Source organism: Typopeltis vanoorti, chromosome 3 (genome assembly GCF_054136105.1).
Source record: "Typopeltis vanoorti isolate ZY-2024b chromosome 3, IOZ_Tvanoo_1.0, whole genome shotgun sequence".
Classification (NCBI taxonomy): Eukaryota; Metazoa; Arthropoda; class Arachnida; order Uropygi; family Thelyphonidae; genus Typopeltis; species Typopeltis vanoorti.
In genome coordinates this window covers 45,418,639-45,490,727 of record NC_143551.1, presented here as the reverse complement: position 1 = coordinate 45,490,727, position 72,089 = coordinate 45,418,639, and the positions used below count along the sequence as shown (strand labels likewise).

Genomic DNA, 72,089 nt, shown 5'->3' with positions numbered 1-72,089 from the left:
CCTATTGGGCCGAGCGGCAAGCATATCTACTTTTCACCCAATAGTCTGCGGGGTAGAATGCCGTCTTGGGCATTGGTGTTTGTGATTACCCTACACTCTCTGTGTGGAAAAGGTATCTGCGACCCTATTACGTCTTTTAGCAGAAGACTTCACTCCCAAACTCTCTAGAAGGTACGAGAGATATAAGTTATTTAGTGACATCAAATGTGAATAACTATCAAACACACACCTGGGGAAGCATTACTCTGGAGACTGAACATGGAAGTTTATCAAGCCATATCTCACCTCCAATAAAGAAAATGGCGGCTTCACACAAAGCGATGAAATTCATCTTCCGCTAAAGAGATTACATCCATAATATTGTTGAGATTTATGAGGCCTTTTATAGAGTTATTTGATCTCGTATGTATTGGAAAGTTATTTCTAGCAGAAGTGTAGCAGTTCAATCTGAAAATCAGATAAACCGGATAGAAAGGCAAATAAAACATAAAATATATTTTGTTTGTTGCTTCTGGTTAGTAAGAACACGAATGCAGTTCATTTTGATCGACAGATCTGATGTAGAGGAAAGTGTAAAGGCTTTCTTCTGAAAAATAAGAAAGGCATTTTGGTAGCAATCTTGAACTCTAGCTTCTATTCCTGAAGAACAGAAAGGAGATTAGTGTTAGATATTTCTTACTGAAGATCTTCAGGCTTATATCAGTTAGCATTACAAGATTTCCGAATAAAGAAAAACCAAGCCATGGGGCGGTATTCTAGAATTGGTAGGAAATCTTAAAAGAGAAACCATGCACCATGACATGTTATGAACTAGGAGAGAAGAAGAAAACCACCTACTTGAAGAAACAGAATGTAGAATTAGATGGCTGGTTGCTGTGTCTATATGCTAGCTGCTATCATTGTGCTGGAAATGTCTATAGCGACCACATGGTTTCTCCAATCCATTGCATTTCGTGTATCCATAGCTGGCAAATGGAGCGGGAGTTTAAAACACATATTGGTACTCATTGATGTGTTCTTTAACTTTGGGTGATGTTTCGATTGTACAGGGTGGCCATAAAATAACTTTCCTTCTTTGGAGGCAGCTGTAGCTAAAACTAATAAACGGAATGAGACTTTTGAAGGCACGCGGAGATGATTTCCGCGTAAAAAAATATTTAATACCAAAAGTCCCCGATAGGGGAAATTTCACCGCTGACGGAGCCGAAAACAAGCCGATAATTACATTAAAGGCAAATAAAATGGAATAATAACATTTCGACGGTGTTAGAGACAGCCGCGTCACTCATTTCAGCTGGGTATGTGGCGCATTACAATGATAATAATAATAATAATAATAATAATAATTAAACTAAAACAACAGATTTGGAGAGACACAGAAATTAATGTAGTGATTGAACTCACAGGAAATAATGTTTTATTCTTCAGAATCTGGGTTCCCTGGACCACATACACGAATTTGAATGTACTGACCTTTCTTGTGTACAACAAATTGAATCCTGTGTGCGACTTGCTCTACAGCTGAGCATAAGGAGTCGGACTGATGCTCATAACAGCACGTTTTATGTTCTCTTTCAAGACATGAAATTTGAAAACGCCACCAACATTCACAATGGATTTCAAATACGCCCACGGCCAAACGTCACATGGAATGATGTCCTGGGATCGTGGCCTGAATGTTCCGAATCCGTTTTTAAGTGGAAGTGGTGGCGCTGCTCTCACGTACGGACAGTAAAATTTGCACAATCCTTTTAACCTGAGTTTACTGCAAATATCTGACTGCTTTCGGCTCCGCCAGCACTAAAATTTCCCCTATCGGCACTTTTGTTACTAAATCTTCTTTATGCGGAATTCATCTCCCCATGACTTCAAAAGTCTCAGTATAAAATGTGGTCTCATTCCGTATATTAGTTTTAGCTACAGATACATCCAAAGAGGGAAAATTAATTTATGCCACCGTGTACTTATCAATATATGAAGGAGAAAGAAAGAGATGAGCATGGGAAGAAGTTGAGCAATAGCTTTGCCGAGGAACTTGAACACTCTAAAGCAATTTGAGAATAACGCTTTCAGGTATTTGCAAAGTTGGTTTTCACTTTTTATATATTTTACAACATGCTGTGTAAGTTGAAATCACGCTGGCCTTTATTTCAGGATCTTTATCTAATCAGAAATCATATCATCTGCAGAGATTTTCTAGTGCACCATCCTTAATTTTCTTATCGTATTGTCTATCTCCAATTAGTCAGTTTCGACAAAATATTCGATATGCCTCTTTCTCCTCGTAACAGCTACTCTCCCTACTCAAGTGAGAAGGATATTCCATCTTTTCCCATTCATTGTTATCTTCTTGGCACAGTCAAGTTTCTTCCTATATTCAACGTCCTATTTACAATCAATCCACAACTGTTATATTCATGCTGAATTATCAAGATGTCATTTAAATAAATACCCAATTCCGTGATATTTATATTCATTTTATCTGTTTATACAAATCCTTTTCCACTAAACTCATTCCCACGATTAAAATTCTGAAGTTGGTTTTTCTTGCACAGCTATTCTTTACGGCATTGGCATTTAGAAATCGTTTCATTCTCCACTCACTTCTCAATAATTCTTTCTGTTCTTCCTTGTTATCTTAAGAAGTCCCGAAAAAAAAGCCTCCTTTCCAACAATTTTGTCGTCTTTTTTTCATGCACATGTTATATTTGCGACAATTCAACATGAAATTGTGATAAAATGTGACTCTCTCTGCTGTATGTCATATTCCTTATTTTATTATCTGAAAATCGCATCCAACTTTTTTATTGAGTGAGATAAATAGGGCTTGCCCATAAACTACATAATGTATGATGCATTGACCTTTCTTTTTTTGCATAATATCGCAAGACGGGATTAACAGAAAGCTACACGATATTCATAGTATTTAAATGAATATACAAAATTTTCTGTGGTGCACCGTGGAAGAGTGGTATAAGGCGCTGGATTTAAGCACCAGTGTCAGAGAAGCGTGGATTTGAATATCACCATTACCAAACATTTTCAATTCCACATAACGGATGCCTATTACTTTTTACCTAAAATTCATACTTGAGTTACAAGAAAGACCTTCATTAGCTTTCAAAGCAATAATGTTAAAATACATCAAAAATAAATTTTGACATACTTTATCATTACGTTTATTTATTACATGACACCTCTGTGGATTTCTAGGACTGATGCATAAGGAGGCTACTCTACACTACACTTATTCCTCTCCCAACATAAGAGTTTTTTACTGTAAAATGTATTAAAATAGTTACATGCGAATAAAGACTAGTTCATAAATTACATCTATAATTTTTCAGATCCTTAAAGACATTCGTGCCTTGCAAGAATGATATTCACTTCAATGCAGATGTTTAACAGCCTGCGTATAATCCTCTCCGTCACCGTTCCAAGAAGCGTTCTAAAGAGTGAAGTATTCTCTAATGAATAAAACTATGAATAGTTTCACAAAGATTCTTTAATAATTACAAGAACATTGATCTGATTCAAACGTATTAATACTTTTAGAAATCCGTCTGTATTTATCAGAATAAGAACAGGGAGATTCATTGCATATTTCTAATTCCACCGATTAACTAAAAAAATAAATGAATATAGGCTGGTATCGTTGACTAGATATTAAAACATTCTTTTAATCACATAATATGATTTGAAATAAACGAACAATTTTAAACAAAAACTTTCCAATACAATCTTATTTAATATCATTTTTACATTTTTAAAATTGTTGTTCAAAGCCCACCCTCTACGGTTATTTTTATTATTTACGTCATTTAATATGTTCCAAATCATATTCAGAAGTTGAACGTTGAAGAAAATCATTTAGACTCTGCTTTCAAAGTGTATTCGCTTTGGACAAAACATTACTAAAACGAGTCCTCCGACTGAAGAATATTTGTTAGTTTGCAATTTCAAGTCGTCCATTTGAAGAAGTCCACTTTTATTAACGTGATGTTTATTTTCTTGGATTGCATTAAGACACTTTATTGAAGAATTTATTGGGAAGTCAGCTGATTAAGAAGAAATCCAAGGTGCACGATCGTGAGTATAGTGTTGAATTCTGGTGTATTACTTTTTCTATGCAGTGAAACAAATTCTCGTCTAAATTACGGTTTGTATTAAAAATACCTCACTTCGGCACCGATGAGTTTCTGCAAGTAAAGAATTTCAATCTAGTTTCGAATTACAACAGTGTTTGCATTAATAAACATCATCGAGCGTAAAGTGAATTCATTATTTTTTTGAAGAAGTGTTAATCGTATATTTATAATTCTTCAAACATCTCCAGAATGGAATGGTTGTAAATGTTTAATCTCACAGGCAGTTCTTCCTGTTTGAATATTTTCAAAATAGACTGTGCTTATATTTAAGCAAAAAATCTTGTTAATTTTACTTAATTAACAAGATTATTCCGGATATTAATATATCTCGGAAGTCAGAGAAATAAGCGATACAATGTTAAGAATGATTGATGATTATCATCTATAGAGAACTTATTATTTTACTTTTTTGTATTAATTTTTGAAAACGACATCACTTTCTCTTCTATATAAATAGAAGAAATAAGAAGTGATGTCATAAAGGTATATAATATGCTACTGATGTGTTAATTCCTGTGGATTATTCGAATATTACTGGGTAAAATTTGTGATACGTTTTCAAAAATTAATACAAAAAAAGTAAAATAATAAGTTCTCTATAGATAATAATCATCAATCATTCTTAACATTGTATCGCTTATTTCTCTGACTTCCGGATATATTAATCTCTAACCCAATCCTTCAAAATATATATTAAAACGTAAGGCCTAATGATACCTTTAAGTAGACTGGTTGAGAAGATACCTACTCTCTCACCCAGCAATAATTATTATGTATTTAAATAGCAGAATATGATTGCAATCTTAGCTAAAATTTTTCTGTTTTTTTTATATTAATCTGAGAAGGTAACTCGCCTCTGTTTCGTTTAATTTCTTGGGACAGTATGGAAAACGAAGAAGAAGCATCCGCAAATCAAGTAAGTAGACTATTCATACGATCACATTCAGTGATAGTGATCAAATTCTGTTAAAATGTCCGCTAAATTAAGTATAAGTTGAGTGGATCTTGAAATTAAGTAATACGGTATTCTGTGATTTAAACAGTTTAGTGTACATCGTGTAAGTAACCTCTTATAACAATACAGGTCCTGTAAGTTATTTAAGAGTACAGAACTTACAGAAGCTTTTTTACGATTGCGAAAAAGATTCCGTACGATCACTACTGAAATTGTACTTTTTTTCCTTTTCTATTCCTTCTAATAAATGTTTTTGAGGACTTTTGATTACTCAAAATATGACCCAGACATGGTATTCTGTATGCTCGTTGTTACTTCTATGTTAGTGCCATTCACTTCATTACACTGAGCTGGATAGCGTGAGATTTCAGAGGTAGTTCTTAATTGCGAATATAGCAATCTTGGCAATTTCCAATTTACCCGATGTTTATGTTTTTCTTTAATATTATGAAAATACAGAGTTGATTTATGATCTCTCGTTTTTCCATGTTTCATGGGTTTTTTTTTTTTCATATAAATTTCTTACGAATGTCCTGTTTTTCAAAAGTAACAGATTCCAAGTTTCTGTTACCAAAAATAGAAACTTATTCAAAATAATGCATTCCATCATTCTTAATCCGGTATTTTCCCTTAATTTTTCTTGATGTTAGTAAGCTTTTCATTCTGTTAAAGATTGGCCCTATTTCTGTTCTCTTAATCTGTGGTTAAGAGAATAGAAATATTTCTATTCTCTTAACAGAAATCGTTTCGGCCTTAGACGTCATCGTTTAAGAGGACGTCCTGGTTTTCTTTTTCCTAATGGCTTGTACTTTAAGGCTTCTTTTGATAATCTTTCTGATTTCATTAATATTATGATGTTTCGTAAAATCATTAATATTACGATTTTTACGATATTTTCCCTTATTTTTTCTTGATGTTAGTAAGCTTTTCATTCTGTAAAAGATTAGCTTGTTTTGGTAATTTTCGGATTTCATTCTTTGAACGTGTTCCATCCATTTGTGTTTATATATTTTTTAATTTTTTCTATTAGTGATTCCTGGTTTAATTCTTTCATAATTTCTTCGTTTCTTTTGTGATCGAATAGCGTATACTTTGCACCTTTTCTCATAAATTTCATTCAGCTGTTATTAATCTGTTTTTTTTTTTTGTTTTATTGTCCAGATTTCTCTTCCATACAATAAGACTGGTAGGGCTAATGTATTGTACACTTTTAGTCTGGTTTGTTTTTGAACTCGGTTTGAGTTTAAATATAGAGTTAATTACATATGTTATGTTTAAATATTTTGCAATTTTCAGGTTTATATCTTTTTTAATTCCATATGTAATCATACAACCTAGGTAGTTAAATGAGTTCACCTGTTCTAAAGTCTTGTTATCTATTACTATTTCAGTTCTTACTGAATCTTGTCCTTTAAAGGCCAAATTTTTTGATTTTTCTGTTGATATTATCATTCCTTAATCTTTGACTATCAGATTTAAATTTAAAATAGCTTTCTGTAAATAATATTCAGAATTTGTAATTATTATTTGGTCGTCGGCAAAAATGAGAGTGTTTAAGTTCACAGTAGGAGAAAGTTTAACACTTTGATGGAAATTTTTATTCCATTTTATTATTATTTCATTTAGGTAAATATTAAAAAGACATGTTGAGAGGGGACATCCCTGTCAGACTCTTTGGGTTATCTCTCTTGTACATGATAGCAAATGATTTAATCTAATTTGTATTTGATTATTTTCAAATACACTTATGAGAGCTTTTAAGATATTATTTGGTATTTGTATTTCTTTTAACATGTTAAATAATATACTTCTTTTAACTTTGTCGAATGCTTTTTCATAGTCAGTAAATGCAATATGTGTTTCTGAATTGTATTTTCTTCTTTTCTCTATTATTAATTTTAGTCAAAAGGCTGGATCTAATATGATCGTCCTTTTCTGAATCCATTCTGTACTTCTAAAATAAAAAGTTTTCGAAATATTTCATTAGTTTGCTATTTAAAATTCTGCTATAGATTTTGTAACAGGAATTTAGTAAACTGATACCTGTATAGTTTTTAAAGTCTTCTCTACTACATTTTTTAAAGATAGGAGTCACGATTGCTTTTTGTTTTCGATTCCATCCCATTGGGGGCTTACTAGTTGATTTTCCATCATATCATCATATGTAATTAAATGTCCTAAGTAAATACAAGATTCTCAAAAAAAAAAAAAAAAAAAAAAAATCAGCTAATGCCTATTAGTTGCCATGTAGGGGGGGGGGGGGCATTTACCCTATTGTTCTGTAATTTATTATACTTTTTTTTATTTCGGGATATATTTTTATCTGATTACAAATTATTTATTTATTTGCTCTGCCAGTTTTTGCTAATCATCTTTTTTATATCCTAGCAATAATCTTGATTCCGATTATTGAAATTTGGTTCTACATACGTAGCATATCAAAACTATAAACAATCTTATTGTTTATAGTATTATTCCATTCCTGTTATTTTTTCTTTATTAATTTTTCGATTACTTCTTATGATGAGTACTCAAATGCTCTCTATGTAATCTTTAAAATAATGATAACTATCTTGCTGCCTTTTCACGTTTCTCTCTCGTGTCATTTTGATACGATGATGACCTGTTTTGTTCCTTTCCTGTTTTTTTTCATAACACCACCCCGAATATCCGTTATTTCATTCGCTTTTTTAATGCTGTCTAGTTTACTTCATAAGAGTAATTTTGATTTTGTCAGAAAGCTTATTGGCCCCAACGTATACCTATACGTTCTTAAAGATGAAAGAACGTTCAAAATAACTTTTAAAATTTGTTGATTATTTCTTTTTAATTTGAATAGGTAATTGAAAACAAAATCTTCTTATGTTTTAGTTGAGCAATGCCATTTCAAAATCTTTTTCTCATCAATATACTATTGATCTAATTTCAACTTCACGAATAGTGAGTCGGCTTTTGGATTGCTCAGAGAAGGTCGTTTTTATAATCAGATCAACTAAATATAATTGAGAAATATTATTTTGTTTTAAACAATAAAACATTACTTGTTTTTTTTTATTTCTCCAAAAGTAATAATACTGATTTCGAAGTATTATTTCTACTCACATTAAAATAGCACCAGGAGACTATTTGTTATTATTTAACATTACTGAAACAGTATAATTTCAGTAATGTTACGATATGGTTTACATTGATTGCTTAATAGAAGTGAGATCCATTTAATGTATTAAAGTTGCCTATTCAGCACAGTGTGATGGTCACACCGACAACAGCCAGATGAGTCAGCAGTGTCCTCATTTCTATTTTCTAACTAAAACGTTTTAGAGTTCTTAAACATTTTCCCGACTCGAACAGTTCTGGATTTAGAGCAATGGAAGAATATTATGTCATCCCCACCCTATCAAGTAACAATGTTTTGGTAATCTTCATTGCTGTTTATCTAAGATCATTGTAGTTAGAATGATAAACTAGGAGATGTGTGCCTATAAAGTAATAATCGGTTTCAGTTATAGACACACCCGCCTCCTAGTTTCGGACAAATAACTACATACTTGTACATAAAAAACGATTACCTAAAAGTAAATATCAATTTACAAAATAAGAGATGTATTGTAACAAAGTTAATATTTCAAAGTTATGATTATTAATATTTTTTTGGTGTTACAGATTTTGGAAGAAAGAGCTTCTGTTATATCCTATAGGAATTCCCTATCATGGGACAGTAATTCTGACAAAATCATTTTAGTACCAGGAGTAAATTCATCTGTGGCTGAAATACTATGGAGATCAGAAACCAGATTCTTTTCATTCACCGAAACGAATATTAATATTAGACCTACCCTTTGTTATTGTTATGGATCAAGATTCGTCCATGCAGGTAAGTATTTGCACTATAAAGCATAAATCTGCTACCTGTACAACTACAGGATGGAAAAGTGCTGCAAAGAATCTTCCCATTTCTCAACAACTATTAATAATAAGAAGAATAAATATATTTATTGGATAGCTTAATGAAACTTAAGGGTTATCGCGATTACTGTTATCACACGCAATAATTCCTCAGCATCATATAAAACTCATTAATATGAAAAAATATCACCATTCTTTGTTTTCAGCTTATTTATGAATGATGTCCTTTTGTTAATAAACCTGGATTCGAATCTTATCTGCAGCGGGAAGATCATTCGTAGAAGACTTCTCTGAAGGAGAGTTGTTTGGTCTCGTACAGACATGGTAGGATTTTTTCATCACGGAAATAAAAAATACAAGCCCGTCAAATGAGCACGCGCAATTTACAAACATTATACATTGACCTCAGCTACTTCGTGTTGTTCATTCTATACCTCTAATATCATTTACTTAGTTTTCTTTCAAGTTTTTTAAATGTTTTTCAGTTCACCGAAACCCGGAGGGTTAGGTCTCCACCATTAGTATATTATATCACCATCAATGTTTTATAAAGGATGAACAATACCTTACTTATCATCTTCCCCAAAGTCCTTTGTTGTCGTACATGCACTATTAGCTCCGTGAAGTGCATTCCCAGGAATACGATAAGCAGCTTAAAATCTGTTCAGTCCAAAATGTAAAGCGGTACTTTCAGCAACATTAAATTCCTCTGTTAAAATCACCATCCACAAAATTTTAATACTAAATGAAATAGTAGTTCAAGAAAAGAGACCTGTGACATCCCACTTATCATCTTAACTCTTTGAGTACATCCTTCTAAACTTCTTAAACATTTCAGACAGCAGTCTAAAACAATTTTAGAGTCCATTTTAATATCACTAGATAAAATGACCAAGTGAAGATTTTCCCTTAAAAAGTCATCTCGTGTAAAATGTCACATTAATACTTTTATTATTATTATTATTATTATTATTATTATTATTTGAGAAACCTCCAGGGAGTCAAGGACTCATCGAGGGAGGCTGTAAATTACCGAACCCAGCTATCATACCTTCCCTTAAATTCATTTACACTAGATGCACTCACTACCCCTAAGGGCAAATTATTCCGCTCAGGTTTTCTGACAGAAAAACCTGAGCGGAATAATTTGTTTCTGTCAGAAAAACCTAGTTTCTGACAGAAACTAGGTTTTTCTGACAGAAAAACCTAGCTCTTACCCCTTAAGGTTGAGAACATCCTTAACTTCCATGGATGCCCCCGTGTTCTCTCACCGCCTTCCATATAACGAAAAATTTTATCATTTGAAATGCTATAACACCCATTCAAAAGTTTATAGACCTCTATCAATATCACCCCTCTTTCTCATGTTAACCAGAGTGTGTAATCCTCGCAATCTGTCCTCATAATCTAAATCCCATAATGCGGATATAATCTTGGTAACTCTTCTTTGCACCCCTTTTCACAGCTTCTTTATCCCCTTGAAACTCGTGAGACCAAATCTGCACACAGTAATCCAAGTGTGGTCTTATCAAAGCCTTATAAAGAGGCAAATTACTTCCTTATCCTTATATGTCAAGGTTCACGTCAGCATATAAATTATCCACTGAATTGTATTTGCAACTTTTGCTATTGACCTTTCAACTTTAAATTCTTATCCACCAATACACCAAGATCCGTTGCCTCTACAGTTTCTTGTAGCATAACCCCGCTAATATAATATGCCACTGAATCTCTAATCACGCCAAAGTGCATAACTTTACACTTACTAACATTAAACTGAGAGCCATTTTCGTATGCCTAGATTTCCATTCTATTCAAATCATTTTGTAATTGCTGAATATCAGTAGAATCCTTGATTGTATCATCAACAAGCAATTGCAAATCTGATGATAGACCCTGCTTGAAGTCATTAATGTATAGATTGGACAATAATTTCCCAAGGACTGAACCCTGAGGTACAACACTGGTTAGCTTAAATCTGGTAGATTCACACCCGCTGTATACCACTTTTTGATAACTGTCTGTTAACCATCCCCTTATCCAAGTCAATAGATTATGTTCCAATCCCATATTCTCCAGTTTGTACGCAACAGCCTATCGTGTGGTATCCTATCAAATCCCTTAGAATAATCCAACATTATCATAGTGTATCCAACTCGGCCTTAACATTGTTATAAATTATGAGCAAATTGCTAAAACATGACCTCCCTTTAGTAAACCCATGCTTTTCCCTGCAGAGTATAGAATGATTGTCTACCCATTTCTGTATGCGAGTTCTTATTAATTTCTCTAAAATCTTCACTACCACACCAGAGATACTAATAGGTCGCTAGCCAATTCAGCTGAACATTCCTTTAGCAAACGGGTTGATATTCCATCTGTCCCTATTGACAAGTTCTTATTCAGGTTATGCAAGAGCTCTTCAACCTCATTTTCATGAACCTCTAACCCTTCATTAAATGTAGCAGTAGCACTGTGCACCATACTACATTACACCTGGTTGATATATCTTAGCAAAGTGAGCACTCATTAACTGAACTTAGTTTCCTACACTCGTGTACCATCTGCATTCAATACTTATATGAGTATTATAAATAGACATATTACTAGGGCATTAAGTTACGCACTTAGAATACGAATTTCTCTTGTTATGTATGAAAATAAGGTTAAATAATATTGTCTTCTATCCTTTTCAGGATATGGAACAACTGTGGAGAAGAGCGTGAGAGATATTGTTCTTCATGACCCTCATGGCATGAGCTTTCTTCATTTGGCGGTGCTTCACCGCAATTCGCGCCTCGTGAAAACATTTGTGGAACGTGGTATGAATGTAAACCTTAGAACCGCACATGATGAGATTCCTTTACATATAGCAGTTCAGATTTCATGCAAACGTAAGTAATCTTGAAGCAACTTTTCTTATGTCATTTTCGATTTTCATATATGAGCCGTTATTTTTGAAAGGTGGTATAAGTCCATTTATTCATACATTGAGATATTTAAGAGTTTGCGTTTGAATCAACTAAGAAAATATTGGCAAACGTTAATAAAGTTTGATTAATTTATGAGGATGTTTTACACTATTGACTGTGTTATTAAAAATATAAAAAGAGGTCATCTATGTCTCACTACTAAAACTATCATTAACTCATTTTGTTCCAAAAATGGACTTATACCACTTCCAGAAAAAAAAAATAACGGCTCATATATAACTGTGTTATCATTTAGTCTCAAATATATCACTTAAAACTCAAACTAGTTATCATTTATAATTATTGGCAATCTCATTATTTTAAATTAGACGGCGTTCTGATTAATATAATCAAAGTGTGTGTGTGTGTGTGTGTGTGTGTGTGTGTGTGTGTGTGTGTGTGTGTGTGTGTGTGTGTGTGTGTGTGTGTGTGTGTGTGTGTGTGTGTGTGTGTGTGTGTGCTTAATTTCATTATCACACGGGTGATCTCAAAACGTATAGGCGCAATAGTGCCTTGATGCGGATAATTACTAAGACAGAATGAACTAATCTATAGCAACAGATTCAATGGGCAGTTAAATGATGTGCTATTCCAAAGAACAGACCTATATGGAATGAAAGGGTACGATAGAAGGTGGTTCGATATATTCGAAGCTGAACTCTGTAGAGATCTTTAGTTGCTACTCAGGTGTTTGCAAATTGAGAGAAAAGTGAATTCTGGCAACCAAATAATTCCAACTGATGGAACATGGGCCAAGAAATATCTACAGAAAAGGCAAAATGCAGTAACAGACAATCTGCGTGAAGGCGTTTGGAAATAATCTGCGTGTGAGAGAGAAAGGTTACCTTTTAAGAAATTGCATTCGTTTATATTTCGTTAAGGGTAACAGTTCTGCTTTCTTTAAATATAAATAAGTTATTTCTTTCTGTTCCAATTATTCATTATTGTCATGTTACTTGAATAGTATGAAGAAATACTAACTGCTTACAGAATATTTTTCGTCTTTATTTTTACTAACTCTCATTTTACATTCTTTCTTCCCTAGCAATTACAGAAGTTCTATTGGAGGCTGGAAGTGATGTTGATGCCCAGGATGTAGGAGGCCACACACCTTTAATTACAGCCTGCTTATGGTATAATTTTCAAACCGCATTCTATTTAATACAGAATGGTGCCCATGTGAACAAGGTTGATAAATGTGGTAACTCTGCACTTTTCTATGTTGCAAGTTCGATATGCCCATCTGTTGAAATGATAGCCATACTATTGGAACGTGGTGCTCAGGTAACTACTATTATAACTAAATACTAAAAGTTAATATTATACATAATAGGCTAAATTATATAACGAATAAATATTTTTAGTTTCCAAAACATTTAGTCCATCTTATCTCATCTGCTCTTTTGAATAATTTATTTCATTTTTATTGTCGTTATCTCCTTTATAGAGAGGCAGCATGGTTGACGAAGTGGGCTGAATGCTTCTCAATCAACAAGGTACAGATTAGAACCCAATTGTGGAATTCATACTGAGTCGGGGAATTCATTTCTTTATGCGTTTTCACGAGATGATTATTTTCATCTCGTGATTTATTCTTGGAAGGTTCCAAGATTACCTAACTCTTAATCCTTTCACTTTATAGACTTCAGTCAAGCCCTTTCCTGAGTATTAATGAAACAAAAATTCCGAAAGAGTTTTTGATGCTTGCAATTTGCTGACTTTAATTGGCGCGTTCAGAATCGGAACATGCAGGAATCTTTAGTTCCTCTGATATGTTATCATTTGGCACGTCTATAGTGTCCCAGAATTCAACTCGAGAAGCCATTCTAGAGTTGAATTCTGGTAGAAAAATAATAGTTCTAGGCATGTGCTTCTGCGGTATTTTGGTTTTCATCCAGTCTTTAATGCCATTTGACGATATTAGAGGCATGAAAGTGAATTTTTAAGCAAAAATACAGTAAACAAACGTGAACAATCGTGTTGAATCCTAGGTAAACTTTTCAAAAATATAAACCTGTTTCGCCATTCGTATAAAATAAAAAAGTGGTGATTATTATTCAATATATTTGCTTTTTTAATAATTTTATTTTTATATAATTTTTTAATAAGTGAATTAATTTTTTTAGGTCAACATGCAGAATAATCATGGAATGACACCCCTAACCGCTTGTTTGGCTACTCTGAGATGTAGAACTCATCATGGAAAATTTGAGCATCCAAACCACCTGCAAGCTGTCCAACTTTTCCTTCAATACAAATGTAATGTAAACATCTTTCCTTTTCCGGATCTCCATCCCTTACTCTTAGCTACGGAACATTCCTTGCATTCTTTGACTATGGATCTCCTTCGACATGGAAGTGATGTTAACATTACTTGCAGCTGTGGCCTGACACCTTTGTTTTATGTGGCAAAAGACAACAGAAGAGATTTGGTTGAACTTCTACTTTCATTAGATCCAAAGCCCCAAACTCATCGGTGGATTAAAATGACCGACGTATTGAATATTATTCCGAATGAAGAGATTCGCGAATATATCCTGGAAAAGTGTAAAGATGTTCCAACCCTGAAAGTTTTATCCCGTGATTTTTTTCGAAAGCAGTTTCGATCAAGATTATGCAATGCAGCCGATAATTTAACTTTGCCCCACACTCTTGTTTCATATTTAAAATTAGACGATTCCTGAGAAAAAAAAAATTGGAATGATTGTTATGCGTTTGGAGCGATTTTGTATGTAATCATCTTATTATTTTTACATTATGATTAATAAATTGCATGGATAACTTAAAAAAGTGTGCTTTCTTAAAATGTGTTTAGAGAACTTTTTATAACATTTATTAAGCCGAATATTCTCTTAAAAAAAAGAGCATACACGGTTTCGATAAATAACCTTTCTTTCTTAAACAGTTCGTTCCCTCCTATCACGTGGTCAACAGTGTTCCCCACATATGTCTTATATTTTTTTCTTAGGAATTTCTACGTTTTCATTACATTTCCATCTCTGATAAACTTTGTAAACCATAATTACTTACTCTGTTCTCACAGGCCCTGAAACCGCCATATGTATTCTTCTTTGAATTTCTAATGTTTGTTTAAAACCAGGAGACGAACCAACTACTTATACAATGACAGAATGGAAGAATAAAAAACAAACAAACAATCTTCTTCTCGCAACACAAGCTTATCTAAACTTGCTGAAGTAATTTAATATTTAATTTGGTTTTTATAACTGTCCCCAACTTGGCATCATCAGAACTGAATGTTTCCATTTAAATCAGTTGTTATATCAATAATATAAGTTAAATGTGAGGGGGGGGCTTACTTGTAACTGCCTATTTCAGATACATCACTCCTCCATGATCAATACCTGGATATCTGTTGCTTAGTCATTCTCCAGTCCTTAACACCAATCCCTCAGAATTAAATACTATAATAAAGGGAATTATACACTTGTTCTAAAGAAAAGCCCCTAAATCTGTAGAAAAGACAGTGTAAGAAACAGGCCATTTGAAAAACAGCGGCTATAGAGAGAGAGAATCTGTGTATGTGTGTGTGAGTGAGAGAGAGAGAAAGAAGAGAGAAAAATGAATCTAAGTTTTTTAATCATATTTAAGCTTATCTTACGAAGGTCATTCATGAATATGATAAAGAGATTAGATACAATTGCATTAGTCGAGAAATTTAGAGAGAGAGAAAAAAAAACGAAAACAGCGTCACAATTATATGCAGCAAGGAGAGAGAAAAACTGGCAACGAGTTTGAAACGGGGCACGGGCCCATAATATGGAAATTTGCTGAGAGTCTCCCAGTCAAATCCTATTAAATCAGCTTTATCCAAGCCTTTTCATTATGAGTTCATCTTGAGCGATGGATTCCGCACTTAGTTTTGCTTACAGTATTAACAATGCTAATAGAGGGGGGGGGGGGGAATATATTCATTAAACTCATTAATATTTCGCTGGTTTCAATCAGCGTCACCAGATAACTGTGATAAACACACATACGTAACTGAGGAAAACAATTAAAATTGTAACTGATAATAGAACTACTGTCCTTACATGGCGCCCTCTATGTGTTCGGATAATCACCTTAATTTAGAGAAGTCAGCCATCATATCTTAAAATGATAATCTCTCAGATTTTTCATAAATTAATGAACCATATTAAAATTGTCACGACTGCTTCATCGACTGACGTTCTTAAAGAGATGTCGGGACATAATATTCCGACAGAAGTTTCATTTCTCAAACGCTAAACGTATATATGGAGATAACCCTCGTATAACGCGGTACTTATACAATGCGGTTTCGATAAAAATATGGTCTACAAATTGTAAACCAAGTGTGTTACTACAAATTTTAGTAACCCTATATTATCTTTTCATTTATTTTTCACCGCGTGACTTAAAAATCAAATTTTATGTTCATTAAATTTGCTTTTGCCCGTATCGCGCATGTGTATATATATATATATATATATATATATATATATATATATATATATAAAAGGGAAAATACCCTTTAACACTCATGCACGTCAATTGTTTACCGTATAAAGTGTGTTTACTGTTGAAAGTTCTCTTCGTTTTCTGCCAGGAAACTCATTAAAATCATAACTGTGTTAATCTCAAGTTGAGCACTTTATTTTCTGGTGAGTTACATACAATATGTAAAAATTTTATTTTTTTTAGTAATGGTCACTTAGAGGGCTTTTGCGATATGGTTGAAAACGAAATTAGTAGATTAATTGATGGGGAAATAGATTTAATGAAGAGGAACTGGTACAATTAATAGCTGACGTCGAACCAACTGGCGGGGAAGGTTCTGGCGAAGATTCTGATTATGATGAATCCGTTAAAGAATTCAGTTTAAAGAAATTAGCAGAAAGATTGGACTTGGCAAGAAAGTTAGGAAGTTATTTTACGGATAATGATCCCTCAATGGAGGGCTCCCAAAAATTAGATATTTGTTTAGCTGAATATTAAGAACTTAAAAAACTGCAGCATTGTGGTAAGCAAGGACTTATTACTGACTTCTTGATAACCAAACCAGCCGAAGTAGGCAATGAGAATTATAATAACGATGTCCAAGAGATTTCAAGTGATGACGACGTCCGGCCACTCTTAAATAAAGAACATCTACGAAATGTTTGTTTTGAAGACAGCGATGACGATTAAAATATGTACTTTATTTTATTTTGCCTAAAACATTTGTGTAATACAATTTTTAATTTTATGTTTATACTGTGTATTTTGTTTCATAGTTTATGTTTTCTTAACTTACATGAATTACCTGAATTAAATAAAATTATTTTTTGTTGGATATGTCATTGTTGTTTATGTAATAAAAAAAAACGATTTCGGAACATAACCCTACTTTTTCTATGTGATCTGAGTCTCGCATAACGCGATTTATATAACGCTGCATTTCTGTGGAACTTAACATCCGCGTTACACGAGGGTTACCTGTATTGTGTGTGTGTATATATATATATATATACAGGGCTTTTTTCAGACGGAATGCGTTCCGGTAAATTTTTAGGACTTTTATTGGTCCCTAAACACATATTTTCTAAGTATTTCAAAACTAGGACTGACTCAATTAAATTCTTCAATTTAAATTCTCAATTATGGTCGTTAAAAACGTAAATCAAGGGTCATCTTTGGTTCATCCAATCTAGTGCTGCCATCTTGTTTTGTTGACACTGAACCTCGAAGATCGAAGTTTTCGATTAGAATCGGTAGTCGGCCGGAAGTTACGGTAGTTACCCGAAGGTGAACTTCTATGTGAACAAGCAGACGTTCTCTACTCAAGTAGAGTCGCACTTTTACAACGTGAGTGAGAGTGAGATTAACGTGTTTCATGGAAATTTCACCAGTTTTACGCGATGAATAGTAAAATAACACAATTTTTCTCTTCCGCTCCCGCAACTAAAAAGTTAAAGCTCGAGAACAGTAAGTGTAGTGATAGTGATGGGGCAAAAACAGACTCGATGGACAATGATACAAAAACTGGCGGGATAAAACACGTGGCTGCTACGGTTGCTACAACGATGACTACGACAAGTAAAGACGCACAAGAAGATCTGCCCGACTGTTAGACTATAGACCAAAAAGCTGATTTTCGCAACAAAAATGAATGGCTGTTGGTGGAGAATGAAAACATTGGCTGTAAAATATGTAAGAAAGTCGCAAGTTTGGGAGTGGAAAGGAATAAGCAAGGTATGAATATTTCAAACCCATGGAGAAATATTCAAATTTCTCATTATGGTAGGAATAAAAAAGAGCAAATGACTTCACTACTTAAAAAAATTCAGCTCATATTGCTGTCAGTAAAAGTATAGAATCTGCAAAAGAACGAAAACTGCAGGTAGCTTATTCAAAAGCATTTGAACATGAGAAAGAAGTCACTCGTAGAATCGTCAGAACAGCATATAAAGTTGCAAACAAAACTCAGACTTTCAATGACTTTGAATCAGAAATTGACCTCCAAGAATTGAATGGCAGGTGACATGGGTCGAATTCTGCAAATACTTGTATCAATATAACAAATCATATTGGAAATTAAATGAAACAAAATCCTTTTTTAAAAAGTAATAGAGTCAAACTGTGAGATTTCTCTTTTGATTGACGAAAGAAGCAGTTGTCATCATTAATAATATATGTACGCACAATGCTACCTGATATGGAGCAACACACAAATATTTTTATTGACATTGTAGAGTTAGAAAATGTATCCGCACAAGGTATTTTCCATAGCTTGATGAATTGAGGTTTCATGATGATTATTTGAAACAAAATCTTGTCGCCATTGCCTGTGATGGAGCAGCCATGATGTTGGGTAAGAAAAAAGAGTAGTGGCTGTGATTAAGGAACGTTATCCTCACATTTTGGTTTGGCGTTGTGCCAACCGTAGACTCGAGCTCTCTGTTGATGATGTAAAAAAGACTTCCCAAAAAAATCAACCACTTCAAGTCATTTCTTGACAAACTTTACTGTCTCTATCACCAGTCACCCAAAATATCAGAGAACTAGGCAAAGTAGCCGAAGATCTTGACAAGGAAATCTTCAAAATTGGAAGAGTTCAATTAAGTACACGTTGGGTGGCTTCTAGTTTTAGAAGTGTTTCCGCTGTGTGGAAAGATTATGAAGCACTTGTGGCTCATTGTACAGCAGAAAAACAAGATGAAAACAGAGACAAGTCTGAAAGAGTAATGTATGAAGGCTTTTTGAAGAAAATAACAAGTGTTGGTTTTGTTTTGGATCGATTTGTGATCCTCTCCAAGAATTGTCAGAGCTTAGTGTTGAACTGCAAGCACGGGATATTCCATTCTACAAAGCTCATAGCAGTATATCAAGGCAGGAAAGTCAATGACCGAGTTTTTTATCTTGAAGCTGTACAAGCAGTTGAAAATCTGAACTTTAAAGGAGTGACTTTGGAGAAGAGGGTAACCAGTCGATCAACAAATATGAATCGTTCTCTTGATCCTACACAATTTTATGACTGTTTGAAAAGACGAATGGAAAATCGCCTTCTATCTGCAGAAGAGATGCAAATTCAAGAATGGACAAAAGCGTTGTATCCAAAACGTTGGCCAGACGGTGCTGAAAGAATTTTACTTTCGGTGAGACTGAAGTCGAGCGTTTGTGTAAGAGGCTAAAAATTCCAGAACGGCAGGTTGTTAGAAGTTTTCGTTTTACAGTTAATCAACAGCATCCCCCACTTCTACTGCTGAACGTGAGCGTGGCTTTTCCCAGATGAACCTGATTATCACACAGACAAGAGCTTCTCTACAAACGAAGACAGCGAGTACACGGTTCATCAAGCTAGAAGGGCCTCCTCTGCCTGTTTTTCAACCCTTACAATACGTCAATTCCTGGTTCCTGAAAGGCAAACATCTAGCAACAGACACGAAGAGTAAGGAACAAACTCGTGATGGCAACACCAGTGTGATGAGTCCAATTTGCAAGCTATTGTGAAAATTAAGGTATTTTTTAAACTTTTTTTCACCTTTGCTTTAATGTTATATTTCCATTTGTCAAAAGTAAAAGAACGAGAGCTTCAAAGTCCTAGAATGTTTCGATTTTCTTGTGTTATCAGATGAGGTGGTAGAGTTCCGGCAAACTTATATTTAGAAAAAAAAGCCCTGTATATATATATAGGCGAGAAAGCTAGCGCTAATTCGAGAGCAGATCGTGGGACCTCGCCTCGAGTTAGCAAAAATTAATCCCCTGTTATCACACGTTATATGAACGGCTTTCGTAAATATTGAATCCAGTGGACAATTCTAATCACCTTCTCTGAAAATGCTACTAGTAAAGAATTTTTAAAAGTTAAGAATTGCGATCTTAAAAAAGTTTCAACTCTTCAACAGCAAAACTATTCTCGATTGCAACTACGACAAGAATGATTAGAGAAGATTCAAACGAAGCATCCACTCTCAGAAGACGCGGTCAATGCATTTAGTCGTGGGCATTATTTTTCCATTGAGCTCAGAAAAAAGTATGAATTCTGGAATTTGTGACAAGCTTCGAATATAGTATGAATGATCTCATACCCACAGTGGCTAAGAAGATTCGTTAGGATGTGGTGGTATTCTGACAAAATCCAAACCTCTCAAGAGTAACATTCCAACTAAACAAATATCAGCACTTAAAAAGTTATACAGGAACAAACGAATTCTTTTAACTAAAGCCGATAAGGGAAATAGTACTGTAATTATGAACCTAACAGATTACAATAGAAATATCAATCATCTTCTTAAAGATTCTTCTACTCATCAAATCACAGATTGGGACTCTAGAAAATCCTGCATCCCCAAAACGCGTACAAATGATTAAAGAAATTTACATCTTGGCCGAAAGAAATTACCAAACAACTCAAACCTTATCATGTCAGACACTTCAAATATATGGGACCCTAAAATTCACAAACCCAATACCCTCCTTCATCTAATAGTAGATGGAATAGACGGCCCCATCCACAAACTGGTCAAACATTTATTCAAATTACTTTCTTCCTTTAGAGGCAACTCTCCTTCATCTAATAAAAATTCTTTGCATTTTACAATATAAATAAAAACAATCTAAGTTTGACATATTCTGACATCAAATCCAGTTTCGATATTACTTCCCCCTTCACTAATGTACCAGTGACAGAGACCCTGAACAAGAATAAGGCATTTTCCTTCCTGGCATTCTTGAATTATTCAGATTCAATTTAACAGCAGGTTATTTCCCATGGAAAGGAAAAATATACAAAGAGCTGAATAAGACGGCTATGGCTTCTCTCTTTCACCCCCTTTAGCTGATTTCTATATGTAACACTTTGAAAGCCAAGCACTCAACAAAGAAACACTTAAACCGATAATTTGGCTGCGCCATGTTCATAATTTGTTTACTTTTGTGCACATCGTCCAAATACATTTGATACATTTTTTGCTCATCTTTACAGCCAATAAACTAAAATAAACTTCATCATAGAAAACGAAAGCAACAACTGTTTTTCCCTTTTAGATAAACCAGCGACACCGCTTCCTAATGGCTCATTGTCCTTCTCTTTTTATAGAAAGTTCACTCATATAGGATGGTAATATATTTATTAAACAATCACACCACACCACAACTCTTCCCAACAGTATGGCATCCTAAAAACACTTGCTCCCCCAGCTATTAGGCTATTAGTTCAAATGACACATTCCTTGAAACTGAGCTCAGGACCTTCGCAAGCACCCATGTTTAGCCAATGCTTACAGCCCACATAAAATAGATAAAATATTTGCATGCATCCCTATCCTTCCAACATCTAATACACTACAAAACCATTCCCATGATATATGATAAGGGTCCTTCAGAAAAAAAAAGCTAAACTTCTATGCAAATATCCTGGAGTGTATAAAGTTCCTTGTGTCTGCAGTTTGGCATCCTTTTGACGGACTAGTAGGTTAGTTAATATCCAAATTACTATCCTTAAAGAATACAAAAATTACATCCGCACTTATCTATATGTCAAGTCTGGATTGTCAGACTATGCTCTGGATACTCCTTCAAGGATTAGATGGAGAAAAGCATCTCTATTACAAAGAAGGACTGAGCGACTATTTTTAGAATCATGATCAGTTTGTAACACTCTTCTAACTTCAAAAATTAAGTTGCATTAATTTACCAAAGATTTAGGAGACTATCATTTTAAGCTCTGATATCATGACATCTATAAATTTGCTTTGTGATTATCCGACTCATGAAGGCAGTCATCTACGGACATTAGTCCGTAGATGACTCCCTCCATGAGGGGTCGGTAGATGACCCTCCCCGCACTAAACATAATTCCAGACATGATCTCTTGTTCTTCTCCCACTTATCGTGTAATTAACCGACTATAGTTCATCCTTTTATAGCTTATTTCTTAAAAATTCCTGTAACCTGATTCCGTCCTCAAGAACATATCATACACAGATTTGGAAGAGACTGTATATTTCATGCACAAGAAGGAAGTAAATATTTTTCAAAACATTCCATAGTAATCCCGGAAGTCAAAATGTAAGGAGTTTTACAGAGATTGCAATGTACATCAGGATGTTTTTAGTATTGATCTGCACTTGGAGGGTAATCACCACTTGAGTATCCGGACCTTGTTTCTTATTCAGATATAAGTAAACCAACACTGGGCAGAATTACCATAATTAAGCCGGAGAAAAAGAGGAAGATCTGAGAATAGATTTCTTAGCGATATTAACGGTAAAGGCTAAATATGAAAGTGACATCAAGAACAAATGAACTAGACTCGGCAGAGGATATTTCCTGGAAGGTAAAGTCAAACAGAAGTGAAAGAATTTCAGAGTTATAAGAACCTAACTATCTGCTAACTCAGGTTTCTGATACTCATTGAAATGTATATCCCAGTCCAGCTTATAACTTACGTTGGTATGGAGTTCATTGTTGATGGACGGACCTCGAGAAGGCGAAGATACAGTAATTGAAATGGTAACGACTAAGTCACTGGTACAGGCCGAGAAAACAGGCAGTGCATTTCCATCTTCAAAGGGTCTGCACCAAGATGTCATGAATTACAGCAATAGTCAAACAGCAACTTAATCACATAAATTCTAGACTATGTTGAGACCGTCATTAAAACAAGGTAGTAAACCTGGAGTCTCGGATGCATCCGGAGTGACTACTATTATTAAAAGTATACTCATAAGTTTCGTGATCAGCAGCTCCAACTACAAGTCAGAATGGCGCTCAGAAAAAGGTACAAAAGTCAGTGTATTATCCTTGAAGGTTCTTGTTACATCAGTATACGGTCTGCTACAGATGTTATACTATGAAAACCAAACAACATCAGCATAGGAGGCCGCATGAGAACGTCACATACGAATCGTCATGTTGTGATTTCTGATCCAAAAATGAAAGCAGAGTAGGTGAAGATGAGACAAGCGATGGAGCTTATATGGTGAAATGAAAAGAATTATAGACAAACATGGGAGAGTAAAGGAAAATAGAAGACAAAATTGAAATATGAAATTGGTAACGAATGGATCGAGAGTGGTTGTGAGTGACTGAGTCTTTAGATATGAAGGATTCGTTGCAAAAGAGTTGGTACTGGTTGTAGGGTCGAATGGGAATAAGGAAATGTCAGATTAGATATCAGGATTTGTTGATGAGACTAAAAGATGGCAATGTCTTAGAAAAGATGGTTGGTGTGTTGCTTGGATCTGAATGGCGATATGAAGTTTTCGTAGATTACTCGAAGTTAGGCAGAATTATGAGGAGTAGAGCAGTATGTATGGTGGTTTTGCAAGTGGACTCGATAGCACTTGTTGAATGGTAAGTGAATGGAAGACAAGATCAGTGTTCTGAAAGGCTCCAGAGACGGTAGATTAAAGTGGTTTCGGAGCTTACATAAAATAGGCAGAGAATAAGAGGTCATTCCTGGAAGTTGCATAAAGAGGATGGAAGAAGAGACGAGAGCAGGTTTTATGGATGGAGAGTGGTGAGCAATTGAAATGCTTTGTCCTGCAGATACAGTGAATGTATTTAATGCACGGTATGATGAATTCTATGGATGACAGTGGGGTCTTTAGTAATACTAATACTAATTTAACCTGCAAAATTCCATCGTAAATATTTCTGTATCAAATTCCTTAACCCAAAGTTACTTAAAGCATTCTAGTTTAGTGTAAACAGTCTTCAAGCGATCTTAGTAGTTTTGCTATGTCTTCTTTGTATTTCTCACGCTTAATGAAATTCAATGCTATATGAGAAGAACATTCCAGATGTTGGCAAATGTAAAAAAGTATTCATTCTTGGCTACTACTATTAGGAAATTTACTCAACGCCACTTTGAAGAAAGAGTATGTCAGTGTTACCTTATTTCCTAGTTTGATCAATTAGCAGATAACCGTAAAACTTTTTTGAAACTATAGTTGGGAAATGAGATATTGTCTTTTCATCCTCCATATAATTCCACAGTTAAGACTCAAAGCAAACAATAAGCAATGAATACTGCCTTCCTCAAAATACCTGGAAATATCACCTGAATACTTACGACTGTATTTTGAAAAATCTTTAAAACCTTTAAGAAATCAATTCTCTTCTATCATCTGTTCGACTCAGTATCACGCATTATGTTATTTTCACTTGCGTGATAAACATTGAAGAAATGTCACAATGAAGAAATCCTCCCATGCGTGTGAAGGTGGCAATTGTTTGGTGGTACACAATTTTTGTCGTCTTGTAGAGTGACTAGTCACTCTTCTTCCAACTGTCTACTGGAATAGCTTGAATTTGTAGGAAGTATTCCCATTAAGAAGGTATGTCATCAACATTTTTTCCCACAACAATTTTTCAAACATTTTGCTATACAATGAAAAAAAAATAAATTTTCAGTGAACCTTATAATTCGAACAATTAGACAAGTTAACACATAAAATCATTTACAGCGATTTAGAATTTACTTGGGATTCCTTGAAAATCAGCGAAAATCTATAGAAAATTTCCACAGAAATTCTCCATGGAATATTCTAAAGATCCCCAAATAAAACAGTACATCAATTTACGTTTGTTGCAAAGCACACTGATAAGCGTACTAAGGATATTATTGTTCTTCTTTATAACACCACATATGGACTACTGGGAAGAGATCGGGTCACCTGGATTCAGTGAACATGAAGAAATGTGGAGAAGATCCAGAGGCGAGTGACGTTGATTGTTGCAGATCTATGGAATGCTTTCTAAGAGAACAGATTGAAGGTTTCAAGAAATAACTGATAGGCGAATAAGAGGGGGACATAACAGAAGAATATACGTTAATAAAAGGGTTTTATAGGATTGAAGGAGAGGTCACCAATGGAAGTTGTGTAAGACTGGTCAGTAAGTATGTTAGGACTTACTAACCAGTCTTACACAACTTCCATTGAGAGGTTGTGTAAGAGAGATAATCTGTAAATGAGAGAAACAGATTATCAGAAGTGGCACGGAGTGCTTCGTCAGTGAATGAGAATTGTGTAGTGATATGATATTTTGTGTATAAAGGTTAGTCGGGGACTCCCACGTGTGGTTAGTAAGAGGTACTGACTATCTTCTTTACTTGGAGAGTGATGAATGAGTGGAATGGATTGCCGGAGGTGTTTGTGAGTGACCCAACAGTGAATAAGTTTAAGGAGATGTGTAATTGTTATTGGATGAATGGATGGTGTGAGATTCTTGCGATGAGTATTTTGATTCCACGGAGTACTCACATAAATAATAGTAATAATAATAATTCAGTTGTCGTCCGAGTTTTGCATAATGTCTTGGTCTGTAGCAGTTGCGTTTGTAATGTCTCCAAAGTGAACCCTTAATATGCTTTCTCATATGTAGAAATACATATGTGAGTCATGCGAAGAAACTGAATAACTTCTGGAGTTCATAGCATAGGCTTTTTAATGGAAAAATGATTACAAACGTGTTCGGATATGTCAAGGTTAAAGTAAACTGCATATAAAAATATGGCTAAGTGCAGAAAACAAGTAGCCAAGCACGAAAATATACTTAGTGGAGATTTACTGTTTTGAATAGCGTAGCAAAAGTAGCGCACTTTATTATAAGTTGCAGCATTCTTGACGCAGTGAATTTGGGTTCATGGTAAATAAAATGAAAGAAACAATTGCAAAAATTTTGAAAATTCTCCAGTGACATCACATGCAAGTATCCTGAGTTGTCCTATTAATAAAAAGTATCGCCCTTTGAGTCAGGACATCCTTTTTTCCACAGAATAATAAATCGTATGCGAAAGCTTTTAGTGATGGGAATAATTAAAACATAGCGTTCGGTATCGTTCTATTTCCATTCTTTCTTCTTTACGCTGCTTAGTGGTTTAGGACTTACAATAAGAAACGTGTTGAGATTTACGAAATCATCAATCCTGTCTTTCAGCACAGATTAAAGTCTTATTATTATGAATTTTTTTCAAAAGCATACGTTATCTGCAAACAGTTCCACCATAGGAACAGACAACTACAAGTAGTTTTTCGAAACATTTAATAATACTTTGGTTATAATGGTGGTATGAATACACTTTGTAGTTTTGGTTATGGTCTTTCGGCTGTTTAGGGGGCAGCTATATATATATACGCCACCATCTAGGGAAATGACTATGAGCAAGGTGGTTTTCCGTTGCCTTCCTTGCCATATACGATATTACAAGGCGTCAATAGCGTCCCGACCAGTTTGAATGTGAAAACAATAGGCATTGAATACAAAGAAATAGTGAAAATCCTAAAATTACATTTAATCACGTGATTTTTATTGTGTTCAACCTACGTTCTGCCAAGAGGGTTTGATCTATCTTAACCCTTAATTATTCTTTGTTTTTGTGCGAAATCAATCAATAAACAAATAAGAGTTCAGGATGTTTCTGTTAGGATTTACTGGTGTGAATGCAGTGCGCAAAATAAAAAAAGGACAGAATTTTTGCCAGCCACTGTCTCACGGACAGATAGTCCGTGAGACAGTGGCTGGCAAGAATCTGAATGAAAGGAAACGTTAATGAACCAAACTGCTGTTTTCAAATTTGTATAGACCAGACAGACGGAAAGTAACGTCTTGAACGAAACACGGTGTCGAGAAGTTGACTACTGATAACTTCCATTATATTAGCGAACACTGGGTTCAGAGCAATAATCTGAAAGTTAGACATTTATCCCTTTCTCCTCTTTTTGTCAAATGAGTGTAATATACTGTACAGATGACAAGGAGTAGGTGTTATTTCAGAGCACAACTGGTGGATTCCTTGAGGAAGAGATGCTTTCGTTATTCATGTTTTATATTTGTGCCAGTTTAATATTACAGACTCGACTGTTTTTGTATGTTGAACTGAATACTGAAGGTGAAATATCATATTGGTAAAAAAAAAACCGCAACAATAATTTTGGTATTTTCAGTTTATATGAAAATCAGTGTAGAGTGTTTTGGTACTATTACATATTTTATCTTTAGTAATATATATACTGTATAATATACTTATGTAAATATTTTTCCTCCTTATAGAAATCATGGAAGCTCTATTAGATGCAGAAAGTGATATCGACGCAGAGGATGAAGGTGGTCATACTCCTCTAATTATAGCCTGCTTGTGGTACAATTTCCAAAGTGCACATTTTTTGATTCAGAATGGTGCTGATGTCAAAAAGGCTGATAAGTGTTGATGCACTCCACTTTTCTACGTTGCAAGTTCGATATGTCCATCTGCTGAACTCTTGACCATTCTTCTGGAAAATGGAGCAGAGGTAATTATTTCAATATGTAAAATTATTAGCAAGATTAATTTGCAAATTCTTTATAACCAATAGGCATACAACTACATCAATATGGAATAATTGATATAGTTACACTAATGCTGAATAATCGATACAGTTAGATGCTTTAATATTTTAGAGACTTTCATTAGACTAGTTAAGAATAACCGGTGAAAAGAGCTAAATCCCTTATCATTTAAATTTACTTAAACTTTCTTGGACGTGTGAAATCCCTAATGAGCAAGAATCTTTTTTATTGATATTCTGATTAAAGTTTCCAATCTCGTCTCAAAATGGCCGCTCTAGTAATATTTCTGACGAAACCCTCATCCCTTTGATCTTTCTCCAACCAAATTACTCATTCAGTAATCTCTGCTGCGTTTATCCTGAAAACTCTCTTAACCAATTTTGCATCTCTATATTATTATTATTGTATGGGCACCTCCATGGAGTCTGAAGACTGATTGCGGGATACCCAAACTATCTGCACTGTATCTATGAAACCTCTCTTTGAACCATTTAACAGAAAAAGCTCTGACAACCCATTCTACTCATTCACAACTCCCCAAGAAGCAAATCTACTCCTCACACTAACCACACCTTTATTCAACTTCCAGGGATGACCTCCTGTTCTGGTGCCTCTAATCAAGTACTGAAACATTAATCCTCCATCTATCCTATAAAATCCTTTAACAATTTAAATGTTTCTATCATATCCCCTCTTTTTCTTCTATCAACCAACTTCTGTTTTCCACACACCTCAATCTGTCCTCATATGGAACATTCCAAAGGCCATTCACCAACTGGGTCACTCTCCTCTGAATCTTCTCCACTGCATCCTCATCCCTAAGAAACCCATATCATATGCTTACTGTTCGTTAACTTATAATAGTTTTTCATATGGGTAAGTTCGTTCAAGATAGCTTTCTTAAATTTTTAATCCAAGTACTGTGTATTACAATAGTCCACCTGTTTTAGAATTAAAAGTCCTTGGAAAGGTTGCTGGAAAATGAAAGCGCAATTTGTGTTTTATACATTAGTTCATGATAATACCACAATAATTTCTCTATTAAAGTGTAAGTATTGATATTCTCCCAGTAATGAATTCTCAACAAATTATATTGCTAGTTTTCAAATGTCGTGAGATGCCTCTGGTATTAGTATCTTTGGAATGTAACGGTTTGAAACAACATTTGTGTAGAATTAAAGTTCTATTTTTTTCTGTGTTAACGAATAGATTGTACACTACTAGAGCAAACTTCTGGAAACCGTTTCAGTAATGAACAACTCTAGAGTTGTTCATAGCATGTATATTTAATGTCATTTCCTTCTCTTCATGGTATATAATCAAAATTCTGGGTTCCACTTTTTATTATGATAGGGGATACTATAAAGTTTTCCTTTATCGGTTAACATAAAGTATTAACAATTCATTTCTTATTTAGTATTTTGGGCGGAGAACGATTAGTATTTATTGAATAGATATATAAACATGATTATTCACATAATATATTAATAACAGGATTTAAATATCCTCTGAATAACATCCTTAATACATTAATTTAATGTTTCAGATCAACCTGCAGAATCGACATAAATGGACACCTCTAACTGCTTGTTTGGCTACCCTGAAGCTAAGGAGAACTCGAGGCGTACGTGAACACCCAAATCTGCAACAAGATGTTCAAGTTCTACTCCAATACAAATGTGATGTGAACATTCATCCTCATCCAGAATTCCATCCCTTACTCTTAGCTACTGAGCATTCTTTGCATTCCCTGGCATGGGAGTTCATTAGCCATGGAAGTGATGTGCACGTCACCTGCACCTGTGGCCTAACGCCTCTGTTTTATGTGGCAAAAGATAATAGGAGAGACCTGGTGGAGCTTCTACTTTCAATAGATCAAAATCCCCAAAGTCATCGATGGGTCAAAGTAAATGAAATAATGAATATAATCAGAAACGAAGACATTCGCAAATACATCCAGGAAAAGTGTAAAGAGGTCCCAAGTTTGAAGCTATTATCTTGACATTGCCTTCGAAAACAACTAGGCATAAAACTACACCGGGCAGCCGATAGTTTTAGTCTACCCCACACTCTTGTTTCTTATTTAAAATGACAAGATTCATGAAGTGAGCAAAATAACGGATGAATGGAATTGTAAACTCATTTGAAGAATGTAACGAGTTATGATGCTGTTTACCATGTTGTAGGAAGACGATGCATTTCAGAAGCCTTTTTATGTACCACTATATTAAATGTTTTTTTTTGTTGTAATTAAAAAAATACAAAATAAATATATATCAAACTTATTATGCGTTTTTTTTTAATTTCTGAATAAGTTGCTCTTACGTCTTGAACAAGAAAACATTGTTCTATTGATACAGTGTGCCAGGAAGGTTTATAGGATTTTAGTGTGCTGAGTTTCGAAGTTTAATCTTGAAATTTTCTATTTAGATCAATTTAAATTCTTCAAATAAACACTGTGAACCTTGAACAAACTCTTAAAAATATGTGATTTTTTTTTTGGAAAGTAAAGTGAAGTTAGTAACAGGTTCTACAAACATATTAAGCTGCCAATGGGAACTTGCCAACACTTCATGATCAGATGATAATTTTTTTATCATTATAAAAATACTTTTTTTCCAATAACTCGATACATCCACGAAATATGAGAGCTCTTTTTATTTTATATATAGTTAGTAAGCTGCTGCACCCTCTTAAAACATAATTAACTATGAGAAATATTTCATATAGTCAGTCCTTAGTAAAATCACAAGACAATAGAATATCTGCATATTGGTTGGAACGACTCATGTTTAAATTCGGTTTGAGATGCGAGCAATCTTCACATAAACCAGTCCGATAGTAATACCCCCCCCCTCACGATATCAGACATAATGCAGTTTCCTGAATGTTATACAGGCCAATGTTTTATAATCTGTTATTTTGAGGATATCTTTTTTAAATCAGAAAAAAATATCTTCTGCATTTAACCTTGAAAATACCCTCATCAAATTTTACATATCACTTTCTCCTGTATTTTTCGTACATTTCAATCCACAGTCCATCCTTTTTCTGCCGTAAATCAAAACAAAATATTTGATGTCTTTCAGAACATTTTTGATATCCCCGCTTCTCTTATCATCCCATCTATTTTTAACATAATTAAAAACTATGAGATGATTAATAAAACTATGAGATGATTAATAAAACGTTATGCTTTTCCTAGTCATCCCAATGTGTATTCCTTTTTTTTTTTTTGAAAATAGCAATATACCGAATTACCTCCCGTCGTCTGGATATGTTTCTGATTGTAATATAATTAGAAAATTTATTTAATAGATATAATAGTTTCTTATGCAGTTCCAAGTCAGTATATTTAAATCTTTAGCTAAGTGTTAGTCAATCTGATAGCATTGCTGTACGCTCTAGAATAGTATTTCCTAAAATTTCCATACCCGAGAACTCCTTTTAAAATTTTACTACGACCGCCGTAACCGCTCTGAGGTAAAGGAAATTTTGGGAGAAGTTACAGCAGTATTTATTTCAAACAATAATAATTTGAAAGATATTTATTTTTTCGTATCGTCATTATAATGAATTAATGTCTCGCGCTCCTTACTTTCATTGCAAATATTCGATCTTGATACATGAAACTGTACGTTTCGAATAAGCTGTTTTTAACCAGTGATCCATATGAACTGGTTTACGAAATACAAGTGAGATATTAATAATAATTAAATATTTTAATAGTAATTATCATTATTAGTGCGTACTTCAAGGTTTGTTGAAAGTGGCACGACTGCTGAAAAAGTCAGAGTATTATCCGTACCCTTAAATCCTGTACATACGCCACAACTTGTGAAACAAACACGATTAAACATGAATAGATTAACGCATGGGTGGTGAAATGAAACAATCGCTGAGGAGCGTTATAGTTGCACATATCAATGACTCTTAAATTTAGCGAAACGTTTTGACCGTACGGTTCGTAATATCTGAATTTAAACTTATAGCGCACACCTAGCTCGAACCATGCGGTTTGACGGCTATCGTTCCATTAGCCAGAAGCGGTCATAATTTTGATTAAAACTACATTTCGATTTTTTAGTTATAAAAATATAATGCACCACATTTTAGGAGCCATGCTGGTTGGCCGAGGGGTATGAGTATCTACTCTTCAGACAAAAGGCTGTGGATTAGCGTGCCGTCATGGATATTGGTGTTTGTGATTGCCCTACTATCTCTGTGTGGAAAGGGCATCTGCGAACCTACTACGTCTTTTAACAGAGGGCTTCGCTCCCAAACCTTCTAGGAGAGTACGGGAGTAACCAGGCGGCATCTAGTGAACTCAAATGTGAATAACTAACAAACACACTTTGGGAAATATTACTTTACAGACTAATCATGGAAGTTTATGAAGCCATTTTACACCTCCAATAAGGAAGATTGCGACTTCACACAGAGTGGTGAAATTCATCTCCTACTAAATACATTACATCCATAATATTGTTGCGAATTATAAGGCCTTTTCAAGGGTTATTTGTTCTCATATGTGTTGGAAAGTTATTCCTACCGGAAGGGTAGAATTTCAACCTGAAAAATAGATAAACCAGATAGAAAGGCAAATAAAAGATAATATATGTTGCTGTTGCTTCCAGTTAATAAGAACAAGAACAGTTTCATTTTGATGACAGACCGGATGTAGATGAAAGTGTAAACTCATTCTTCACAGAAATAAAAAAGGCATTTCTTTAGTAATGATGTCTCTAGCTTTTCTTCCTGAAGAATAGCAAGGAGATCAGTTTTCGATATTTGTTACTGAAGATCTTGAGGCTTGTATCAGTCAGCATTACAAGATTTCCGAATAAAAAAAAATCGAGCCATAGGGTGGCACTCTAGATTTGGTAGGAAATCTTAAAAGAGTAAACCATACGCCATGACATGTTATGAACTAGGAGAGAGGAAACAAACCACCTACTTGAAGAAAAGAATGGAGGTTCCTGGTCCATGTATCAAATGTACTGGAAATGTCTATAGCGACCACATGGTTTCTCTAATCCATTGCATTACGTGTATCTATAACTGGGTAATGCTGGCAACTGGAGCAGGAATTTAAAACACATATTCGTACGCATTGAACTGAACGTTATCTTTGGGTGTTATCACAATACTTCTTGTACTTATCAATACATGAAGGAGAAAGCAATAGAGCAGCATAGAAAGGATTTGTGTTTGCCGAGGGACTAAAAGACTCTAAAGTCATTTGATGACGCTTTCAAAGTTGGATTTGAATTTTTATATTTTTACAAGATGCTGTGTAAGTTGAGATCATGCTAGTTTTTTCCCGATCTTTTTCTAATTAGAAATCATATCACCTGCAGAGATTTTCGATTGCAGTATCCTTATTTTTCTTTTGCGTATTGTCCATCCCTAAATAGTCACGTGCGACATAATATTCGATTTGCCACTTTCTTCTCGTAGCAGCTACTCCCCCTACTCATATGAGACGGCTTTCTCATCTTCTCCCATTCACAGTTATCTTCTCCACATAGTCGAATATGTTCTTGTATACAACCTACTATTTGCAATCAATCGACGACATTTATATTCATGTTCAATTATCAAGATCTCATTTAAATAAATACCTAATTTCCGGATTTAAATTCATTTTATCAGATTTATACATATCCCTTTCCACTAACCACCTTCGGAAGATTAAAATACCGAAGATTCTTTTTCTTGCACACCTACTCTTTACGTCATTAGCATTTAGAAATTGTTTCATTCTCCAGTCACCTCTCAAAAATTATTTCTCACATTCCTTGTTATTTTAAGAAGTTACCTTTCCCCTGTTTCCAACTATTTTGTCACATCGTTTTCTTTCATGCCCATGTCATATTTGTGAAAATTGAACATGAAATTGTGATAAAATGTGTCTGTCTCCTCTATGTCGTAGTCTTTATTTTATTATCTGAAAATCACATCCAACTTAATATTGAGTGAGATGATTAGGGTTTGTCCATAAATTACATAATTAATGATGCATCGATGTATCTTTTTTTTTTTTGCATAATATCCCAAGACGAGATTAACAGATTGCTTCATGATGTCGTCAGTATTTAAATAAATATACAAAACTTTCGGTCATGGTAGTGCGGCTGCGCCGTCTAAGGCGCTAGTTTTAAGCACATGTTTCAGAGAAGTGTGGATTTGAATCCCACCAACAACTTTTAGAATTTCGTATAAATGAAGTCGTTATTTCTTTTTTCTTTCTGAAATTCATTCTTGCCTTACATGGATGACGTTTATTTAATAGCTTTCAAATCAATAATGTTAAAATATATCAAAAATAAAAATGTTTGATATATTTTATCATTACTTTTATTACATTACTCCTACGTTGGATTTCGAGGACTGATCGCATAAGGCGGCCACTCTACACTACACTACATAATCCACTCTCAATATTTATCATTTATAATTATTGGAAATCTCGAAACTAGTGAAATTTAACCAAAACAAAGTAAGTAATAATTAATATTGTTTTAAAGTAGACGGTGTTCTGATTAATATAATCAATGTGTGTGTGTTTAGTTTCCTTATCACACGAGTATGTATAGGCACAATAGTGCCTTTTGTGTGGATAAATAGCAGTAAGGGAGAATGAACTCTGTTAATACGTTCAATGGGCAGTTAAGTGATGTGCTATTCAAAGAATAGAGTTATATGAATGAAAGCGTACGAGAAAAGTTGGCTCGATATGTTTGAAGCTAAATTCTGATGGACCTTTAGTAGCTACTCATGTGTTTGAAAATTAAGAGAAGAGTTGAGGAATGGTGGTAACCAAACAAATCGATGGAGTAGATTCCAAGAAAATACCATCAGAAAAGATAAAATGCAGTATTAGAGAATCTATATGAATGAAACTGGAAATAATCTGCGTGTATGTGTGAGAGAGAGAGAGAGAGGTTACCTATTAAGAAATTACCTTCTTCTAGACAGTATCGTGCATGCATAGGGATATTTTTGGTTGATCGTTCTTAAAATGAAAAAGGAACCAAAGTTGAGCGGATTTATAGCGTTAGTTGTTGGAAAAAAGTATCGACACCATATTTTTATGCCGGCGACATGAGTTAAAAGGAAATATTAATGTCTACATTGAAATATAAACAATAGGATACAGTTATGCCAATCTTTCGACATGGCAGACAGTGAATTGGGTTGATATTACAATTAGATGTAAAATGGTCGATAATAATAATAATAATAATAATAATAATAAGCTAACATTACTAAATAAAGTGTTTTAAAAACCCAGAGATAATAATTTCAAACACTTTACAAAAGAAGCTGCGAAGCAAATTCCTTTTTAATATCATTTCTTAATAGAAATTACTTTTACCAAAGCCCACGGGTTTATTCCTCGATATAAGGTTGACAATTCTGAATTCTTTAAATATAAGTTATTTTTGTCTCTCTCAATATTTAGTCTTGTTAATGTTACTTGATTAGTATACAGGAATACTATTTGTCTAAAAATGCTTTTCATCCTTTTTACTAACTGTTATTTTACATTTCTTACCCCCCCCCTAGAAGTTCTATTGGAAGCTGGAAGTGATATTAATGTTCAGGATGTTGGTGGTCATACTCCTTTAATTATAGCCTGCTTGTGGTATAATTTTCAAACCGCATTATATTTAATACAGAATAGTGCCGATGTGAACAATGTTAATATTATATATCAGGTAACTATTATAACTATATACTAAAAGTTAATATTATACATAATAGACTAAATTATATAACGAATAAATATTTTTAGTTTCCAAAACATTTAGTCCATTTTATCTCATCTGCTCTTTTGAATAATTTATTTCATTTTTATTGTCGTTATATCCTTTATAGAGAGGCAGCATGGTTGACGAAGTGGACTGCATTTCTCTCAGTCAAATAAGTACGGATTAGAATCCAATTGTAAAATAGATATTTTGTGAATAAACATCCAATTTTATTCGATGTTTATTTTTGGAGGAAGGTTCGTAGATTAGCTCACGCTTATTCCACTCACCTTATAGGAAAAGCATCCCTCGTGGGTATGAAAGAAATAAAAAATTCCCAATATTATTTGGTTTTTATTACTTTTAATTTGATAACCTTAATTGATTGATTTATTCCCTTATTTCTCCACCCAAGATGGAGAAATAAGAAAATCTTGAGTTCCTCAGATATGTTATCATTTGGCACCTCTGTATCATCCCAGAATTCAACTCGATAAGCTACTCCGGACTGTTGTTGCTGTTTAGAATTTCGGCCGAAGCAACAAATTTTTCAAGTTGGCGAACTTGAAAAATTTGTTGCTATACACAATATTTAGTGTGACAGTTGCATTCTCTGCAGCAGAATATTCTGCCCACCCCCTGGCAGGGGAAAGAAGTGCGCACACTTACGTCATGGATACCCAGCTAAACCCTACCATGCGCACAATTAGTGGAACACTGAGAAGCACTCCTCTCCCCTGGCTCTTCCTGTCCTATCCAACGCTGCTCCGCAAAATATATGGAGAAGACAAGCCTCGATTAAAGAATTTTATAAAGTAATGAGCAACCCGCTCCTGCCCCTGCATCGAAATCTCAAAATCAACATCTGACACGTAGAGACAACACTAATTCAACAAGTGGCTTCCTGGTTGAATTGGTGTTCAACCCTGCTCCGCAGCCTGTTTTGCTCTTCCTTGGAAGATTTGGTCATCTGTCAACAGGATCAGAACTAGGGCAGATGTGACTACCTGCTACACATGTGGAAACTGTCAGACCACTCTTATTGTGACTGTTCCCCATAGCCTAGACGATCACTCATATTGTGAACGACTGCCCAAGGCGCCAATTTCATGGTAACCTCCAAAATATCCACGAGGTGGCGGATGAGGCCCTCGATTGGCTATGCTATCTGGATTAGACATTGGCCTATAGCTGCATTGTATTCTTTTCATCATAAGAATAAATAATCAAATAAATAAGTGTGACAGTTTCGATAACTGATAAAATATCCTGTCAATAAAAACTGCCCCAGTGTCATAGCGTTTCCACTCTAATGGCCAGAATACCTCAGGAAATTTGTCTAGATCATGTACGTCTATGTTGTTGTGAAGGAAAAACGTTTTTTTAACGATCAATAATGAATTTCTTAATAAGTCAACACCCTCAGTAATCTCTTTTCATTTTAATTTATGATTCATTACTGATCAAGAGTTCATTTACGCAATAATAGTTCCATGATTATTTTGGAGGGATGAAAGTGAAATTTTACGACAAAGCATACTAAAGCAGTCTTCTTGAATCCTGGTTAAACTTTTCAAAAAGATAAACATTTTTCCCCACTGGTATAAAATTTAAAAAAAATACTGATGAATATTTAATATGTTTGGTTTTAATAATTTTATCTCATCTCATCTTCCTTTTACCTTGCGGTGTCGAGGGTTTATTAATCATCGGACCTCAAACCGTTCACACGATAAGGCAGTCAGCCCTACGTCCCGGTGTATCCCATGTCCGTAGTGTTGAATTCACAAGGCCGGTTTGCCTACTTTGCGGGATGAAAAACCCCCAGGATAAACTGGGGAAAAAACCCTACTGTCACGCCCAAGACCGGCTAACTTGGCTATGGCTATGGAAGATCCTTCAGCTCCTCACGTCTCAGAAGGAAATCGAACCTAGGACACTCCTTCCCCAGGAATATGGTTGCGAAGCTCACAGCCACTAGACTAACTGCGCGGACAATAGTTTTATTTATATATATAATTTTAATAAGTGAATTTAATTTTTTAGGTCAACATGCAGAATAATTATGGAATGACACCCCTAACCACTTACTTGGCTACCTGGAGATATAGAACTAATCATGGTAAATTTGAGCATCCAAACCTCGAGCAAGCTGCCCAACTTTTCCTTGAATACAAATGTGATGTAAATATTCATCCTTATCCGGATCTCCATCCCTTACTCTTAGCTACGGAACATTCCTTGCATTCTTTGGCTATGAATCTTCTACGCCATGGAAGTGACGTTAACATTACTGGCGGTTGTGGACTGACACCTTTGTTTTATGTAGCAAAAAATAACAGAAGAGATTTGGTTGAACTTCTACTTTCATTAAATTCAAAGCCACAAACTCATTGGTGAATTAAAATGACCGACATATTGAAAATGATCCCGAATGAAGAAATTCGCAAATATATCCTGGAAAAGTGTAGAGATGTTCCAACCCTGAAAGCTTTATCCCGTGATTTTTTTCGAAAGCAGTTTCGATCAAGATTATGTAATGCAGCCGATAATTTAACTCTGCCTCACACTCTTGTTTCATATTTAAAATTAGAAGATTCCTGAATTGAGAAAAAATTTGGTTAATGAATGACTTTTGTATGTGTTCATCTTATTCTTTTTACATTATGATTAATAAAATGCATGGATAACTTAAAAACGTGCTATTTCTTTAAAAAAATCTATAACATGTTTATTTCATGATTTTTTAAAATTGAATTTCAATTGATATGCATCCATATATTTACTACGAAGTGTGTGTGTGTGTGTGTGTGTGTGTGTGTGTGTGTGTGTGTGTGTGTGTGTGTGTGTGTGTGTGTGTGTGTGTGTGTGTGTGTGTGTGTGTGTGTGTGTGTGTGTGTGTGTGTGTGTGTGTGTGTGTGTGTGTGTGTGTGTGTGTGTGTGTGTGTTAGTAGCCTGCAATTAATATGAGTATCAACAATCCCCAATACCTTATTTAGAATATAATATGTGACCTAACTAATCTTCAATTTTAAAAGTATTTCAGTAAAAGAGAATTCATTTATACTAAATGAATACCCATCCCATTTTATTTAGGTCACCTTGTAGTTGTTTAGAGAACTATCGATACAGTACTGTTCGGAAGTATCTCGCTAAAGTAGCGATGCTTTTTTGGAGTGAAATTATATTCCCCAGCGCATCACTCTTGGGAATCTATAAAAATATTGATGCCGAAGTCTTCATTAAAAATGGTCAACTATTTCTGATACCAGTCTTGTCACACCTCATTCCACAGAAATATTTCATTTTTTCATCTGCCCTGGCAACTTCTGTGGAATGGTAATTGTGCTGCTGATGATGAGTATTTCAGTGCCACACTCTCTCTCTATGTTCACTGAGCATCCACAGATGCCGTATGGTCACTCCGATGCTCGATGATGTTCCACACCAGCCCTTGCCATGTAGTTCTGTTGTTTGCTTTTCTGGCAGCCTCAACTCTCTGAAGATCAGTCACTCTACACACACCATCCATCCATCTCATTGATGGTCTACCCCTGCCTCTTTTTCCAGGAATTTTACATTCTATTACTGTTCTGAGAAGTCCTCCTCTCATCCTTTCTATGTGTCCAAAATATTTTAACTTTCTTCTGTCAATATCCTTAAGGAGCCTTAATGTTCTACTAATCTTTTCTGACACCTATTCATTTGTACGCCTTTCAGTATATGATATCCTCAACAGCTTTCTGTAACACCACATCTCAAAAGCAGATATCCGTTTCTTATCTGACTTCTTTAGGTTCCAAGCCTCGCATCCATAAGTCGCTGTTGGAAAAACAACTGCATTTAAAATCCTCAACTTTGTTCCCATGGAGATAGATCCATCCTTCCAGATTTTAGACAGGTCTCTGACTGTTGTTTTAGCCATTTCTAACCTTTTCCTGACATCTTCTGAACAGCAATTCTTCACATTAATAATGGATCCCAGGTACTCAAACTTGTTGACTTCCTCAATTCTTTCTCCATTAAGATACACTTGTTTCTCAATGAAAAACAAACAGCTTCTCTGTTTGCTTTTCCTTTGAGAACCATGATCTTTGTCTTGCTAGAATTGAGTTGAAGTCCTCTGTTATTACTGATCTTGTTAACTTTGTCAAGAATTAGTCCTAGTTCTTCCATGTCATTACAAAGGAGTACTGTATCATCAGCGTACCTCAGATTACTGATCAATCTACCTCCTATCGTAATTCCTGTCCTAGGCTCATCCAATGCTTCACGCATGATGTCCTCTGCATATATACTAAACAAGTGAGGAGAAAGTAAACATCCTTGTCTAACTCCTTTTCTAATTTGAAGCCAGTCAGTCAATCCAACACCTGTTCCTATGTGGCTTCTTGCTCCTTATACAAGTTGGCTATCAACCTGATTGTGTGTTGAGGAAAACCCATTCTTTTCATTACTTCTCACAGTTTCACATGCTCAACACAGTCAAAAGCTTTAGAGTAGTCTAAGAAACACATTACCAGAGGGAGTCTGAATTCTTTATATTTTTCTATGATCTGTCTAAGGCAAAGGATCTGATCTCTGGTGCCCCTACCTTTCCTAAAACCTGCTTGTTCCTCGGGCATCTCTGCCTCAACTTTGGCCTCAATCCTATTTAGCATGATCTTTAATAAAATTTTGCTTGTATGAGATATCAAACTAATAGATTTATAATTCTTGCATGCCTTCGTATCACCTTTCTTGTGTAGTGGTATGAAAACTGACTTCTTCCAGTCTCTAGGCCATGATCGTGTCTCCCATATCCTTGTAATCAATCTATGAAACACTCTTATTCTTCCATCTCCTGTGGCCTTAATTAACTCTGCTGGGATTTCATCCGCACCTGGGGCCTTGTTGCTGTTGAGCTGCTTAACTGCCCTTTCAACTTCATGCCTAAGTGGAGAAGGTTCCAAATCAAAATTGTTTTCTTGGTGGGAGGACTCCACATTTTCTTTATCCACTCTGCTGTACAGTTCCTCACAGTATTCTTTCCATCTGTTTTTGATTTCCAACTCTTCTGTTAGTAATGATCCATTCCTGTCTTTTATGACATGCAATTTAGGTTTAAAACTGTGCTTTAAATCACGAACTAAATAAAACATCCTTTTATAATTATGCCTTCTCATCTGGAACTCTATTTCTTCACATTTATTAGTATAGAACTTTTCCTTGTCCTGCTTGATGCCTCTTCTGATTTCTCTATGTAATCTCTTGTATTCTTCGGTCCCTGTGTCTCTTTGTTTTTCCAACCGCCTTCTTTTGATTAGTTCCCATGTTGAATCTGATATCCATGGGTCTCTTGGTTTTCTTATTGGGCCGAGATACGTCTTCGTTGTATCCTGTATTATCATCTTAACTCCTTCCCAAAGCATTTCTGGTGAGATTTCCTCATTGGTCTCCAAACAATCATCCAGCCGAGTTGCTGTTTCTTCTGTGAATCCACTAGGAATTACTCTAACATCCAATCTAGTGGAATGTGCCTGACCTGGAAGTTTTCGGAGTCTTAGTCTTACTTTGGCTCTTACGAGCTGATGGTCTGTACCACAATCTGCTCCAGGACAAGTATACACATCAGATATGCTTGTCTTCCACCGCTGGAGAGCCAGGATGTAATCAATCTGGTGCCTTGACCTATCAATGTTAGATGTCCAAGTATAGGTCCGCTTTTGGAAGCAGGTATTGGTAATAACTAATCTGTTAGCACGGGCAAATTCCAACAGTCTTTCACCATGGGTGTTACGTTCACCCAGACCAAACATGCCACACTCCGGCCTTACTCTCATACTCTTTCCCACTTTTGCATCTTTTGCATTTAAGTCTCCTAAGATGTACAGTATGTCTCTCCTTGGTAGGCAGTCCAAAACAGTTTGTAAGTTTTCATAGAATTCTTCACTCTCTTCTTCAGGCCTATCTGTGTGTGTGGGGGGTGCATAAACTACCACAATTGATACATTGGTAGGCTTAGCCTTAAGTCTAGTGGAGAGCTATGATTAATAGGGTTATAACCAAGAAGGCTTCTTGCCTGAGCTGTCTTCAGTATCACAGCTACCCCATGATATTTTGAGTCACCACCTGAGTAAATAACTAGTTTACCATCCTGTCTTTTGAAGTGACCTTCTCCATTCCATCTGGTCTCTGTAATTCCCAAGATGTCAGTTTTAGACCTATCCAGCTCTTTACAGACAATCTCAAGAGTACCCATCTGTAAACCCCGGACATTCCATGTGTCTATGTAAAATTCCTTTCTAAGATAAATCTTATACATTCTGTCTTGCTCATTCACAGTATCACTGACTTTTGATACACTAACTCGGTTATTTATTGATATCATTCTCTTGGAGAGAGATAGATAGATAGAGAGAGAGAGAGAGAGAGAGAGTTTAAAAAATGAGTAAAAGAATTAGGGAGCAAAAATGTGAAAGTGTGAAAATGATTCGAAAAGTAATCCCATTGGTAGAAAAACTTGAAATAATAAATAAAATGAACAAGGCGAGTCCAGAGCAAAGATAGGAGAAGAACACAAAAATGGGTGAAATCAACTATAAGAGCAATTTTAAGCAAAACTGCTGAATACACAGAGAAAAGTAAGGTTGTTTCCAGTTCTTCATGCATGCACTCAAAATCAAAGTATTATAATCATTGAATTAGAGGGACGTCTTTCTACATGGATCGAAAATTGTAACCAAAAACGAATCCACTGACCTCACTAAATCAAAAGCATTAAGTCTCTTTGTCTTTGAAAGGAAGGGCTATCTATGTAGAAAAGAAGAATTCCACGCTAGTGCTGGGTGGTTTGAACGTTTCATAAAGAGAAATAGCCTACATAATATTCTAATCACAGGCGAAGCTGCAAGTGCAGATAAGGAAGTGGCCGCAAATTATCCAGAGATTTTGAAGAAAATTGTGGACGAAGAGGGATATTTTGACCAATAAATATTTAATGTCGATGAAACCGGCCTTTTTGGAAGTGAACGCCTTCCAAGACTTTTCTGACCAAATCAAAGAAATCTCAGCCTGGTTATAAAGTCGCAAAGTCGAATGAATTTACTGCGAGCCGTTTGGAAGCATATTCTTCCACATTGTGCAAATGATTTTATAGGATTTTCAAATGAATCTAAGTTAATTAAATCTCATTTTGAGGAATTGAATGATTCCGACCCTGCTAAATTTAGATGCACAGCGGAAGATCCCAAAGAATGTGAAGAAAATTTAATCACCGACAAGCCCAAAGAGATTTGGCAGAAACAAATCGAAATATTTTTCGTGCAACCGAAGTTCCTGGAGGCTGACCTTGATAAAGAGAGTAGCAGTAAAATTTGCAGAAGAGTAGAAGAGGCAATAGAGCCATACCGTCAGTTGTATGAAAAAAAGAAACAGAATGCCCACCAAACTACGTTAGCTGAATTCTTTGTTAAGAAGCAGATAATAAATTTATATTCTGAATATGTTTTATTGTCTTTCAGCTTCATGGTTTTCCTTTAACATAGGCCCTAAGACATACCCAAATTCGTTTATAAAAAAATTAAGGGTCAAAAAAGAAATTTGAGTAACGAATTATACATTTCTCGATAGGTTATTACATTGGAGTAGTGCGTTTTCGATTAATGCGCCTGTTTTATAGAACGCATTAGGAGCATTAATCGAGGGATTGCTGTAATTAATTTTTTTGAAGTGAAACGTTATCAATATTACAACAGATTTTGTTTTACAGAGTAAGCATGGACTCAGCGAAAATTGTATAAATATTCTCGATTGTTTATTATATTTTTAGTGGAAATTATTAGTTTAAGACAAACCGTGAATGCATTCTTACGCTGTGCTTTGCCCTTTGTGGATGTGTGATTGCGACTGAAACAGTGACATTGTTCTGCAAATTTCGAAGATAAGAAACTAAAACATAATTGATTTTTTTTCGACAGTAAACATTTGGTGAGACTAAAATAAAAAGGGCGGTAAAATTTACCAGACAAAATAAATTTGATTTTAATTGAACCTCTAGTTTTCACGAAAAACATTTAAAACATTTAAAAATAATAATAAACTGTAAATGACTGTTATTTTTGTTGCATAGTTAAATAATTTTCATTTTTTTTTTTTTTTATAAATTTACCTATTATTTTCTTCGTAACCCCTTAACCGATTAACCCGTATACATACGGGTCGCTGATGAGGGACCATAGCTAAAAATCCTGTATATAAGCGAGGAAGACTATCGTCGTTCTTATCGGCCCGTCAGGCTGATACGGCGCTACTTCAGTTAATAAATATAGGTTATTTATGAGCTATAAAACTCTTTAGATGGTTTAGGCTTGTTTACACATACTGCAATTGGCCCTTTCTTGATACTATTTTGATGTATTTTGCATGATTTCATTTTGTGCGTTAGTGTTACTGTGCAGTTGATTTTTGTTTTATAAAATATATTTATTGTTGCTTAGTAAATTGTTTGTGAATTTGGATTATTCACGTAAAGTAAGTACGTCTATTATATTTTTGCTAAGTTTGAAAATCAGTTAAATTGTTTCATTTTTGTTATCTTATTTTGTAAACAAAAGATTTTTATCTTATGTTTCGTAGACGTCTAGAAAATAAATAATTTTCAATAAGAGATTTATTTATATATTTCTTCTTGTTCTGGTTGGAAGGGTTGGGGTCCTTTTACTAATTTCTTCAATAAATAATTTTAATATTCTGGAAATTTCTTAATTATTAAACAATTACCAGAATGTAAAAAATATTAAATAAATATCACTGAGAAATCACTCAGTGGTTATTATTCAAAACATCTGAAAAATAAAATTCTGTAATAAAAAAAATAGTCAGTTTTGGGCCATTCACCTTAAAAAATAATAGTCGGTTAATTGGTAAAAAAATACGTTTAAGGGGAAATTTCAGAAATTATTATTATTCAGAAATATTGGCGGAGACAACTTTTAACGCTCTTCTTATTTTAAAGTCTAACCAAGTATGTTAACCCCTAGACGTCGGAAAAAAGCCAAAGAAGTTATCTGGAGCACAAAACAGGAAAAGACAATTGCGACGAGAACAACTGGAACATAAATTGGCCAGCTCACTGGATAAATTTTTAACTTCAGGACCATATAAAAAACGAAGAACAGAAAGTTCTGACGAAGCAAATACTCCGTGTAGCTCTACTACAGAAAAAGAGAGGACACAAGATAACTATGAAGAAACAAATATTACATGCGAAAATGTAACTGGCCTGACTGGACTGTCTACAGAAGTTGCAGCAGAAGAAATATTGGATTCCGATTCAGTGAAACCCGAAGCTTCAAATTTTACTTTAAATTTTAATATTAATGATCCAGGTACTTAGCCAAATCATATAACTACCAAAATTAGAGATTGTTTCGTTGAGCATTGCCCGCGTCAAGTAGTTAATAAAGAATTTCCCAAAGATTAATCTAGCCGCAAGTTTTCCGATTCATACTATTATCGAACTTTAGCAAATGGAGAAAAACTTTTACGAAGTTATTTAGTTCATTCAGAATCGCGAAAGACGGTTTTCTGTTATCATTGCAAAATATTTGGTAGTCAAAATTCCCAACTTACTAACGAATATGGTTGTAACGATTGGCAACATTTGAGTCATACTAAAAATACATGAGACAAGTTCACCGCACATTAAAAACTGTTCAAAATACAGCGAACTTAAAATGTCGTTGATTAAGAAATGCATTATTGATTGCACACAACAAAGATTATAATAAACTGAGAACAAATATTGGCAATCTGTTATAGAAAGGTTAATCTACATAATACAATATTTATTAAAACCTTTTGAAAATGATAACGGCAATTTTTAAAGTTAGTAGAAACTGTCGCTGAATTATATTCGATAATGGCCGAACACCTGCATCGCATTGAAACATCACAAAAAAAGAAACATTGCTCATTATTTAGGTGATAAAATACAAAATGAAATCATCCGTATAATTTCTGAAGCTATAAAACAAAAAATTTTAGAAATGGTTAAAGAGGCGAAATATTATTCATTAATTCTTGACACTACCCCGGATATAAGCCACACAGAACAATTATCTATTGTTATTGGATTTGTTAATCAAAATAAAGATACAAATATAGCAGAAATTCATGAACATTTTTTATTTTCAATCTGTAGAAGATACCACTGGGCAAGGACTATTTGAATTTATAAAAAAATATTTTAAATTATTGAATATTAACATTTCGGATTTACGCGGCCAAGTTTATGATAACGGTTCAGATATGGAGACAAACGGTTCAAATATGGAGACATGGACTGCAGAAAAAATCCTTGAAATAAATTCAAGGGCTTTTTTTTTTATTCCGTGTGCTGCTCATTCATTAAATTGGCCAGCTCAATGATGCAGCTAAGATATCCTGTGAAACTGTAAATTTTTTGGGGGGTAATACAGAATTATATAATTAATTTTTCAATATCTGTGAAGCGTTGGGCTATATTAAAAAACATATTCGTGTTTTAAATTTAAAACCACTTTCTGCTAGGTGGGAAAGTAGAGTAGAAGCAATAAAGCCACTTAAAAATAATATCAAGGAAATTTACCAGACTCTTTTTGATATTACGGAAGATGATACTGAAGATATCGATTCTAGAGTTCAGGCAGACAACTTAATTTCAAAGATTTATTCGTTTAAATTTATTTGCTCTGTTCATGTTTGGTACGAAATCTTAAGTCTCGTAAATGTTGCAAGCAAAATAATGCAGAATCCGACGTTTGATATAGGAAAAACTACAGGAAATCTTGATTATGTTATACAAGAATTAAATACTCGCCGAACAGACCAATATTTTGAAAATATTACTGCAAAAGAAGTAGCAAACGATCTTAATATTGATCCTATTTTTAAAGACATTCTCAAAATAACAAAAACAAAAATTTTTGAGTACGAAGCATCAGATGAGACAACGCATAATCCTAAACAAAAGTTTAAAATAAATTTTTTCTTCACGATTTTAGACACGACAATAACTTCAGTCACGGAAAGATTCATACTCTTAAAACAACATAGCGAGAACTTTAAACTTATAAGAGACATTAGCAAATTAAAAGATTGGAGCCATGAAGATTTAATGAAAAATTGTGAAGATTTAAGCTTAAAACTGTGCGACAATCAAGATTCCGACAATCGCGATATTGATGGTATGACTTTATTTGAGGAATTAAAAACTTTGAAATTTTCATTAAAAAAGAGTCGGCTCCTCAGGATGCTTTAAATTCTATATACGAAAATAAATTAACCCACACATTTCCGAATACTGCAATTGTAATGCGTATTTGTTTAACATTACCAATATCCGCAGCATCAAGGGAAAAACGTTTTTCAAAACTCAAACTAATAAAAAATCATTTGCGGTCAACAATGTCTGGAGAGCGTCTAAAAGATTTATCAATTATATCAATTGAAAACAATATTATGAATTCATTAGAGATATTATTAAAAATTTTGTGGCGGTTAAAGCAAGACGATAAATATGTAAAATAAATCTACGTTTATCCTAATTGTTATATAGAAGCATATCTCCAAATTACCTTTGTTATGTAATAATATTTCTTTTTACATGAAAATTGAAGTAATTTGTGTTTATATATATATTCTATTGTATTTATATATTAACGAAATAAATATTTTTGAAACTTTTTATGATTAAAAATTCCTTTTTAATGAATTTTAGTGATTATAATGTTCTACTATTTGTTAAATAAAATTTATTTTTATGTATGCGTATAAACTTTGTACTTTTATCAAAGTAAAATTTTTCATGGAAACTTATTTTATGGGGGGGGATGAAAAAGTTCTGCACAAGGCGCCTCCTACCCATGGCGCGGAATTGCATGCAAAAGATAATATAATTCGTTTCATGAATCTCACTTTGTAATAAGCAAAAATTTAATATCTTAATATGCCAATCTGTAAATTGAATTATTAACTTTTCTAATATAACTCATTGGGACTCCGCTTCTTTTTTTTTTTTTTCGTTTGTACAATTACGAAAAAAATCAATAGGCCTCCGACAAACAACAAGCAGACAGAATATGACGCGATCTGATTAAATATACACATGTAACCATTTATAATATGCGTTTGGTACAACAGACCGTTTTAAATATTTTCTATAGGTTTATTGATATAACAGAGATTGGTTACAATTTATCATAACAAATTATTATGAACTTTGTTATGCGAGTATTATGCGTCTGGTAGAACTTTTAAGAGACATTGTTTTTAATGATCGATACGTTAAAATCATGCATATACAGGATAGTCAACCTTATGTAAAAAATATTGAAAGGAAACCAACCAACATCATTTAAATTACACAGTTATAAGCAGTGGTGAGCTATAAAGGGCTCGCGCGAGCCCTTTGTTAAATTTTTCTCAAATTTGCGAGCCCCTTGTTCTTCTTGTTTAATAATCTCGTAGAACTAGAAAATATCACCGTGGAATGTATATATGCTACTTTAAAATCATACGGATTTTCTGATAACTATATAAAAAATCATTTCATTGCATTTTGTTCTGATGGAGCTAGTGTCATGTTAAGAAACAAATCAGGTGTTGCAATCAAACTTCTACAAAAATTTCCCAACGTTTTGATTTGGCATTGTGCTCACACTTAGCATTAGACGATTCGATAAAAAAACATTAAAGAAATAAATCATTTTGAAATATTTATTAATAAATTATATGTTTTTTATTCAATCACCAAAAAATCAACGAGAATTAAATACGATTGCAAATGACCTTGGTATCGAAATTTTAAAGATCGGCCGTGTGTTTGGACCACGATGGGCAGCTTGCAGTTTACGAACGGCTCTTGCTGTGTGGAGAAATTACCCAGCTTGATGCAAGCATTTTACATCGAACGATAAATATAAGGGCTTTTTAAACGGACTTTTCAATTTGGAATTTTTAAAAGATCTAGCATTAATGATTGATTTCCTACAGGAATTATCATATCATATCATATCAATTAGCGATAAAATAACCTAAAGAGCATCAACGATGAAACTTACAGTTTCATCGTTGATGTTCTTTAGGAGAGAGTTTCTCTTTGAAGTACAATAACAAGGCAAGTTATAATCATCTGTCAGAAGCTCTATAAGGTATTATAAGTCAGAAGCTCTATGTCGCAATATAAGTATTATAAGGGCTAAGTTAGGCCTTTTTTTTTTTTTTTTTTTTTTTTTTGCTCGACGATGCGAGCCCTTTGTTAAAATTTCCACAGCTCACCACAGGTTATAAGTATTATTTGCTATCCATATAAAGTGCTAAAAAAAACCAGATTCGTGCTCATCCAAAACACACATACGTGGATTGTGGTGGTTTATCGAATAAAATCATTTTATTCATACACGGAGATAGAATATCACATCTTCCTTAAAGTAAAAGGACCATCATTACAAGAATGTACTTATAATTTCAATCAGTGACAAGGATGGTCATAAAATGATACACAACATATGATAATTGTTAGATTTTCTTACGCCAATAATCCTTCAGAAGAATTCCAGTCTGTTGAGTGATAAAATCGAGATAGCTTTGGACACGTACATACACGCCAGGGTAATTTTCTCTTCCACATCCGATTCCCCAAGATACTAATCCCACAAGGACCTGAGTACGATTAGAGTTAGTGGAGCAGACGAGAGGGCCACCTCCGTCACCCTAAAAGACAATAATAAATGAACAGTATTTAGTCAAGTTACAAAGATAGACACTTTTAAATCCCGTCAAGGTTTCATTTCGTAAAGTAAAATCAATGAAATTCAAAATTACCCGAATTGTCATTTGTGTAATTTTGGATTTCATTGATAACATGTTAACATAAAAGTGGCCATGTGTTGGAACTAGAGACAATTATTGCCCACTCGGTGGCGCCTCTGTAGCACTTGGAAGACCGATGGATCAATGTTTCCTTCAATTAGAAACGATTGGACTTCGACTTCGTCATAACAAGAGAAATCTTTATATAACGACTTTTTCTGTTGCAGATGAGCTAGCCGATCTCGTACTAAGGTAATAGAGTTTGTTCTCCATTTAAAAATGAAAATGATATTATTCACTTGTAATTAGCGATAAAATAACCTAAAGAGCATCAACGATGAAACTTACAGTTTCATCGTTGATGCTCTTTAGGAGAGAGTTTTGCTTTGAAGTACAATAACAAGGCAAGTCATAATCATTCGAATCAAAGTTTGAAATTTTTTGCGTTTAAGATACTTTGAACATTTTAAAAATATTTCAAGAACGTTCCACCACTTGTCACTGTTCAATATAGCTACTCTACATTTCGGATTCCCACATTTCTGCTTTGCTATTCACTTAACAACTCATTTCGATCTTGGCTTTCCTGCTACTGTGCTTTCTTCTCGTATTGAAAATAAGACCTTGATTGTGTTACTGTCTTTCAGAAGGATAACATAACTAACTAATCTTAATCTCCTGAATTTTTACACAACAGTATCAAGATCCCCCCCCCCCAAAAAAAAGTAGATTGATCTATTTGTTGTAGCGCCTACTCCAAGACCCACCATCTTGAATGGACCTATAAATCCTTTCCAGGACTTAAAAATAACTTAAGTTCTTTCTCTCATCTGTTTTTAGTTATAGTTCATGTGTCTTCACCATATGTAAATATCGTATAATATCAGTTTAGTAGCCTAGGATAGTGCTTGACTTTTATTTTCTATAGTGGATGTAGTTATTCGAGATTTATATCCCTTTCTCCTGTCATTAACCTATTTAGAATTATCCGAGTTTGTTTTGGCTTCTCAGTGTTCGCACTTATTTTAGTTCCTTAGTTCCCCTGCTCTCGTCTCTTTTTTTTTTTGCGAAGTATTTTCCTCGTTTTCACTTCCTCTTATATAATTTTATTTCTTTACTCGTCATTTTTGTAGTAGAATCATTTGATAGGCTATCATCTTTCTTCGTTGTAGTGGCTGTTCTACACTCTTTATCAAACAAGCCAGATCTAAATAAAACTCTCACTATTACCATCCTCCGCTGAATTCAGAATGGTTTTCATTTTGTTATCTCAAAATTCATCGATATATCATTCGCATTGTACTTCTCCGCTTGCTCCGGTACTTGTATTTGGAAACATTCCAATTCTTTCTTTTTCATTTCTGTTACTTTTTCCTATGTTTGAAGTTGCGTGTATACGAACGATTACATGAAAATAGTCAGAGTGCACATTAACGCCCTCTAAAGATTCTCACACTCATTACGTTAGACATAGTCTCGCACTGATCAATTTTAATAAGAACAGTATTGAAACGAAAATCAAAAATGTTAAAAATTAAAGAAAATTACATTTCACACTTGAAATGTCTTAATTATATTTTTATGTATTTACATACATAAAAATGAAATATCACTTAACTCACCTTGCAGGCGTCGTCATGTTCTCTGCCACCAGCACATATAAAACCATCATGAAGCTTGAAATACTTTCCAAGAGGAGTTTTTCGCAACATTTGTTGGCATTTTGCATTAGTAATTATTGGTACACGAACTTCCTTCAAAATGTTCGAACTCGGGCCTTCTATTTGGAAAATCACTGAATCAAAACACAACTAACAGAGCATAAGCCTTTTTTTTTTCTCTACAACATTAACAGCTTTCAGATTTCATTTAAAGATAAATTACAAGATAATTAAACTCTATTTTAATGTACGAGTAAATATCAGTTCTTTCTGAAAATAAAAATTGGTACGAAAGTAATGCTACCTATTTTTCTGAGGAAATATAATTTAATTAATCTGAGCTGGAGAGTCGTCATGGAAATGAAGGTTTCACAACTCCAAAGTGTGTGACCCAGCATCTAACTATGCTGACGTCAGTTTCCATACACATTTTATCAGAAAGGCATGCATCTCTATTCAATTTCTCACATCTTCCGCAACAAGGAATTCTAACAGTAATCTCTGTATTTTACGTGCATTTATAACAGCCATCATGTGACCAATCACAGCGTCCCAGCCTGTGGCGGAACTAGAGACAATTATTGCCCACTCCGGGGTGGCTCTATAGCACACATGAAAGAGCGATAGATCAATGCGTAATTCAATTAGAAAATATCGTCGATTATGTCATAACGAAAGGAATTTTATATGGACTTTTCTATTGTAGACGGCTTTTTCAATACAGGCAAATCGGTCAGTGAACACGCATAATTAATAGAAAAGTACTAATTCTGGGCGATGGATGAAGTGGTGTGTGTGCATCGCGAATTATTATAGTGTAATCTCAATTGAGTGGTTTAACTATAGACATTGTTGATGATTGTATTTTATTATTATATAACATTATTTATTATTGGTTTAATCAAAGCGGTAAGCAAATATCAAATGCTTCTGAGAGATACATAAAAATAACGTGTGTGTGTGTGTGTGTGTGTGTGTGTGTTTCTTTTTGTAGAATTGAATTTTCGATGTCATTTTTGATACAAAAGTTATACTTATCAAAGCGGATTTTTTAAAATTCAATTTTATAACGATTATTTACATTGAGATATCAATAGGTTTGGAATTAGGGTAAATTTTCAATTTGAAATTGGAGTTTTCGGATTTAAAATTTCAAAGAACTATTGCAACAACGGAAATTCTGGATTCTGTAAAGATTAATAAATAGCCACGTAATCTAAAAATGATTTCATCATTATTTCAGGGACTTTTTGAAGGTTTATTTATTTTCTTCCACTCCCCCACATACTAATTAAATCCTTCATGCAGTTATCAGAAATGAATTATTTGACTGGCGTAATCCCGGTTACAATCACTTAGCGCGAAATGACATCATCATTATATTCCAGAAAACGTGGTGAAATATTGTAATATTTATATAGTAAACACGCTTATCGAGTATAACCAGAAGTCACCGCAATTGGGTGTACGAAACCTTGTTAAATGTTTCTAAGAATTGCTTACGTTTGGAATCAGTCGATGACAAAATTTTTAAAGATATCACAATTTTTAAAAGACGTGTGTTGAAATGTAGTTACGAGTATTCGAACTTTGAAATATGCTGGTGAAACTTATTTTCGTAAAAGTAGGAAAGTTCCTTTTTTTTTTCGTATTAGGTTTTGCCATATTATATTTGCTTCTTAGTATTATTATATTACTATTTATTTTTTGAGATATCTTATTTGAATTATTCTGAATAAATGTGGAAATGAATCGAAAATTATAAAAAATATGTTTTGTAGGTCAGCTTTGAATTAATTATGCAATTAAAGAAAAAATATATAGCTTGGAATTTGGCACTCATTTCTGACTGGCTCTAGTATATGTACGAAGAAAAAGGGATGCTAATAAACACGCGAACAACAACAGCTAATTTCTTCAAATACATGATCATCCGTGACCATCATTCGCTAATATCCGATTCAGTTATGTGTCTATTAGTATTGTAAATTAATTATTCTTCTTGATAAATTTCCTTCAGGAAAAAACGACCATATCGCCTAAAAAATTCCGCTTGTCAGAGACACAGTTTCAACAGAGATCCACATAAAGGATAGCAAACCGGTTGTTAGCTTTTAAAGCCATATTAGAGCCTTTCAGCACTACACCTTACGTGTCATTTATTATCTTTCCAGCAATTTTGCCTCATCTTTCTATCTTGGATATATATAGTATTTATAAAATAGGAGGTTTTTTTTTTTTTTACTATTAATATTTTCTACACCATATCAAATTCTTCTTAAGCAGACTATTTTTAAGCCGTCTTTTCCTATTGTAACTTTTGGTTCTTCAGATTTTTAAAGGGGATAAGAACTAATAATTATTATTATTTCAGTACTCTACCAACAGGCATAAGTCTACTTGGGATGGTAATGGCGCTTTAGACTGGTTTCAAAGGGGAAAATCATTTCCCCGAGGAAAAATTCAAAAATATAGCCTGAGACTGATTTACATAGTACTATATTCTGAATTAAAAAATAAAAATAAAATGTCTGCAACATCAAGTGGGGCCACTTGCGGATTAAGCCTGCTGGGGTACCCCTAAAAAGTGTCTATATATGCTACAAAGAGAACTAAGGCTTCACTATAACAAAAAATTAAATACACATTTAATTTTAATGTGATTTAATATTTTTATTTCAAAACAATGCAATACATTTTTCTTTATAATATCATCAGACATAAAATATATAAAAATTAAAATTACAACAAAATAATAAAATATTTTAAGAAAAAAGAGAAACAATAAGAAATATATTTAAGTTGGAATAAGAAGTTAAATAAATTTTTTCCTCGATTTTTCTCTAGCAAATTCATCAATTATTTTCGAAGTATCGATGTTATTTAATACTTCTTGTTCCATATACAATAGCGCCATACTGTTTAACCTTTCTGCTGACATCGTACTTCTTCGATTTTTTTTTACCCTTTCTAAGACAGAGAAAGATCTTTCTCCCGATGAATTGGAAATAGGAATAATAAAAAAAACTTAAATAATTTCTACATTTGGAAAAGTTGCCGCTCAAGGCCCCCCCCCCTCGAGTTCGGGGCCCCTGGCGGCCACCAGGTCCGACACTCGCCACTGTGGCCGACAGACTGGTTAAATGATAGTATCAATAAATAATTACGTTGGAGAAGATTCTGATGGATTGTGTGGCGCAGAGCGCTCTTTGGCGTCGATCCTTGGAAGCATCACGTGGTAATGATGAGTATTATTATTATTATTATTATTATTATTATTATTATTATTATTATTATTATTATTATTATTATTATTACTTGACACTTCCAGGGAGTCCAAAGACTCATCGAGGGAGGGCATCTACTCTAGAAGATTCCATCTCCACTAACCGCAACTACCGTCATCATCTACACCAACGCAATCTACAGCTGACCACCACCACCACTAGCATTTTCACAGAGAATTATAAATACATCATTAATAATAATAATGTATTCGCAAAACATGAACTCGCATAATAAAAAAAATGGATAACATCCTCAGACATCATGACTTTACTGGCATATATAAACTTTTTTAAAGATTTTCAAGAGACCAATCGAAATATGGAAAAATATTCTAAAACATGGCACAAAAATATTTTTTATGTTCTGAGTGTTATACAAAAGCAGATTATTCGTATTTTAGAAAAGAATTTATGTCGGTATCCAGGTACTATTTTTTTCAGGAATTCCTTGTCATTTGTAATTCTATCATAATGGAGAACAGCGACACAGCTAAGGATGTTATTACCTTTAATGCAAAGCCCATCTTCTTTCTACATCTATCTCTCATCCTGAGATTTTTATTTAATAACGTCAAAGCACCTTTTGGTAACTTGTTTTGGTAAAATACTTATAAGCTCTGTATTACCTAACCTTGGTATTTCTAAGCCTGGCTCCCACTGATGAGATCTCAATAAAGGTCGAAACCTGTCTGGGTAGTAAACCCTTGCCTTTAATACATAACATCATACATCTCCTCAAGGAGATGAGCTTTGCATTAAGGGTAAATATTAAGAATAGTGATCAGAGCTTATTCAACCTTTACCACGAGTTGCCTAGACTTGCACTACCTTGTGGGTCAGTTAGACTCACACTACGTGCAGGCGCAAACTTGACTTATTTGTCTGTTTGCTTACTTGGGAAATGGGGTAAAACCAGGTTTAAAATAGCTTGGTATCTTTAACATATATTATGCCCAAGGTAAAAACCACTTTCTACATATATATATATATATATATATATATATATATATATATATATATATATATATAATCGTTACAGACATGTCCACATGATAGAAACCACTCGAAATACCATTTAGTCTGAGATTCGAATAGAATGTTCCTTCGTAATTGTCTGATTAGGTAGCAGATAGACATATATACAGTGACATCTTCTAGTCTTAGCTTTGTTGTGTTTCTTTTTCTTTTTTTTAGTAAAATTCCAAAATATTCATTTTAATTAATATGAAGTTCATAATGATCTGAGCTGAGAACCATGAATATTTTAACCAAACATCAAGTGATCTAAGTGATCAACTACTGTGTTTTTGATGAATGGGGATGGACTTATCATGACTCCACAGAGTCACTTCGTCGCAGTACATTTCACTTTAAGATTAAAAAAAACAAAACAAAAACAAGTTATTGTTGATTAAATGTTGATTAGAAGCTATAAATTATAAAATGTTTACAATGTTATAATTGTAAATTTTATAAATTTCCATATCCATTGAGTTTCACTTCTTAAGAAAGCAACTATCTTTTTAAGTTGACTTTAGTAATAACTGTAATAACTTTATAAATAACGCCAGAGAAATATATTGTTTATTCATATGGCTGTGTAATCTGAAAATTTTTCACTTAATTCTAATATTTCTAATCGAAATTTTATGACCGAAATTGTGAATTAGACCCAACTGCCTAGTTCAAACTTTCAAAAGCCTAGTTAAAACGTGTTCAACTAAGTTTAAAGTTCAACTGCCTAACTTACTTCGTTTCTTTCTGTTTCAAACAGCCACAGAAGTTTTAAAATTAAAAAAAATAGTAAGATATTAAAACAAAAGTTTAAGAAGAGACAAATATTTTAACAATAATTAAGGAAACGTTTTCTACGGTACAACATAATATTCAACATTCATTGATTCGTTTCATTATCCGCTCACTGTGGTAAGTTATAATATTGTATCATAACTGTCGTAATAGTAATCTTCTGGACTATTATTTTAGGATATTATCGAGGGCTATCAGTTCTCATCCCAGAGAATGGATTTGAATTCGTGTCTTTTACGACTCGGTAACGTACATTGAAACCTTGGAGCCACGAACATGGTATTTCCTAACCTGTAGTTTATCTTCGGATCATCATGACGAAAGAATAACTTTCATTAATTATTTCTTTGTACATATTACATTTTATTTTTAATTTTAAACCATACAAGCAATTATTTTTCAAGTAAAGATAGCATGCTCTTAATATAAATACAAATATTCTTTGATTTTCATTTTTCTAATATTTTAATTTGGTTCCCACCCACGAAAAGATTATTAGTAAACCTATATCACATTTGTACTGTGGGTAGGCAAAGCAGTTTTTTTTTTAAATCATTTTTATCAATTTCATATATTTTTTGTAATTTTTCATTTATTTTTACATAGTCGGGAAACCCTGCTGTGTAGAGACCAAACATGGAATTTTTCAAGCCTCCAAGCGTGGTGGTGGTCTCACACCGGGTGATGAAATTTAGTGGCATACCCAGAGATGGGCAGGGGGCTAGCGCGCCCAAAGAAAAAGGAAAAAACACTGGAAAATTTTCCAAAAATCTTTTCCTAATTAAAATTAATTTTTTAAAAATTTATGTTGTTCGTGTCTTCTATTTCTATACTACTTATAAATTAGCGATCATTGCAGACAGGACCTGCGCATAGTAGTTTTCTTGTGTGTGCGATTAATGTTCGGCGCGTTTCCAAAAAAGTTTTTTTTGAATAAAGTGTGAATAAAACGAACTGGAAATGAAAAATAAATGAAAACCTCTTTGCAGTATAATGTTACCTACGGATTAGTCCTGCTCATTCAAATTTTTTCAACTTATATAAATTTTCAAAATAATATAAAATAGTAATATAAAGTTAAGAGATTTATTCAAATATTCTTTACATTAATTTTACATTAATAAATTAATTAATTTTGAAGATTCAACGAAAATAGATAAGAGAATTTTACAAGAATGTTTCGCATTGGACTCGAGAGTTCGCCGATTATTTTGTATCGCTGACCTCTCCCTAACAGCCCGCTAATATATATAACAGGCTCGAATGTCGAAAAGAATGAGTTATCAGTAGTAAGCCGACTTTTAGGGTCGGACCACATGCATCCGATCCGATTAAAATTAGGATACGGCCCTTACACGGAACTCAACAATTAATCATAAGTTGATTTATGATACATCAAAAAATAAAGAACTATTTTAGGTATATTTTCGTAAATTTTAATCAAAAATTACAGTGATGTAATCGGGTCCAGGATACAATTTCGGAATTTATTTGTTCGTGTCTGGGAAGATCTGAAGGGGGTCCGAAGGGAAGACGACATACATTCATAATTATATGTACCATTCGTTGTTCGTTTAAACTCTTATCTCATATTTTTTGACATCTTTTAGGTGCCTTTTCTTCTTCGGCGCCTGTGTATATTGCACACTTCGCACATGCCACCAGCTGGGCCTGATTGCAGATGCTCAGTCATAGGCCGTATGCGTGCGCGATGCGTAGTGTGTATTCTCAAATCGTCTACTTAACTCGCCCTTCCCCCAAGATTAAATCCTGAGTGCGCTACTGATGAAATTCATCTTCCTCCTGAAGATCATCACAAACATCCATCCCTACAGTGGAATTCGATGTTACTGTTTTCAAACTACTATACCAACTTCTGTGAAATAAACTTACTTAAGGGTACAACTTGAAATTAGTGTCATGTAGGAATCAAGAGAGAAGTAAAAATAACATATAGAAGTTATTTTCTAAATAGTGTATTGAAGCAATGACTAGAATATACTGTACATAATACCTGACATTACGTTTTAGAAGCATTACGAGTTATCTTAAAGTTATAAATCAGGTTTTCATTGGTAGAAAATTTCCCTTCATTGAAGTAATGGCCAGTTGGAATGATTCAGCATTTGTAGACATATATTTCGTTATTGGTACGGACAAATGCTCTTTATTTGCATTTATCAGTAAACAACAAGATGGTTCGAAAATATATTCATTTACTTCTGATCACAAAAAAAGTCAATATTCGGCTTTTCCGACTACCAAGTTAGGACTACTTTGGTTGTTTTGAGACAAGCGCCTTTCTTATTTACACACACACACACACACACACACACACACACACACACACACACACACACACACACACAAGGAAGCGCCATTGTGGCCAAAACACAAAAGGTTTTATTGTTTAGAATATATGTAATTAGAAAGAAAAAATTATTTATTAAAACATATAATTATAAATTAATACATACTAGATTTTTTTTCTCAAAAGTAATGTGACGTGAGATCTTGTAAAAAGCAACATACTTAACCTACATTCAGTAATAAGATATTTAGAAAACAAGAAATGTCATTTTTTGTTTTCATAAAAAGAAATATATACTATTTTATCAAGAAACTCAAAAACAAGCTTTCATTTGATTGTTGCTTGAATTATTTTAAATTATTCATAAAAGCGTCAATATATTATGCTTCTCCATTGTACCTTTTTTTTCAAAGGAGAAAATATTAAGATTATATTAAAAGTAGACAAACACAAGAATGATCGTGAAAAAATTTAGGGAACTAAGTCAAAATTAAAACTAATAATATCAAGTAAAATTGAGTAACAGTTTTTAAACATGTAGAAAATATTCGAGATTTCGTTTTTAAAAAACCTATTTTACTTTCAAGAACTGAAATTAAAGTAAGAATGTTTCACAAATAAGCATAATCGTCAAGCTTCACTACTTACTCATGCTGTCGCCCCAGCCTGTAAGGGTGCATTCACTCCCATCAAAATTATCTTCTTTCGTAGGTAAACACACTGAATTGATATGCGGCTTGAAGTCTACCAGTCTATTCAGCTCCAGAATAGCAATATCATTATGCAGATTTGCACTGTTGTAATCTGGATATAGAGTAATTTCCTTAATAGCAATTTCTTCGTGTGGAAACGATTCGCTATTACTTTTCTTGTCCCACTCTCCCAATCGAACTCGAAGTCGAGACACACTTTTCCCGCTGTCAAAAAAAAAGAAAAAAAAAGTGAAAGATGATATCAGTTATGAAGTCTAACGTCCTCATTATAGGATAAGATAAACATGATAAAAAAATAAATGCATGAAATATAAATGTGCAATTAGGACTGGTTATATGATTGGGTAAAAGAAAAAAAGAAAATAACATTTTATCAATTATAATCTACTTTATGATCCAGCAGTAAAAAGCTTTCTTTGCATTCATTTGGACTATCCTCTAGGCGGCATTTTCACTCTCTCTTTCTTCCCATTTTCCCATTTATAATAGACATTTTTCTTTTCTTATTTTATTCATTTCAAGTTTCATCTTTTTATTGTTTTTTTCTTCACTCTTTGATATTCACCCAGTGGCATCAAATACACATAATTTCAGTCTATATACTTCTTTTATATGTTTGTTAACCAATGTCAATGTCTCACCGTCAAATATAAGAACTTCAAAAATATAATCCAGCATTTCTGAAGAGGGTTTCTCTCTTAACGCATCTTTCAGAATGAAAATATTACACTTAATATTTGCATATCTGGTTAATATCAGAAAATTCGTGTCAGTTGCTTTCTCTAAAGTCTCAAAAAAATTTCTCCACTTCTATCTTCCCTATGGACTCTCTGGAGGTGTCACATAATAATAATAATAATAATTATGTAGCAAATCATTTATCTGTCTGGGTGGACTATCTTTCCTACTTATGCAAATTCTCTTATTTGTGCTATAAGTTTATCAATTATGATTAATTAACAACATTCGATTTTTTTAAAAGCACAGTTTTTTTTTGTTGTAAATTTTTCATAATGAATTGTTTTACTGTCGTATTAAGTATAAAAATATTTATTTTCTCATTCAAAAAGATGATCAAACACTTGAATCTTATAAGAATGTTTATATATTTTTTTCATTATCTGAATTGCTTTTAGTTTTTTGTTCAATTCTTGCATATTTTCATTCCTTGTAAATATAAACAGTTTCAGAGGAAACCTACTATTCTATATTAATCCATTAACAGTTCAGACTGATTTTAACATCATCTGACCCGAACAGGACAGATAATATAACTCGTATCCACAAGGTTAGGCGTCGTTTATTACTAAAATGCAGAAAAATGATGGTGAATTAAAGTTCAGAGGGAATATTACAAAAATGTAGACAAAATAGCTTAAAGGAATACGTAAAATATGTAGAAACAACAACCAAAGGAGAAATGCCAGTTTATAATTGATAATATCCGAAATTAGAAAAAAATTATTCGAATATCCCGTGAGATAATCAATGTTCCAAATATCTTGAAGTATTGATTACTCTAGATAAAAAAAAATAATAACGAAATGAAAAATGGAATACATCCCTCCAGTACATCTCATCATTCACTACACCATTTGCTATCTTCCACCATTTTCTTAAGAATAGACTTAGCTCAGATGGGAATCTTGGAGAATAACATACCAAGATACAGATATTTGAAAATAAAATTATCAGAAAAATATTCCTAAGAGATAACATAACAGATGAATGAAGGAGCAGACATAACCAAGAACTTTACGAACTTAATGGGTCCGCATTACTGAGTGAAATCAGAACTTGCAAACTGAGATGGACTGAATATATGGAAAGAATTAGTGAGAAGAGATGGCTAAACAAGCGTTCAAGATGAGATCTAATGGAAAGTGACTTAGAGAAAGGCCACTACGACGTTGGGAGAATAACATCCTTTAAAAGACTCAGCTCAAATGGGAATCGTGAACTGGACCAGAAGAGTTCAAGACAGAAGAAAGTAGAAGAAGTCATTCCTTGTAGTAAAGAACCTTAGAAGTTAAGTAAGCTGGAAAAAAAAAAAGACGAAGAATGTGGCAACAGTATAGCGTTGTTTAACTATGGTTCTTAGTTACATAATTATTAATGTTCATATTTCATTAAAATGTATTGCTGTTTCATGACCATACGTTTCTCAAACACATTCTGCATCCTGCATCGATTGTTCTGGGAGTGAAATAAAAGTTAATTATATAGATTCCCGAAACAAGAATTTAGTAACATTTACTTGAGATTAGAAATCAATAGGTTTAACATGATCTTAATTACTAATCTTTTTTATAATAATAATGATGAAAAAATCTCACTTTGTTTGAGTTCTCCCGTGGAAACTTATTTTTAAGTATTTCTACATTTTACGTTTAGCATCATCGCTAAACGTAAAATGTAATGTTATTACTAATCAGTAATAACATTACATTTTACGTAATCAGTAATGTTATTACTGTAGTCCAATTCGTTCATATGTACTACATTCTTTGCCTAGATGCTGAAATGCAGTAACACTCATTTGTTAAACAAAAGCGCTGATATGTTTCTTTGAAAATGGTAATATAAATCATTATACACAAACGAACTTGGAGACTTACAGATATTCTTGAACACAATGGGCTACAGTAATCACGTGTTCTCTGTCGATAAGCGTGCCTCCACACAAGAATACGTCATGTGGATCTTCTGATAAGCGTATTGCAACCTGAAAAGAGATATCAATAATCTATTAAATGGAAAATGAAATTCCGAATTTTTAATAATCTCTTACTGGAAAAAAAAGAAGGCTTCACTTCGGCGATGCAAAATTATTCAAATTAAGTGCATATTGAATCCAATGTTATTTCAAAACCGAATAGAGAAACAAGAGTTTCGTGCCGAATATAGAAACTATAAAAGTTTCGGCGGATCTAAGAGAAAGCAAACCTTTCATGACAGCGACAACTCGTATAACATCATACATGTCCGCTAGGAGATGTGTTTTACATTACGGGAAATACTAAGGAAAGTGATCAAAGCTTACTCCACCTTTACTACGAGTTGCCCTTGTCATGAAAGGTTTGCTTACGCTTGTATCCGCCGAAACCTTTATAGTTTCTATATTCGGCACGAAACTCTTGTAGATTCTCTATTCGGCTTTGGAATAATGTTGGATTCAATATCCACTTAATTTGAATAATCTCTTATTTCTTTGCCCTTCGGGCAAAGTCAAAATTGTTGCCAACTCAAATATAATAACATTAAAAGTAATAAAAAAAAGTCCGTAATATCGTGATCTGGCAACAGTAAAAGCAGTCCCTTCAAAATTAAGGTGTTACACTTAAGTAATCAACAGTACTGACAATAAGAGTATCTGCGCCTAATTAAAATCCTCTTATTGTCAATAGCTATTTATGAGTTTAAAGGAGGAGGATAAACTAACCCTTCGTATGAGACATATTACGGTTGAAAAGCCTCTATAAAGATTCTTCGAATTCCTAAATGGTAAAGTATAAGTTCTGCATCAAGTTTTTGGAAGCCAAGTGTTTGTAGCCGAAAGGCATCGTGCATATTGACTGAGCTAACGCAGATTCATACATAGTTTAGAAAATTTCAAACTGGATTGAACCTACTGTTAGGTCTTTTATCTTCTACTATTTTGAATTTTTCTTTATCACTACAGTGGTCCCCCCCCAAGTTTGAATTTTTTATATTAAGATAAAGTACTTTCTATTTTGAACTGTTAAATCGCGAGTTTCATTTATGTAACCAATGATATATCGCATTTAAATCTACTTTAAGCAAATAAGCAAATAGTAAAGAATGAATAACCCTTGTTGTTCATTCTTTACTATTTTTTTCTCTTCAGTGTCATCTGCTAAGGTAACATTAAGCTCTTAATTTGATGATCATATCAGTGAAAAAAAAAAAAAAAAAAGAACAACAGTGAACTTAATTGCATGGAATTCTCATTGTTATTATAGTCCAATCGGAGGCGTGTTTATTCAATACCACTCTCTGCCTTCTCGCCCTTATTCTCTCCTTCTCGTTAATATCTTATTTCTCCAACATGTAAATAAGACAGCAAGAACGAGCGTTTTTCTAAAATTTAAAAATATAATTTTGAAATTATTTCCAGCTTGTAATACCTACTGAACAGTATTATAATAAGGGATTATGTTTGACAAACGGAACTTGCCCATAATATTTCAGTGTCGTCTGTTCATAACGTTTATTGATATTCAAATACCATAGTAAGCTATCCTTAACACCGAGTATATTACTTTATCTACTAAGGGTGTTAAAGTAACAGGATTGTAGTTTCAATTTCAGTTTTCTGTGCTTTATTATTATTATTATTACTTGAAACCTCCAGGGAGTCCGAAGACTCATCGACGGAGGACACCTTCTCTACAATTATTCGTCTCCACCACTCAATCCACCAACTACAACGAACCGCAACTACACCAACGCCATCTACCACCCACCATCACTACTAGCATTTTTACAGACGATCACAAACATCCATGCCCACGGCGGGATTCGAACCCTCAGCCTTTTGACGGGAGAGTGGATACGCTAACCACTCGGCCAACCAGGCCGGCTATGGATAGAAACAGCGCTTGTTCTTCTCCCTCTGAAGAAAGCCCCCAAATCTAATGATACGTTCATTATTAACGTTAAAAGTATCTCAACTTCTAAGCATTGTTAAGTTTCTTATTTTCACATTTTTTTCAAGTTCATTCTCATTTACAAATAATTGTCTAATAGATGGTGAAGTTTACTATTAGTTGATTATCCCATAGTTCCCATAATGCTTTAGTAAAGGATTTGAAATTATGACTAAGTGGATGTTTCCAAGTAGAATCTAACTTATTAATTACTGATCAATAATATAACCCCTCCTCACTCTTGCTCTTTACTCCACCTATAAGTTACATAAATGTCATATTCCAATTCAGAGTCATAAATACCAAAATAACATCATGTGTCTGTTTGACCCACTATATCCGAAGTATCATTAAAAATGCTATAGCATGTAATTTTTAAACCGCAGAATTTAGGATAAAAATCAATTCATTTATATTAAAAAAATTGAAGAATGCAGTAGCTATGACTTAGAACAACCCTGATCAAATAATGCTATTTTAGACAAGAAACATCTCGTAGGACTAAGGTTTCACCTGCCCAAACTCCCTCCCCTCCTCTCATTACTGGCCGAACTCTTTTAATTCAGTAATGGCCAATACGGTAGTTGGAGATATTTTTAAACTGGGAGACGTATCTCAAGGTACTCTGGATCTGGAGTCCGGACGACAGCCTAGTTGCCTAATGTTGAGATCGGTATTACTTAAAATGTTACTCTACGAACAATACCGCTGTCAATGATGTGTTACAAAAAAGTAGCCATAGTTTTACTAATATTTTAACTTTTTTTTTTACATGGAAAAGGGTTGCTTTAGCTAGTTTGTTATAAAAGAATAAATGGAGCATGAAAACATAACAACAACAACAACAAAAAAAAAAAAAAAAGTTGCAAAAATTAACAGTACAAGAACAAGTGCAATCTTGAACTACTCGCCTGCCATGGCCATTCACCGAAGTTTGTTTCCTCTTCACTCCGTATGGAAGTACGATGAACATCTACGCCATTTGGGTTATAACTGCCGCAGACAGGAACGTACTCTGGAGCGATGTCTTCCCTTGTGACGTTTCTGCAACACACTTCATATCTACTGCATTGGACCTAGAAATATACACGGTATTCATATATTATGTTTATTTTTAAAAAATAATAATTGTAAGAAAAATAATAACAGAAATAAAAGTGTAGTGGCAACCACACTTACTCTTTTTCGAGGATTAATTATTCCTCTACCATCATCGATCAGAACATCACCACCTGGACACAGATAATCCAAAACGCAAACAGATGGAAGTGTACACCACTTATTCTTGTCTTCGGAGTTTGAGTACTGTCCTGTCTCTGCCAGAAAAGATGGAACTTCCGATGATGATAATTCTGGCATGGAGTGGTTGGATTCAAGGGCCATAGGAATAGCACTACTGGTTAACACACTCATCAGAGCAAACACGTAAATTCTGTGAACCATTACTATAAAGTGGGGAGAAAAGACAGAAAAATCGAGGCTATGAGGGAATCTACGTAATTAAAGAAATTATTTAATATTCTATTGATCATCTAGTCGCTTGATCTGAACTCTATTGAATACTTATCGATTCCGAAAGAAATTTCAAGAGCATTGAACTTCCTACTGTAAGTATTGTGCTCCCTCCACAGTTAAGAGCTGTTATATTTTCTTCATACGCTATGGTTTCTTCCTAAAGAATAAATTTGCAAGATGCCTCCGCCAACTTGCAAATCAATGTCGGGATAAATTGTCTCAGCTTTGAAAACTAAGTTAGATATGTTCTTACTATGCAAGCAATTTACAATTTACACAAACAATTTTGATTATATTTTTGAAACAGCATTACTCTAACTTCCCTTTAACGTGTTAAGCTCAATAGTTTATAGGCCAACAACTGCCATACAATTTTTAGAGTAATTCTTTTAATTCACAATTTGGAGAATTAGAAATTTTTGAAAACATTTATGATTTTTTTTAACAAAAATAGCTTCTTATTTCATTATGCATGGCTATAGTTCATTATATAAAAAAATTCTTTCCGTTGGATATTTTATGAATTAAAGATTTAGTAAACAACGGATACCTTCAGAACCTTAAACAAAAAAGAACGTTTTGTTGTATGAAATTATATTTTCATATGTGAAAACGAAAGACGTTTTTTCACTAATATCAAACAGTAAAATCACGACAAGAATACAAAAGGAATATCAAGAAACTGACTTACTTGCGTGATTATTTTGTTCTCTTGGAGAATTTGTGATTCTGATGAAACAGTAAATATCTCTGATATTACCGAAAATCGTCTGCTATGAACATTTGCATTTCGATTATTCAAGTAGCTTTTGAAATTTCTAAAAGCTTTAGTCTTCGCGGTAGAGTTTCTTGACTCGTAACGATAACCTTGAACTTAATGATAAAACAGTTCCGCTCTCTCAGGTTAAATAGGAGATATCAGTTGTTGTTGCGAATGCAAACAAGTAATAGAAACCTGTTCAACGAGTCTCAATTTAATATAACTTTTTATGTAGACAACCTGCTCACTCCCAATCCCTCTCCCTATACTTTTTAAAACTAATTTTGAACATATTTGAGAAATGACATATTTTAAAAAAAAAAAAAAATTTAAATAGATCACCTATATTTTATACGACGCGATAATTTATTGTTGTAGTAATTTTAAAAATCACTCGAACATTAGATCTGTCATTGAAAGTTGTTTCCAATTCTTTGAAAGTGCTTATATTGAAGCACTTTCGCACTTAACATTATAGATGAACCATGGCAGTGATGGGGCCAGGTCACAGGAACGTGTTCGTAAAATCCAACCAGTTTTGGTGAACTGTTTGTTCAAGTCGATCGCAGTATTATGATATCGTGGGATCAAGTTCAATAAAACCATTATCGATAACAAGTCAAGCTGTGGTGCATAATAACATCCATTAAAGTTGGACGTGATTATGCACCGTGGTTTGGCTTGTTAGGAATGGTCAATGAACAACATTACATTCACCTTTTGAAGTGTCAAGTCAACTTTTACATTAAAAAAAAAATGAATTCGAATCTCGCACGATGTGAAAAACCTTTATAAAGACATTTTATACCTCTGTACTCTGGAACAAAGAACTCTTGTTGTTTGTCCCAAGGATTAGCTATGAAACACAAACAGGTTCCTTCTTTTTATTTAAAAACTAGCCCACTTGTACTATCGGTTAACCAAAAGTTACAGAGGATTTTATATATTTGATTTTTAGTTATGATACTCTTTTTATTGATAAAACGATTGGTATGGTGGCAACAATAATTTCTCAAAAAGTTGATAGAATTTAATGAATTCGGTATTTAGCATTTTGATATAAAGTTTGTTGATTTTTAGCTTCATTCGATTTGTAGTGGAAAAATTAGGCAAACATAAGACATGAACTGGTCAGCATTCATAAATGTAATTGCTTACTGTAGCATTTATGGAAGTTGACACACACACACACACACACACACACACACACACACACACACACACACACACACACACACACACACACACACACACACACACACACACACACACACACACACACACACACACACACACACACACACACACACACACACAAAGACTCATAGGCTTTTTGATATCAGTCAAAGCTCTGTCGAGTTCAATCACTCGACAGAGCTTTGAATAGTGCTCATTTATCACAGACATCAAAACAGTTCTTACGAAAAAGAGCACATATCGCCAATCAAAAATTCAATTTTGAATGACATTTGCAAACTGTCTTGTATGTAAACAATTATAAGAGCTAACTTACGTCTACTCATTGGTCACATAGGTTATAGAGCAATAATTTTTATTCTTCAGTCATCCTCATCACTCAGGAATGGTCAGAGTATTGGAAATCGCCTTTATAAGGCTGTGATGATGCTGCCCATTTCAACAATTGGCCAGATGGGTCATATCAAATCTGATTGCCTGGTTTTTGGGTGAGTAGGAAGAAGTGTAAAGGATTCCGAGCCGAATGATGAGCAGGATGGTAGCAGGTCTATGGAATGCTCCCTTATGAGAGTTACAGAAATTGGTTAATAAGTGAAAAGGAGATGGGATATGATAGAGACATAAAAGTTATTTAAAGAGTTTTATAGGTTGATAGAAATGAAATTTTGAAATGAAACGTGCGTGGAAACATTGCGTGGTAGGGTAACTTGGAACTGACGTGGTAATAGGAGAACTAGGAGTCATTCCTAGAAATGAATGGCACAGAGCAAGGGCGTGAGAACTAGAATTTTTGCTTAGATAGTAATAAATGAGCGGAATGCGCCTGAATCAGTTCTATACTGTGCGACAGATGCTTAGTGCTTGGTGAAAGGTTTAGTGGACTTCCAGCTTTCATAACCATAATTTAGGATAAAGTGGTAGTGTTGTGCCTATATATATATATATATACATATATATATATATATACATATATATATATATATATATATTCAGGATGTGATAGGTGTGCGGTGCTCATCCACCGAATAGCAATATCATCAATATTATATTTTTGCATTCTTTACATTGAAAATTCTTGCTCGTCTTTTTGAAGAAAGTCAAATTTAATTCAGTGAAAACAGGTGATTTCCTTTTCCATATTCGAACCCGGATGCATTCATAGAAAATACGATTGAATCTTGAATAATAAGGAGATGCATTTCAAACATTTCATCCCATCAGCTAACAATCTCTCACGTAATGGCTTTTTATATACCATGTTGATAAGATAGGAAAGTTAATCCTACATTAACAGTCTGCTAATCTGGTCTCTAGCTGATGATGCTTTTGTGTTTTGCAGGACATTAAGCCCAACTTTTCAAGAAAAAAAGTCTTGCGAGTTAAGTATGAGAACAGCAAACTCAATCTTTCAGTTCAAAAGTCATTATAGATACTTTCCTGTAATAATTTTTTTTTTTTTTTTTTTATTATTATGTCTCAGTATAAGTTACATACAATAATAATATTTACAGTATTTACAATAAGGATTATACAGAATTTTTTTTTTTTATGTCTCAGATGAATTGCATACATAGTTGCTGTAGTAATTATATGTATATAATATTTATAACGCATTACAAGTGTGTATAACAGATACTTGCAAGTTAGTAATTTTCTTCCTCGAAGCTTAGCAGAGCTTATCTGAGGAAGATAATAGATGACAGAGGGTGGTGGTTTCATGGTTGTGTTCCTATAGTGGTTCCTATAATAATAATAATAATAATAATAATAATAATAATAATAATAATAATAATCTTTCAATCGCTTCCCCGCAGTACGGAAGCGCTGAATTCATGAGATAAGATAATATTAATAACTTTACCTTGTTAATAGTGTATTTTACAGTATAGTGCATCATTAATATACTATGCTATAAAAGTATACGTATACTCAAGTGTTTCACAAATCTTTCACAGATCTAAGTATTTCACAAATCACGGCAGTCGGCTCATTAATGAAGTTGAACGCGTTAGAGTAGTTCTCGATCAAACTCTTATCAAAAGGTGCTCGATCTATAGGAAAAATCATGTCTTCAGCCTAACTCACGTCCTCAAATCACGTGACCATGATAACTGCAGTTTATACAGTGCGACTTTATACTGATATTCAACTGAATCATCTTCATAAAACCGATAAGTGTAGGAAAACAGAATGCCAACATAGCCTACGATGTTCATTTTATCACGGTTTGTAACTTGAGGTTCTAATTCAATCCAGAAGTATTCCTCATACTATGAAACCACCGTCTTGCAAGAGAGGACAACTGCGCTCTCTTAAGTATTTTGTTCTGTTCATTGCCATACGCAAACGCCTTTAAAACTAGACGTGTTTAAATCATATAATTAAAAAATTATAATCATATATTTAAATATTCTAGCTTATCACTGCGTGGCGAGATTATACTTTTTAAATGATAAGCCCACAATAAAAGATTGTATTGACGTTTAGTACATTAGTAAAGGCAGGTGTGTTGATGGCCCAATTGAGACATGGATAGGCTGAGCCCAATGATCATCCTTTCCTAGAGAAAAAATTTCCAGTACTCTTTCATCCACTTCAGTTCTCCAACAAGCAAGATTGTAGTCTCACATTGGGCAATGAAAATAATACTAATGAGTTTTGCCAGCATCCATGTCCGCAGCGAAATTAGAACCTGTAGTCTGCGCCCAGATGCAAATTTATGTTGAGCGTCCTTTACTTTTTTTTTTTTAAGTAGTTAAAATTTAAAGATTAAAAACTCAAAACACATATATTTTTATGTAAAGTCGTGTACTTTGAAAAATACATATATTAACAACTAGAACATTCAAAAATACAGACTAGAATTACAGATACATAAGTTGCCGATTACTGGGCTATAAGTTATTATAACTAGAGATGTACAAACCAGAAAAATTGCACGATGATAAGAATAATTTGATTTTAATGGAAAAAGAAATGCATGAAAAAATTAAATCATTTAAAAGTTTACTTTTCTTGCTTTTATAGAAGCAAGTCATCCAAAATTTCACTTATTTTTAGTTTCTCGTAGATATCACTGTCTATTGCGATCATTGACAGTCCAACCAGTCTTTTTGTGAAATACTAGATCCTTTTAGATATGTTTTAATTAGCTTCGGTCTTGAAAATGATCGTTCGCCACTTGCTACTGAAACTAGAAGTGTCAAAAATATTCGAAGCGAAATTGTTAAATTAATAAAGATGCTATTTAAATTTTTTGCAATATTTTCAGTGAGTGTAAGCTGTCGCTATCCCGTATGATTCCTTTAGAATTTGTATTTCATTATATATATGGTGGAACAAATATCCTTTTCTTCACGATCAGTCAATGCAATTTGTAAATCATCACAGTGTTTTCTTAGAGTGTCCTCACTCATATTAGAAATTTCCTTGAAACTGGATAAAAACTGATATACGTTAAAATGACTTGTCAAGAGATCAAACCTTTCAGCAAAAGAATTAAGAGTGTCCACAACTGGAAGAAAAAAAAATGATGTAACTTTAAAGTTATATTGCGAATCAACTGCTTCGTCCGAACATTCCTAACAGAACAATCTTTTCTCATTACGCTGCGTAATGTATTGCTCTTGAACTCAGGAGAAATTTCTAAATCTAATGCTAACACTTTTGTAAAAAAATTCATTAAATTAAAGCTTTCTTCCGATCTAAATTCTTCAGTAAAGTCGATTACATTATTTAACCCGTTTATAGATTCAATTAAATTTGTGTTTGAATTCTGAAGCATTTTACTCACTACATTGATATTGCACAAAACTCATACCAGATTATAAATCAACAGAAAAATTCATAATCCTTAATTTTCAAAGCTAATGGTTTTGCGTCATATTTTGTAGTATTGTCAATTTGGATATTATCATAAATTTCCACAAAAGAATCTAAAACTTCTCAGGATTATATCTAAGCGAACAAAGAGCTTCAATCTAGTATCAGATAAAGTATAAAGTTTTAAATGCAATTTTGGTGTACTTTTCAGTACATCCCATCGTGCTAAAAAAAATATATAAAAAAAAATCCTCTCTTTTTTTTTTTTTTTTTTTTTTTTAGCATTAACGTGACAAGCATCAGGGATCACCAAATTTAATTTGTGTGTTGCGCACCGGACAAAAAGTGCTCGAGGGTTAATATTCGATAAGTGTCTCTGAACGCCGCTGTTTTCCTTGTATGTTCACCCCGTTATCGTATCCTTGTCTCCGCAAATTTTTAATATCTAAACTTAAATCTTTTAATTTATCTAAGAGGTAAACCTTCAGACGAAATCTGAAGGTTAGGCATAAAAACTAAATGTAAAAAAAAAAAAAGAAAAAAAGAAATTCACTGTGCTCAGCAATCAACGGTTCGATGATTTATTTACAAACAATGTGTGAGGTCGGTTCCATAAAAAATGCCCAAATGTCACTTCGTAATAGAGGTTAAGCCGGATACACCGGCGCGCCTCACGTCTTAACTGACGAATGCGCGCTGCATATAAAAAAGAAAGTCGGTAATGTAAGGCGCCCACTGTAACATGATGCCCCGGACGAGAGTCGGCTCTTTTAGTGCTTCTGACGGCTCTCTAACACACATAGCGAAAAACAACTTGCAGTTTTTGCTAAATGTTATTAAAACTCTCAGTATTTATTACAATATATTTAGTGAATACCCACATTTAATAAACGCTAATATTAAAATAATATTAAAACGTGTTTTTATTTTATTTTTCTACGCACTTCAGCGTCCCGATGCAACGCATCGGCTGCT

General features: G+C 33.8%; 1 protein-coding gene across 1 annotated transcript; it reads right to left on the bottom strand.

The window, feature by feature from the left end:
- Positions 1-49,075: 49,075 nt before the first annotated feature.
- LOC150108091 (phenoloxidase-activating factor 2-like) lies at positions 49,076-65,263 on the bottom strand. The gene is made up of 6 exons (XM_090416010.1): positions 65,000-65,263; positions 64,732-64,896; positions 61,769-61,875; positions 59,086-59,354; positions 50,992-51,149; positions 49,076-49,270 (listed from the first exon to the last, which is right to left on the bottom strand). The coding sequence occupies exons 1-6, from the start codon at positions 65,261-65,263 to the stop codon at positions 49,076-49,078; spliced, it is 1,158 nt and encodes a 385-aa protein (XP_090272136.1).
- Positions 65,264-72,089: the final 6,826 nt, after the last annotated feature.

Bases quoted from the DNA above. Each gene is read 5' to 3' on its own strand.
- LOC150108091 (XM_090416010.1), bottom strand. From the start codon at position 65,263: ATGGTTCACAGAATTTACGTGTTTGCTCTGATGAGTGTGTTAACCAGT. The intron at 61,876-64,731 runs GCGAGTAGTTCA...ATCTCTTTTCAG, and splicing joins TCGGTGAATGGCCATGGCAG to GTTGCAATACGCTTATCAGA. The intron at 49,271-50,991 runs GTGAGTTAAGTG...ATTGTCTTTTAG, and splicing joins AACATGACGACGCCTGCAAG to GGTGACGGAGGTGGCCCTCT.